The sequence below is a fragment of the Miscanthus floridulus genome, chromosome 19 (assembly GCF_019320115.1).
Source record: "Miscanthus floridulus cultivar M001 chromosome 19, ASM1932011v1, whole genome shotgun sequence".
NCBI classification, from domain to species: domain Eukaryota; kingdom Viridiplantae; phylum Streptophyta; class Magnoliopsida; order Poales; family Poaceae; genus Miscanthus; species Miscanthus floridulus.
The window spans coordinates 89,816,382-89,888,470 of NC_089598.1; the positions used below are offsets into that span (position 1 = coordinate 89,816,382).

The window sequence follows — 72,089 nt, forward strand, 5'->3', positions numbered from 1 at the left end:
CTCTTTTGCTTACTATTACTAATCATTTTGATTGTTTTCTTCAATCATAGAGTTTAGATGCCACACGGCAAAAACGCAAGGATCTGTCTCTTTCTCGCGTCGTTTGTCACAGTGCGCGTACCAGGAAATTGCAGGGTGCATGAGCTTGACAGCGTGACAGTATAGACTGCAATATGCACATCGTTTGTCCCTGAAAATAACAAGGCAACTAACAAACCAACATGTGACACCATGTTCGTCGACATGTCGTACTCCATGCATTAATGACGACCAGCCTCTGTCTGTCTCGATCTGTGCAGGACATCTTCGGCGCCGGCAGCGAGACTTCGGCGACCACGCTGGAGTGGGCCATGGCGGAGCTGATCCGGAACCCCAAGGCGATGCAGCGGGCGACGGCCGAGGTGCGCGAGGCCTTCGGCGCGCGCGGCGCGGTGGCCGAGCACGTGCTGAGCGAGCTCCGGTACCTGCACCTCGTCATCCGGGAGACGTTCCGGCTACACACGCCGCTGCCGCTGCTGCTCCCGCGGCAGTCCCAGGAGCCGTGCCGCGTGCTCGGTTACGACGTGCCCGCGGGCACCACCGTGCTGGTGAACGTCTGGGCGCTGGGCCGCGACGGGAGGTACTGGCCCGGCGACCCCGAGGAGTTCCGGCCCGAGCGGTTCGAGGCCGAGGCCAGCGCGGTGGAGTTCAAGGGCGCCGACTTCGAGCTCCTGCCGTTCGGCGCCGGCCGGAGGATGTGCCCGGGGATGTCGTTCGGGCTCGCCAACGTCGAGCTCGCGCTCGCCAGCCTGCTGTTCCACTTCGACTGGGAGGCCCCCGGCGTGTCCGACCCCGCGGAGTTCGACATGACGGAGGCGTTCGGCATCACCGCCAGACGGAAGGCCAACCTCCTCCTCCGCCCCATCCTTCGCGTGCCCCTTCCCGCCGGTGTCTAATCTCCGCCCTCGCCGCGCCGCTAATGGTTTGCTCGTTACTTGTGTCAGTGTGCATTCACGTGATCGATAAGCTGCTCTGGCCGAGGGTTTGGCCACCGTCGGCGGTGGCCATGGCCTGTCTAGAGGCAAGGAGCTGTTTCTGTTTCCTTGTGTTTTTCCCCTGGGCCCTACTATAACCTATTAGTTCAAGAACGATAGGTCCAAGCCCATCGACGTTATGGGCCTACTTGTTTAATATAGGCTTTCAAAGAAGGGTAAAGTCCTTGTACACACCCTCTAACTCTATGTTCCACTCCCAAAAAAAAAAGCCTCTAACTCTATGTCTCATATATAGGGTCATGGCCTCCGTGGGGATGGCAATCTTACCCGCTGGTGCAGGTACCTATGGGTTTCGTATCTGATAGGTGTGGTTATAGGCATGAAAACACACTCGTGGGTACATAAGGATTGGGTACGCGCAAAGATATAAATAGGTGTGGGTACCTATGGGTTTTGTATAGTCCTACTGAACTCTATGGAAGTGAGATTGATATTTTTATGTGTTGTTTAACTATGAATTTATTATTTCATATCACTGTAATTTTATTATTTGAACTCTCTTGAATATACCCGTCAGGTACCAGGTACTCGTCGGGTACCCACTGTGCGTGGGTAGTACAAAATCTTACTGGTGGGTATGCTCGTGGGCGGGTAAATATTAGGGTCGTGGGTATGCTCGCGGACAGGTAAATACTTTATCTGCATCATACCTGACCCACTGCCATCCCTACTCATATCCAAGTGCATGAAATGCATCATGCCATGCTTCTTTTCAGTGTTTTTTTAATTCCTCTAGAGCATTTTTAAGTTCTCTACAAAGAACTTCTTTTTCCTCCGCAGAAACAATCATAACGAGAATTGTTTCAGGTGGGAAAAAATTCCACCAAAGAGACGTATTTCACATAGAAAAAAATGTTTAGGAAAAAAATGGATATGTGTGCGTGGTGGTGATGGCGGTGTGGACACAATGGGTGGTGTCAGCGGCGGATCCAGGAAATATTTCTGGGGGCTGAACAACACTGCTGCTCGATCTTAAGTCTCAGCCCCCTACACTATAGAACTTTGCCTAAAAATTCATGGGTGCTCCACAGGGGGTTTCACTGCTCCGGTATGGGTAGGGGGGGCTCGAGCCCCCCCCCCCCCCCCCCCCCCCCCCCCCCCCCCGCCCCACTGTTGGATCCGCCGGGGTAGTGCATAATGATTTGGTGATTAAAATGATATAAGTGATCAATAGGACTAACATGTGTAGTAAGTCTTCGGTTGGGTCGAGTTTTCGCAGCTCCACATTCGTACTTGAAAATAGCTTCGGCTCAATGGTTTGGTGGCTAGAGGCGGTTTTCCTTGTGAAAGTGTTTGGTGTGGCTCGGTCCCCTTCGGTGCTAAAGCTGGCCACTTAGTGATAGGAATCTAGGGTAAGTTGAACTCTGAATGCATTGACCAATGATTAACAACAGTAATTTTGTCATGAGAAAAGATAATGAGTTTTATTTTGTCCTATAAAGGGCAAAAAGGCAAAAAGAATTAGAACGCAATAATCTTTGTTGAACACTTCTTTTGAGAATCCCTCCCGTTTTTTGTATTTTCGATGTCCAAATCATACTCCGGCGATGTTCCGTGCTCAAAATTGGACATTTGCCTTTGAAGATATGGAGTCGCTCCAAATGAGACCAGCCAAAATACCAACAAAATCCCCTGGTTCAAAGGCAATGAACTTATTCGAGTATAGAAAATGTCAATATCAGAGAAAGGAAAGATGTACTGTACATCAGACTGAAAATCAGCTTTCATTTGTTACTACCTCACAAAGGTCGAAGGTGGGGCAACGGATTTTGTCTTTAAATAAAATAGTCAAAGCTGCACTTGACTACTTGAGTCTTGAGTGAGGTGCTCCTTCCTTCGAGCCACTGATAATTCGAGCACCAACAGCCTGTTCGGTTGGCTAGTTCATATCGTTGCTAGTTCATGAAGAAGTACTGCTGGTTGGTTTGTGTGAGAAAAAAATACTGTTTCGGTTAAAAATTTACGATCGTTTACGACAAGCCACAGCCAAACGAATAGGCTCAAGACGCCAGACCGAGAAGGCTTGCAAGGTCTCGAAGAAACGGGCGGACCGAACCGATCCGCAATCGGATGGCTGGGATCGTGAGTTCACTTGATCTAATGGCTCGCGAGTTAGCAGATGACGTGGCACTATTGGGTGCTCGCTTTTGGCGCAGAAATCTTATATAGGGATTCCGGCGACCTTGGGCTGCCGCCCTTGCCTAGATTAAGCATAATCTCATACTTAGCCATTAGACTCGCCCGGGTTTATAGAAAGTTGTGGGTCCACTACTGAGTAGGAGGCAGACTGGGCGACTGGCATGCAGCCAAGGCATCGCCGGCCGAATACCACTCATCCTGCACTACCCCTTCATCGACGCGGTCACGCGGAGCAGCCTGTCTGCATGTGCACTCTCCACTTGTCCAGCGATCCAAAACGAGTGTCCAGAGTGTTGCGCAGGTAAAAGGGATTTTTTTTTTTTCGTTCGAGATGGGATCTGAGGTGAATAGAAGAATAGGAATGTATAGGATAGGACCTGAGGGGAGCTCAGGGCATGTTTGGATGCTGTCTCTCAGGCAGCTCAGACGCTAGGCAGCGTCCCTAGACGTTCGATTTCGATCGCCTGGGGCTACGATCGCTTACCTGGCAGGCAAGCCCAGACGAGGGCGGCATCCAAACACGCCTTCAGTGTGTGAGACGGAACTAGAGGTGAAAATTGAAGTTTGGAAATCCTAACGAGTATCCGTGAAAACACATACGGTTATCCATATTTATTTATAAATACAGATATTAAAGGGTTTTTGCAGCTCCATCCGTACTTGAAAATAGCTTCGGCTCCATGCTTTGGTGGCCAGAGGCACTGTTCTTTGTGAGAGTGTTTGGTGTGGCTCCGTCCCCTCTGGTGCTAAAGCTGGTGACTTGGCTGTGTTTGGTTGGTGTCCGTAGCTTGCCACAAGTAGCCACACCCAAGCTGTGGCGTGGTCAGGCTTATGTTTGGTTGCTAACTAAGCTCCGACAAAGTTTGGCTGGATTGGTGTCCCTTTAGTGTTCTTGATGGCCGTAGCTCGGCAAATATTTGGCGCACAATTTAAGCGCCACATTTCGCTACAGCTTAGGCAAGCTGTATTTTAGGTGTGGCTTGTTGTGGACGTCAGCCAAATAGAGCCTAGAGGAAGAAATTTACGGTAAGTTGAACTCTGAATGCATTGACCAATGATAAACAATAGTAATTTTGTCATGAGAAAAGATAATGAGTTCTATTTTGTTCCATAAAGGGACAAAAATGCAAAAAAGAATTAGAATGCAATAATCTTTGTTGAACACTTCTTTTGAGAATCCCTCTCCCATTGCAACTCACAGATATATTTCTAAGTAGAGACATCTTTAAAACTAGCTAGAGGACTAAATTTATTCTACTTCTAAAGTTTAATGGTGAAACATATCTGCTTTTTTTTTAATCTTCGTTGTCCCAATCATACTCCGGTGATGTTCAGTGCTCAAAATTGGACATTTGCCTTGAGTCACTCCAAATGAGACCAGCCAAAATACCAAGAAAATCCCCAGCTTCAAAGGCAATGAACTTATCGCTAGTATATTTGTGTATAGAAGATGCCAATATCACACTACGTAAAAAACGATTTTTAGCAAAGGAATGAATTTTTTGTAGGGGCGGCTGGTGATAGAACCCTACAATGGCGTGCTCGAGAGCCCAGACATCAGCCGTTCCTACAAATAAAATGGTGATACGAGCCACCCCTACAAATAGATCTGATTTGTAGGGGCGGCTCACTCACCAGCCGCCCTCGGCGTTGCTATTTGTAGGGGCGGCTGGTGATTGAGCCGCCCCTACAAATGCCTCCGTATAAATACCTCTGATTTGTAGGGGCGGCTCAATCACCAGCCACCCCTACAAATGACCCACATATAAAACAACTGCAGCATATTCTTTTTCCTCGGATCACCCACTCCAACCCGTGAAAGAAAGGTGAGGAGGCCTTGGGCACTTTCCAAAAATTATTTTACTAAGGGGAAGGTTTTTGTCTCAAATTCTTTGGTGGAGAGGTTATAAAAGGTAAGAAAATATTATTCCACATATTTTTTTTGAAGTTTTAATGGTTGGTTAGTGAGTAATTAAAGTTTTGTTTTTATCTCTCTTCTATGGTGCTTGAGCTACTTATGAAGCAAATTAGACCCAAGTTTTAAATGTACTAGGGTAAATTAGGGAGGGAAACAAGATCATACTCTTATTTGGTCCATGTTTTCTGATTTTAGTGAACAATTAGTTAGTTTTATGCATGTTTCATGTGCATGTAGATCTAGATCTAGGGTTTGGTTTTTTTATTAATTTTGTTTTTGTAAATTTATGTTTGATAAAATTGGACTAGGGTTTGTATGAAAGATATTGGGTAAAGTATAATTGTTGCTAATTGTTGTCTTTGAAATTGTTTATTGTAATCAATAAATATGTATTTTAATTATTTATGGATAAATGGGCCATTAATTAATTTTTTTCTACCATGGTGTGTTTGTATGCTTCATGTAATTATATTAGATTTATATTCATATATGTCTGAAGTATATACAATTATTCTCAAGTAATTATTAATTTAATTCATTTTTATATATTTCTAAATAAGTAGTCATTTAATGTTTGTTTTGTTGTTGTTGTAAAAGATGGAGTACAGGAACTCTTGGATGTATGGTTCGTTAAAGTTCAAGGCAGATTTCCGTGAAGAGGTGGATAAATTTATTGAAGCCGTAAAGAAGCATGCAATGACATTGAAAGAGAATAAGGATATAATTATTTGTCCCTGTAAAGATTGCAAGAACCGTATGACATAGACAGATGTGACTATCATCATATCACATTTGATTATGCGAGGATTTGTTGAGGACTACACAGTGTTGATTCATCATGGTGAAACGGTTATTGTTAACGACGAGGATGAGGAGGAATACGACGACGAAACCATAGAATCCCTGTCCTAATATTCAGCAGAGCTTGATGCACGAATGGATTTCAAGTTTGGCAATGAACAAGGTGGTGATGCTGGTGGTTGGGATGGTAACGATAAAGGTGGTGCCAATAATGATGATGAAGCACGTGTTGGGGATGAAGATGATTTGAAGGACATGATTCGAGCCCTTGGACCAGAGATTTTACTAAATAGCCCGAAAGGTCTAGAAAATTTAGAAAGGGTGACAAAAGCATCAAATGAGACTGTGTATGGTGTTGAAAAGGGTTGTCCAACACATTGGACATTGCTACGTTTTGTACTTGAGCTGCTCATCCTGAAGGCTAAGTACAACTGGTCAGACTGTAGTTTTAATGATCTATTGCATCTCCTGTCATGGGTGCTGCCACAACCAAACTCAGTTCCCACCAACAAATACCAAGCGAAGAAGGTCATAAGTACATTGACAATAGGGGTTGAAAAAAAATCTATGCATGCCCCAACCACTGTATACTTTTTCATGGCGAAACATTCAAGTCACTGGATAAATGTCCCTGGTGTGGGGCTAGCCGGTACAAGAACAATGACCTTTACGGTGGGGACGAAGCCTCCACAGGGAAAAAGAGGAATAAGAAGGGTACAAAAAAGGTGGTACAAGAATCTCAGCCCCCAGAGGACACTCCATTAGGCAACGATGTAAAACAGAGAAGAATTCCTACCTTGGTAATGTGGTACCTGCCAGTGACCGACCGCTTGAGACGTATCTTCCTAAATCCTAAAGAAGCCGCACTCATGGCATGGTAGGATGATGAGCGCAAGGTGGATGATGATAAGATTGCACACCCGGCTGATTGTAGTCAGTGGCAAAGGTTTGATAAGAAGCACAAAGAATTCAGCGATGACCCAAGAAATGTACGGTTTGGCTTGAGCATCGATGGAACGAATCTCTTCAATGAGAGGATGAGCGACCACAGCATATGACCAGTGATCTTGACCATGTACAACATCCTAGCATGGTTATGTCAGAAGAGAAAGTACCTTCTCTTCACTATTCTTATTTCTGCCCCTAAACAACCAGGCATTGATATAGACGTGTTCCTCGAGCCTTTGATGCAAGAAATGGAGAGGCTATGGAGGCATGGGGAGCAGATGTACGATGCGTTCCGAAAGGAGGACTTTATATGTAGAGCAATAATATTTGTTACTACCAATGATTACCCCACGCTATTTGCTTTATCTGGACAGATCAAAGGGAAGACGGGATGCTTAGTTTGCTTAGATGATACTACATGGGTATACCTGGATGTATCCAGAAGATAGTTTACCTAAGGAACCAACGCTTCTTAAAGACAAGTCACAAGTACCGTAGCAAATTGTTTTTTAGATTTTATGGCAACGTCCCGGAGATTAAACCCCCTTCGGAGAGACGTCATAACAGAGAACACGTGTACAGAATGTTGAAAAACATACGCGTCGTCTATGGAAAGAATAATCCGGATGGGACGAACAAAGATAGAAGCACACCTCCTGTCGAAGGCATACCTTTCAAGAAACAATCGATCTTCTTTCAGTATCTGTCTTATTTCATTTAATGTCATAAAATTGTAGTCGAAGTTTTAAAATTCAAATTTTTAATTTTTGTTTTTTTGTTTTCTATATTATTTTAACTACAATTGTTTATATATATATATATATATATATATATATATATATATATATATATACATATACATATAGAATAATACAAAATATTATATTTGTGCATATATACAATTATTTTTATATTACTTTATGTTTTTGTGATATAAAAAATATAGAATTAATAATTTTAAAAAATAGAAAATATTTGTAGGGGCGGTTGGATCAGGATCCGCTCCTACAAATGCATTTTTAGGGGCTGCTGGATCAAGAACCGCCCCTAGAAATCGTCCTCAGTATAAATACGGGCGCACAGGTGAAAACCTATAGAGCGCTCTCTTCTTCCTCCAACGCCGTCAGGCTGCCCACTTTTTCCCCGACGCCCCGCCGACGCCGCCTCCTGGACCTGTCCCGACGCCCGCACCCCTCTCCGCACCCTCGGACCTCTCCCGACGTCGCGGCCTAGATCCCTGACCCCTCCCCTTCTCATCCTCCTCCCCTGCCCGCCTGTCGACCACGGCGGCCGCTCTTGCCGCCGCAACCTGCCCAGCCGCGGTTCTCGGCGCGCGGGCTGGCTACGACGCCCAGCTGCGGGCTCTTCACACTGCATCGGCCTATAGGGAGGTGGAGAAGTCTCGGGCTCTTTGTCGATCCATGCCTACAACTAACCCTAACCGTGAGCCCGGTGAACCCAGATGTGGTCTACTTTGACTTGCACCACCGGCTCTTCGACGTGAACATCCCCGAGCGTAGAGTGGTGGACTACGAGGCCAACTAGCATGAGCTCGTGAACGTGCCTGAGGCGCCGCTACCGCAGACGGGATCCAGCCGCTACCTCCTCACTTGGAACCTGCTACGCCCTAGCCGAGGTAAGAACTACGTTCCAGCAAACTAAATTATACTCTGCTTGTTTGTTTCTTGCAAATGATTCAATATAAACTAGTGATTTTATCATTTTAAGCTTTAGCATACCTTTCCTTGGGCAAATTTGTAATTGCAAAGTGTTGTCCTGAGCTTCATACTTTTCTCTTAAAAATTTACATATAATGTTTGATGGTTCAAGGTCTTTAAAAACTTATATAAATATAACAAAGCAAAAGAAAAAGAAAAATCATATGGATCTGGTTATTTGGATGGGAAAGTTGTAAACTGATTGATAACAATGTCCAAATCCCTGAAGGAATAAATTTAATGATGAGAAAATTGCCTGGTCATCAGACTTATTGTGACCGAGGTGATGTGTAGTTTTGGAATGAATAATTTTTAATGATGAGAAAATTGCCTGGTCATCAGACTTATTGTGACCGAGGTGATGTGTAGTTTTGGAATGAATAATTTGAAAAGAAGCTAATAAAAGTGATTTGCTTAAGTGCCACATAAATCAAAATAAACTAGAAAAAAGAACCACATGAATCACTTACTGACAGAATGAGTCCAAACATCAATCTTCACGTTATTCCAACCAACAAGATGAAGATCTGGATGGTGACCTGGAAAAGGCATATCTGTTTGAACATAATGTCCTCACATTGTTATAAAAGAAATTTTCGCACCAATTTATTAGATTCTATGTTGATAGCAAAACTTACGACCAGTTTTTGGATGGTTTCACACTTTCACCAAATATGAAACTTTCACAGAATGCTATACATAATTGTCACATGTAACTGTGAAACTAGAGTAAACACCCTGCATAGTACATTGATGCAAAGTAACTTCGTTCTGACATCTTGTATTTATAAGGGAATAGTATATCATGAAATGTTTCAGTTTCCTTCATAGGAATTCTAGAATAATTCCCCAAATTTTACTAGAGTAGGGTTCATGGCTCTCCTGTCCATTATGCTGTTCAGATAACAGTCATAGGAGAACAGGTAGTTAGACAACTACATTCTACAGATAAAACAGTTCGAGTTGCAGTTTCTTGGATTGATTCTAATTGTACAATATAAGTGAAAGAGTTGACTATTGGCCAAAGAAATACCTTCTTCCTCAGCGATAGCAGCAACAAGTTGAAAGAACTCAAGTCCCTTAACAAAGTTCTTCACCTTCCATGCTCTATGTAATTTCAGAATACCACCTGATTAGTTCCCAACCATTCACCTGTTTTCAGGTATCAGCCAATGGAGTAGAAATTAGGATGATATTAACCAAATTTTCAAAAAAATACAAGATCAAGACCTGTTCAAGCAACTCATTAGCAGAATCTTCTGACATGGGATGTAAATCCTTAGAGTTGCATGGAACACAGCTTTTCATTGCTAATTCTGAAATAATAAAAATACATAGGATTATTTAAAGAGTGTGAGGCGGAGACATACCATTAAAGAGTTAAAAAATCTGGTCATAGTCAGAAGAATATGATCCTAAGTTTCTAACATATTTTTTTTTTCTTATGAAGAATAAAATAAAATGACTTTGGGAGTATAAAAGCTTTGCACCATATGTAATTAACGCTTCACTATTTGTTCACCATGGCCATAAGAAGGTACCCTAATTATAACTCAGGAAGTACGATCATACATGCATGTTTATGATGTGCTTATCATTGTCTTGGCTCTTTTACATTTCAAAGAATTCATTGAGAAGGATTACTTCAAATCTAAAAACAAAATCACTAAAAGGATAGATAACATGACAAAATATATGACTTTTTCATGTCTTACAATGTCATCAGTGAGTAAGAGGCAAATCTGCGCAAGATGAATTTCAGTTAGTAAGAGGCAACTTTATAGAAACCAATGATATGAAGATGACCTTGACTCTCAGGGGAGCTATGGCACCCTCTTGCAATCAAAATATTATTTTCGTCTTGCCCTGTAGTGTCCATTTGATAGAAAGTGCTGCATAAATAGTGATGTCTGCATTCAGTGAACAAAATATAAAAGCACACATAGGATATGAAATAATACCATTTTCAGGGAGCTTGAACATAAGAGTCATAGGCTTCAAGGTGATTTGGCTACTATTAACTTTTCTCAGAGTACGGGGTTAAAACTATTAACAAGTCTCTAAATAAAAGGGATCATCCAAATTTCAACTGTACCAACATAGTTTTGTGATAATCCAATGATACTTGGAAATGCATCATTATACATGAGGTAGCTGTTGCTTGTTACCTGTTTTCAAAAATTGATGCCATGTGGCATTTAGCCGTTGCCAATTGCCTGTATCTGCAATTCTGCATGCAAGACAGGTAATAAAGACAACATTATTATATACAAAGGACAGTAGAATAGTGCATTACCCTTTCATCTGTATAACATATATACTATTGTGCCAATGCTCCTGGCCATCCTCCTGCTTGGGATGCTGCATGCCAACATTTTTAGTTACCTAAACTGCAACTATCCACTATCTTAAAATGTCTGTTGTTCAATGAAAGTTGAATGTGTCCTTGTAACTATGAGCTAGCTGCTGCTGTTGGCTCATTTCTGCTATTGGCTCATTTTTGCTGGTGATACAAATTTCATAATGTTTTGGTCATCTTTTTAGGTTGCAAGTAGTTTTATTTATTTATTAGTTGATTTCACTTGCCTAAGCTATATTGGTTGTAGCAGTTTACATGCATGTGTGTTGATACTGCTAGCTGCTGGCTACTACTACTACTCTACTGAACTACTGTACTGAACTACTACTACTACTACATCTCATTGTAGCAGTTTGCATGCATGTGTATTCACTTGTCTACTGTACTGAACTACTACTACTACTCTACTGAACTACTACTACTACTACTCTACTCTACTGAACTACTACTACTACTCTACTCTACTGAACTACTACTACTCTACTTGCTACTGCTAGCCTTGTTCCATTTGAAGTTCCTAAGAAAGGTTCCAAAATAAAGAGATGCTAAAAACAAGGATTTAGAGTCTTATTAGTCCATCAATCTACAGAAAGGTAGGGAGGCATACCTGTGTGAAAATGGAGTGTAAAGCATATTCTAGATATTTCACTTCGAATTAGTTTCTCTTAAAAGAGTCAAGTCCCTAGGGTTCCATAAATTCCACTTGAATCAAGTGGGACCGGGAGATCATTGTTCATTCGGTGCTTGTCCTTCCCCTAATAAGTACCTACCAAGAATTTGGACGGTTAGTTCAAGCGGTACCGAATCATAAAGAACAGTTGAGTTTTATAATTCATCTATTATTATAGCTTTTTCATTTCTAGAATAGCGTTGGAGACGGGACACACATTTCTGCCAGAGTTCAAACAACAAACCAAATACGTTATCGTGGAAAACGTGCCAACACAGAAGAGTTTCAGTGCTTTTGATTTGAACATGAGTTTCACATATGTCATGCTTGGTTGGGAGGGCAAATGAATCTATAATCTTTCTGGAGACAATCATTGAACTAGAAAATGGCCACTATCGTCACACAGAAAATACTATCTTGTGGACAAATGCTCTACCTTTATCCTAGGCTTTCTTTCTCCTTACCGTGGGGAGCAGTACCACTTGCGTGATTATAGAGAAGAAGGCGGTGTCCTGACCACAAGAGTGGTTTAATTACTTGCACTCATCATTGAGAAATGTTATCGAGAGATGTTTTGGTGTCCCGTTTTCCTATTGTCAGGGACATGCCCTATTTCTAGTGGAAGCTGAAGTACATTGCACTTGCCTGCTGTGTTATCAAAAACTTTATTAGAGCAGAACAACTAGCTTGTGATAATTTGTTTTTCAAAGATGCGTGCGACCTTATTTTTTATGATTCGAATGGAGTTGAAGGAGCCAGTTACATCAGCAGAGCATGAGGTGGAATGTGTTAGTTCAGCTGATCTCCATCGCAAGAATCGTTTTCGAGATCGATTGGCACAACAGCAAAGAGAACTACAATTCCAACTGGATCCAATGTTCTAGCGCCTCATTCTTGACATCCTTTCATTACTCTTGTCGGTGTTTTGGAACCGGGGGTCCCTCTACCGACGAGTGAATTTGTGCTGCGTGCCCCTAATCCCGGATGGTAATGCAAAGAGACACAAGGTTTATACTGGTTCAGGCAATCGAGGCCCTACGTCCAGTCTGAGAGATCGATCTTATGTTCTTTGCATCGGAGTGCTCGTAGTAGGGGGTTACAGGCTGGGTGAGAGAGGGATCAAGCCCCAGGTCTCGGCGAGGGTGGTGCGGGCTGCTTGAGGCGTGGTTCTCAAGTAGCGTAGAAGTGTGTCGTTCTATCGGTGTGTTCGTCTCTCCTTTTTTTTCCCCCTACGAGGCCCAAGTCCTCTCCTTTTATAGTTGAAGGGAGGACGAAGGTAGTACATGTATCACTATGTGACGTAGTGTCAATAGAAGTGGCACGTCTGAACCCTGTGGCCCGTTCTAGTGGCAACGTGGCCGTAGGAGCGATCCGTCCTTGGAATACTAGAGTGGCGTGGTTGTCCCATCAGGTCCTGTGCGTTGTGGGAGCCCCGGGAATGTCTCGGAGCGGATGTGACGGCGAACGTGCAAGCCCTGGTGGACAGATTGTGCACGAGGCTGAGGCCTGGTTGGTGCCGAGGCTTGTACTGCGGTGGGGGTCTCGGCGGGCACGAACCCCGAGATTGTCGAGGCCCCGGTGTACAGTGCCGAGGCCTTGAGCGGGCAGCGGGTCGCGGGTGCAGCGTTAGGACACAGTGGCTGGTAACCCCCGTCACGCTCTATCCCAGGTGCTGATCGTGGACATAGTGCTGGGACACAGTTGCCGGTAACCCCCACCGTGCCCTGTCCCAGCCGGTACGGCGCTGATGCGACTTTGGGTCGCATCGGCCATTCTGTGACGTTGAGCCGCTGTCCGGCGGAGATTGCGGGAGTGGTTGAAAGTATTAATGAGACATGACGCGCTGTCGGGAGGGTCGACCGAGGCGGGGGGCGACGGACCACGGACAAGCCGGCCCCAAGCGACACAGAGAATGAGGCCTCGCGCGAGACGGAGATCAGGCCCCTGGCCGAGGCCTCGTGCGAGAGGCCTCGCGCGATACGGAGAACGCGCTTCCTGCCGAGGCCTTCCGTGGAGAGCCTCGGGCGGGGCGGAGACGGCGTTCCTTGCCGAGGCCTCCCCTGGGGAGCCTCGCACGAAGCGGAGTTGGCGTCAGGATGCCGAGACCTCCTGCTCTATAAACGGGGGCGGCGTGTCCGAGCCCTGTAGCCGGCCACTGTTGTGGTATGGTTGATGGAGTGGCCCCGTCCTTATCGTGTAGAAGTGACGCGCCGGTCGTACTTGATCTTGTGCGTCGTGGGGCTCCAGTACAGCTTGATGCAGGGCATGGCGGGCGTCGTGCTGGTCATCGTGCGATGACATCGTAGGGAGCTGTGGCTCCGCAGACGGCGAGGCCGAGCCATCGTGGGGGGTTCGGCGGACATGGATCCTCAGGCTGCCGAGCCCCTGAAGCATACCGCCGAGGCCTTGGGGGGAATTATTGATCCTGGGTGCTGATTCCGAGGCCACAGTATCTCCGACGTGGCTCCCCACGCTGCGTTGTTCTCGGAGCAGGAGTTGGTAGCACAGTGAGGCATGGGCGTCAACTATGTGCTTTAGTGGTTAGCACAGTGGCGGGAAACTTCTGCCCAGTCCTGCCTCCTGTCCCGTCGGCCATTCTGCTGTACTGTGCCGAGCATGCGGCCGATGTCAGGGGCAGCAGTTGGCTAAGTTAATGTGACACGACGTTTTGTCAGAGGGGTGGGTGAAGGAAGAGGCAGCGGAGTGCTGCCGAGCCTGCCTCGCGCGAGACGAAGAGTCGGTGGCCCAGCCGAGGCCCTTGGTGGGGGGTCGCTCGAGGCCAGCGGTGAGGGGGCCTCGGGCGAGTCAGAGAATCGGCCGAGGCCAGCGGTGTTTAGCTGGTTTTGACTTTTACGAAGTCTAAGCAGCCGTTTTTTGGTTCTTGCTTAGGGTACCCCTTCTCACTGTATCCGACAACTCTCTTCCATTCCTCCTTGCCCTAACTTGAACGGGCTTAAACAAAAATGGCCGAACTTTCTAATGATGGCACTGGCTCGGCTGGATCGACATGAACTTCTATTAGGACATCAACTGGCTCGTTTGGAGTCCCAAGAAAGTAAACTGGCTAACCCTCTATTGCTTTCAATTAATAAAGAACAAGAGGTGACTTTTTTAGTGCTTCCATTGAGCCAGATACAGATACCGGAAAGGTCAAGATTGAAACTCGCTTTACTGCCTATAATCTCATGAACATTTATACATCCCCGTTAGACCCTGACGATTGCTTGCTAATAGCTGATATAGCTTTTGCCCTATAACCCCTAAAGCCAGCTCTGTCTAAACCTATCATCTGCTAGATTGACCTTGCCAACTAAAAGAGGGATTCCTAGAGCCTTCCACTGAAGAATACTACTACTTTAGACTCTCATCCCAGCCAGAGATAGACTACCTCTCACCCATTCCCACCTTGGAATGTAAAGAAAGAGTCCTGTCTTGGGGAGAATCCTTCCTCATTGCCCTTGGAAATAAAAGAGCTTCAAAACTGGATTGAAAAAGTATCTTTACTAGGAATGGTCTTCCCCTGACTCGTACTATCCACTATAAGGACCATGCCTTTTGGCACTATATCCTTCCTTCAAGACTTTTACTACACTATGAGTATCATCTTTATGCATAGACAGCTACATCCTTGGGCAAAAGGTAGACTCAAAGAGCAGCTCACTAACACAACATTGACGATTCAATAGCCACGGTCGGACATTTACTTTTTACACTCACTTATCTACATATTGGCAAGTAGCAAGTAATATATATGCTATGCTTAGTACTCGAAAACGAGCTTAGCTTCAAAATGGAATAGGTGTAAATGCCGAGGAAAAGATCTCTAGTTAACAAAATCAATCCTAGACCTAGCTGACAAGGCGGGTAAGAAGTATACTACGCACCCTTGATCCTTTCCCCTCGCTCTGAACCTGTGCCTGCCCTTTACCCTGTAGCCTGGAGGGGAACTTAGACTAGCACTTTAGATGGCCGGGCACTCCTTATTTTCACTCCAGAAAGCTAGACAAGTAGTTGATCTCGGATAGCCTAACAAGGTTTTTTGCCCTCGAAAAGGGAGCTACTATCCCTGCTGGATTTCCAGAAAACAGAATGTACCTAGGGAACCCTATTGATCAGATCTGAGACTGAACCTAGTGATCTTTCTCCTGCTGGCAAGCATCGATACCTGTCTTCTAAGGAATTGATCTTATCTTTCATATACCAGGATAATAACCCTGAAGGACTACAATTGGAAGGAATTAGTACTCACCATAAGCAACCGCAGAGAAGGAAAATGACTGGCCTTAGACGGAGGAAAGAAAGAGGTAAATATACTAGCTTTTCAGAATTACTGATTCTGGCTTGCCCAAGAGGTCAGATACTAATAAAGATTATGGATAGCGAATAACTACTTAGGAATAGCCAAATACTCTGGATAGATAGGCAAGAACTATTTCTTATCCATAGTTAAATATAGCTTACGCATAGTTTACTACATCTCCGAAAGAGAACAGAGATAACTACTTAGACTGGCGCTATCATCTACTTGAACTCTATTACAGTAAAAATGGAACAAGCAACTACTTATGATTATGACATACTTCTTTCAGTAGCATCTACTACTTCTGATATTAGACTTTACTTGAGGCGGCAAAAGGGATTTAGGAAACTAAAGGATAGTTATTGACAGTATAATACTTTAGAAACGGAATATGCGCAGAGAAAAGGGTTTTTCTTTCGCGGCGCTTTGTTTTTAACGGGAGGGAGACAGGATTGTGCGAGTGCTGGATGGGGCAGGTGGAGGTGGGCGGAAGTTTCTGGGGAGCGCTGGATGGGACAGCGCAGGGGGGCACGGGAACCCACGTGGCGTACATCCGTTTGAGGCCTGTACAAATCAATGGGGGCAGGAACGACGACTGTAGATAAATAGGGAACTGTGAGGTGGAGGCGGAGGGGTACTGTGTAACTACAGTGGCGTTCACAGAAAACAAAGAGAAAACAAAGAACTATTATTATATATATATATATATATATATATATATATATATATATATATATATATATATCTCTCTCTCTCGATCAAACCAGTGTATCGACATGGACGTGTAGATTTGCTTTGCTCCATCTACAACTTCTGTACATAATGGATCTGTTCGTTTAGTCGTATTTGGTTCTGTTCGCTTGTCTTAAATTTGGCTTGTTTTTTCAGTCGGAACAGTGTTTTTCTCTCACAACAATTCAGTCGGAACAATTTGACTTATAAGCCATGTCCTATCAATCAACGAATAGTATTTTTTTTCTCACACCAAATCAACTAACAGTATATTCAATCATAACTTATAAATCAAATAAACCTAAATGAACGGGGCTAAAACTTTGGACTATGACTTACGCCTTTTTTATATAACTTATTGTACGGTTATCGGACGACTCGCAGCTTGGAGATTTATTTAATAACCGTATAGCGTGTTCTTATTTATCTTGAAATCAAACTTCATAACATATATGGCCGCGCACTACTCAAACTCGGTGTGGCACAGGTTGCTTGGAGACACGTTCTCATTTATCTTGGAATCCAATTCCGTAACATCCCTCGACAGACTCCTCGAACTCGTAATGCATAGGACGTTTGGAAACTTGGCCAATACGTTTCAATTCGTTTTGGGATCGGACTCTCGACCGTGTCTGGACACAGCTGAGCAGAGAGTGGATGATAAAAAAACAAGTGTTACTTTAATGTTACTATGTACTATTATCTTTTTAGAAAAACAAAATATGGTTCGTACTTAAAACGTATGCAGACACTTTCTTTCCGGACTAGAAAGTACAGAACAGATAAATAAAATTTGAACCTTTCACGTGTACGGCTCCGTTCGCGTGGATTGATCCGCTTCTTTTTTTTTTATCTAGAACAGTGTTTTTCTCTTATAAATTCTTTCAGATTTCTTCAAATTTCTCTAAAATTCCTCCAAGCGAACGAAGCTGTGTCTTCCACATTTTTATTTATTTATAACCCCACAAAACCCAATAGCTCCTGCAGGAGAAGCCGTGTCCACGTGCCTAATTTTTTTTCATCCCCAGGGCCCTGCCGCAGGAATCTTCTAGAGCTGGCTTCTGATTCTACCGTGCAGATTCACCTGGCTCCTCCCCGCTTCCTTCTGTCCTGACCGTAAACTGATGGCTTCTGTGCAGTAGTAATGGTCTGGCATATATATACCTGGCCCTCCAGCTTCTACCGTCTCTTCTCCGCTTTCATCCGATTCCCCAGAGCCGCTGCTTGCCCTGTTCTAAAAAAACAAAAAACGCCTCCTGCCTCTGCTCGCCTCGCTCTCCCTCTCGCCCTCGCTCTCTGACGCGGGCATGCGCGACGGCGGCTGCTGCGAGCGATCCGTGGCGGCGGCGCCCACCCTCCTCCTCCTCCCTCTCTCCCCTTCCTCTCCCTTTCTTCCCTTACCTCCTGAGGCGGCAGCGGGCGCGAGGTGGCGGCGTCCCCCGTGGGCGGCGCGCCGGGGCGGGTGGAGCCTGACCCCCCCCCCCCCCCATCGTCCGCGTGGTCTGCTCAATGTCTCCTCGCGGGCGGTTGCTATTTTTGGTGCCTTTGTCGTAACAATATTGCTATATTAGTTGCACATTTCTATCCATTTGTTAGTCACCATACATCTATTGTCAATGATGTCTTTGCTTCATACAATTTATCGGTTGGTCTATTACTAAGCACACCCCATTGCCAAATGATGTATTTGAAGTTGGGCTTGCTAGCAAGGTAATTTATTACTTGGTGAACTGCAATATCAGGGTCAGTTTTTGCCTTAAATTTCTAGGCTATACCTATGCATTGGCTTCCTTCTTTGATTCCTATCCTATGGTTCTTACAATGAATATGACTTTTCTATCTGAAATATGATTTTGCTCTTACCTAATGTCAACTCTGTGATGATTGCTTATTATTTTTGGTGTATCCTTTGCTTTTGCATTTATTTTGCAGTGAATGAGCTGCTGCTGTCATGGTTGCATCATAAACCATGTTTTATGTTTGATTTGCAGTGATCGTGGGCTACCGTTACACAGTCTACATCTCTTTCTTTTTTTCTGGTAACTCAGGCAATGCTCAGGGGCTATGACGATTCTTCCTTTACATCTACCTATTATATTCATGGCTGAGGCAATGGTCATGAGTAGTGTTAGTTCTACTTTTTTCCATCTCTTTTCAGCTTGTTAAGTGATAACTGAGGTGGATGGAATGGTACACGTTTCTCTACCTGACGTGGATGCCATCTCCTTGACGGAACCCCTGCGGAAATGTACAGCTTGTCATTTCATTGCCTCTGATGCTTTCTCCTTTTTTCTAACCTAATCATTGCCTTTATTGGTTTTGCTGTCATGCTTGCTTATGATCATTGCCTGTGAGGTCAAAACATATATAGTTGTCCAATCTGAGCCCCTGTTTGTATGCCTCTGATCATTGTCGGTGATCACTTTTTGGGTTCTCCCGTTTCTTCTTGTTCCAAGTACACTTTGCTTTCTGCTTACACATAAATTTCTCACACATGTCCATACAGGATTGTGTTCGTTCTGACGAAAAAAATACGAGGTACCTATTCTAGCAGAATTTTTTTAGCTGTGCTTGTTGCGGATATGCATACCAGAAATTTGATTAGTATCCTAACAATTTGGTGACTATATTCAGTTTCTGGGGTCTACTGCTTATTTCCTTCTTTCATTTATTTATTTTCTAACTGTTGTTCTTCTGTACCTAATGGTTGGCCTTCAGCTATTTCTATTTCCTTTGTTGTTCCTCTGCATTTGTTGCCGAAAAAAATATACAGAACCATCCTTTCCATCGTTGTTGTTTTTTTTTTGCCTTGCATTTTTCCAGCTGGTTGTCATGTACACAAGCATCAACCTTCACTAATAGCGCCGGTGATTCTTGTGTTCGAAGTTGACCCAACACATATTGCTTTTAGGTATGTGCTCCTTTACATTATGGCGCCCCCTGATTTTTGTTCCCATGCTTAAATCAATATGTGGTACTTTTAGGCGCCGCTGTGCATTGTGCACTCTTTGGAGCAATAGGTGTTCATAGCCCGCAGTTTATTTAGATGTGTCTAGATTATTAGGCTCGTTAAACTGTTCAAGCTTATTGAGCAATTTGAGGAAATATGAACTATGTGCAATATGCAGCTGATTTTGTTTCAGAATGTGTCGTCACCATATGTAGGATATCCATGTATCTGGTAGCTTTGGGGGTTATTGGGTGTGTGGTTTCATACTTTCATGTCTCATTTACCTGCTCCATTAATAGTAGTTCGTCATCATGCTTTGTAGCTGTTGGACTCTGCTTTATTTGATTTTGGGTTGCAGTATTCTTTTTGGTTAGCTCAGGGACTACTATTCTCTGCATTCAATCTAGGCTTTGAGGATGCTAACATTCCTTTGGTCCTTTGGAAGGTACTGAGCTCATACATGTGTAACAATCACGACCTGTTTCTTAATTTAACTCATATAGCGACTATGCAAATTTGTTGTTGACTATACCCTTTCCATGTTTTCTAGCAAACTGTAGGCCAATACTGAGTATCGATGATCGTTTGGAGGATGACAGGCATCCACTTCCCTTGATGGCTGCTAATGCAGTTGCAACCAATGGTGTTAACCCGTGTGAATTGGAGAGACACTTTTACTAATGGTACTAATCTGCACATGCCACAAGTTAAATCAATAGCTCTGAATGAGTGGCCTCGAGCTTCCCGCTTCTCATAAATTAGTATAATTTGAATCGTTGCTATCTCACTGTGTGGTGTATGAACTAAATTCAGTTTAGCTCCCCGTACTGTTAAACGGCATGGAGACGAAAGGTTTTCAACCTCTTCCACTTTGACCAAACCTTAGTTCAGATCTTACTACCTTAGTTTTACCTATGATCTTCATTGGTATAGTTCTTGGCAGGTGGTAGAGACCTGTAACATTTTGTGTACTAACTACTTGCATTCAAACTTTTACATCTGAGGTGATAAATGAACTACCTAGAGAGATAAACACCTAATTTGTATTTTAATAAACTGTAACCTTCAGGACGCTTAACATTGGATAGCTCTTACTTAAATAATATTAAACTGAACTCCAGTACCTATTTGCCAAACTGGTTAGTTTACTACATGTATTATTTGATTTAATTTGTTGTTTCTATTAGAATTCTGCATAAATACATGCAGGTGGAGATAACCATGGCAATATTGGTGGGGGAGTCATTTTAGTAAAGTGGGGTGATTACACTAAAAGGATTGGAATTGACGGTACTCCTGAAGCAATTAAGGAAGTCATGGCATATCTATGTCATGTGCATTTCGGTTAAAACTACAGTAGTGAAATTGGAGCACACCCACAGCACACACATGTTTGGAGTTGCAGTGCTGAATCTAACATTTTCATGCTCTATGTAATGTGGTTCTGGTGGCCATCAGATCTATTAGTCCTTCAGAGTTTCAGGGCATGTGATGGTTTCAGGCCATGTCATGGACTGAATACCATTTATATTCTGGTTTTCTTTAATTTATGCTTTGCCACATAAATTTGATACCTCTGCAGTTTCGCATATTTATAGATGGATGGAGGCATGGCACGAGAGAAGGTAGCCTTGAAGCACAGTAAGAGCATCCGTCCATCTAGCAAAAATAGAAGCAGCAAGACTCAAGTGGAACAGGAGGGATGATAATTCAGAATTCTTAGCCTGACGAAATAAATTCATGGCTTGTCTTGGGGACCTTCGATGAGTGCATCGCCGCTGCCTGAGGACATAAGAGGTCAGCTCATGGAACCACCATAGGAAAAATTTCATATTCTAATTTCCATGTTTGATTTTGTGAGTCATTAATCCTTCGCACTACAAATTTACATGTGTGTGCAGATGGGAGACCCTTTCTATCGTACGATTTTCAGCCAACAACACTGTTAGATTACTTGACCTTGCTTGCATACTCTTCCTGTTGAAGGGCTCCTATGGTATTTGACTGGTCTAACTTGCTGAATTTTGTGCCAAGATATTTCATACATTCTACTGCTATTTCATATGTTTGCCTCTCAGTTTCACATAAACTGGATTAAAGCTATATAAAACCTCAACAACTAAAGAATAAATTAGACTTTTAAATTTATAGGTTTTACATACCAAAATTTCAAAGTTTTCCTTTCCAAGCTATGTGAGCTGCTACCTTCCCACCTCGACATGTATAATATCTGTATAATTATGGTTGAACCCGCTACTATATTAGTCCATATTATGCATGCCATGCAATGTCGTGTGTACATTCCTGTGTCTTCGAATTTGTGCCCGTATTTGCACGCGATGGCACTAGTATCTTCTATGAGGCAACTAATTCTCACTATTCTCCAAGACACAATCCTCGGACGAAGATAGCATGACACATATACTCCCTCCCACAAAACAATACAACTATAAAAATTATGCCAATCAAACTGGTTTAAGTTTTACCAAATTTCTAATGAATAGTATTAATATTTATGTCTCCAATTAAATTTATTACAAAAATATATTCCATAATTACTCTAATTGTACTTATTTCATACCATGAATGTTAATATTTTTTTATATAACTTAGTCAAAGTTCCAACGGTTTGACTTCTCGTAAAAACGAGTATAACATTAACTTAGATTCCACAATCTATCTATCCAAAGCGACGCCGAAGTGCAGGCGCAGAGCAGATATCCTTGATCCCCATGCATTTCACCAAAAAGTCATAGAGTTTACTCTTATTGCCATTTGCCATTGAAAATAACAATAATAATAGTGTAATCAAATACATATGTAAGTTACAGCGTGCCAGGCTACCAGCAATGCACGTAACTTCATCAACTCATGGATTAATTTTATTAGACATAGAAGATTTAATTATAACTCATGCCAGTAGCATTAAACACCATTTTAACTATAGCTCCGTTACAGACACTGAGCCGAAATCAACTACACTTTCTCATATAAAACCCACCCATGGCTCAAGCTCCAACACCATTTTACGCCAAGCAACTCAAAACACCCTCACTGTTTTGGAGAAATAATAATGGCCAAGCTCGCCACCTTCATTGTTGTCCTCCTGATCGCCGTGGCCGTGGCGTCCATCCTGCCCGCGCACGGCGCTCGCACCGTGGAGCACGTGAACCTACCGGCGGCCGTCGCCTCTTCGCCCACGACGGAGATCACCTTCGAAGTCCCGGAAGAAGAGGTGGAGGCGGAGGGTCCTACCGCGCCAGGGCCTGATACGGTGGGCTACTATGATCATAAAACACCCATAACAGGACCGTTCAAGATCGCTTCTGTCATGTAGTTTTGACAACGACCATGCATACGGGTGTCCAGCATATATGAATTGGTGCAGTATTTGTCAAGGTGCGTCAACCATGTATATGGCGTTCAAATAATGTCGAGAACGTGATCATTCAACAGCAACAAAATGGGACTCGATACAAGAAAGATGAGCCAAAACATTGTCCAAAATAACTGAGGCTCTGTTTGGATCACATGGTAAAACTTTAGCCCTGCACTTTTAACTCTTTTTTTTTTGTCATGGGGATCCAGGTTAAAAGTGAGCAAATGGTTAAAAACTGGGCTAAAATCTTTTGCTCCCAAAGAAACCCTAAACTGGGCTAAACTCCTTTGGGTCGGGCGCTGGACGCTCCATACCCCTTGCCGCTCGCATGCATGGTTGTGCATGGATAACTAAATGAGAGCAAATCAGTTATTATAGATTAGAGGACTAAAGTTTAGCCCATGGATCCAAACAGCCTAACACGACTAAAGTTTAGCCTCTAAACTCGGACTAGTAATCCAAACACCACCTGAAATTGTTCAGCAATTCTTGCAAGGACTTCACTTATGCCCAGAAAAAATTACCTTGTTATTATATTGGTAAAGTTTAGGTCTTCATGCACATAGTAATACATAGGAGTACAAAAGTTTCCAGATTCTGAATTCGCAAAAAAAAAAAAAAAAAAAAAAAAAACAGATTCTGGTGCTGGTGCTGGACCTGGACCTAGCTAGGTCATGGTCATGGGCACGGGTACTCGGACGAAGGGAACAAGCAAGAGGTCGTGGAGCCGTCGAGCCGTGACCCCCATTTCCTCCGTCATGTCTATATCCGTGGCCGTCATCCCAGGCGGCAACTCCCAGTCAAAATGGTAAAGCAGGCTAGCGAGTGCAAGCTCCATGGTCACAAGCCCAAACGCCATGCCCGGGCACATCCTTCGTCCAGCCCCAAACGGTATGTACTCGAAGTCCGTCCCCTTGAAGTCGACGCTGCTGCCTTCAAATCTTTCAGGCACAAACTCCTCAGGCTTGTCCCAGTAGTTGGGGTCCCTCGCGACCGCCCAGGCGTTCACGAACACGATCGTGCCCGCCGGCACGTCGAATCCTAGGACCTGGCATGACCTCCGGCACTCTCGTGGAAGCAGAAGTGGCAAGGGTGGATGCAGCCGGAGGGCCTCCTTGATGACCAGGTGCATGTAGTGCAGATTGCTCAGGTCGTCCTCTGTTACTCTCTGCCGGCCGGCGACGGCGAGCGCTTGTCGGACCTCGTCTTGCGCCTTCTTCATCACTCTTGGGTTCCTCATGAGCTCCGCCATGATCCACTGCAGTGTCGTCGCACCCGTCTCGCTGCCTCCGGCGAACATGTCCTGCACGGCACATATATCATAGATAGCCAATTTCGTTAATAGATCGAAACACCATGGCAATGGCATTTAATTTGAATCTTTTGTGGATCTGGAAACTGCAGTGCTTACTCCGACCACGGACTTGATGTTGTCGGTGGTTAGCGGAAAGTGCAGGTCACCTTCCCTCTGAATCCTCAGTAGCACGTCGAGCAGGTCCTCCTTGTCGTCGTCAGCTGCTCTGCTCTCCCCGTGCTCCCGGACTATGGCGTCCAAGAACGCGACCACTTCCTCCCGGTGCTGCTTCATCCGGCCGGGCATCCGGCTGACGAGCATGGCGAGGCGTGACGACGGGTACAGGTCCGGCAAGCTCAGGTTAGCGAACAGCTTGAGCCCGCGCTCCAGCATGGCCAGGAACGTGTCCCGGTCCTTGAACCTGCTCCCGATTATGGCGCGTACCGAGGAGTCGGCGGCGTACACGGCCAGCAGCTCGCTCAGGTTCACCACCTTAGCCGCCGACGCCACGGCGCGGAGGAGCCGCCCGGCCTCGTCCTCGCGGACGGGCCGGAAGGACTGGACGCGCCTGGCGCTGAGCAGCTCGACGGTGCAGATCTTGCGGGTCTGCCTCCACCCGTCGCCGTAGGGCGCGAAGATGATCCCCTCGGCGCCCTCGGGGATGACCAGCCGGACCATCCGCGTCACGGGGCGCGTCGCGAATTCGATGTCCCTCGCCTTCATCACCTCGCGCGCCGCGTCCGCGGAGGAGGCCACCACGACGGGGAGCCCGCCGAGGCGGAGAAGCAAGACCGGCCCGTGGCGCGCCGCCAGGTCACGCATGGCGTGGTGCGGGAGCGCGCCCGCGAGGTGGTGCAGGTGGCCGATCACCGGGAGCGCCCACGGCGACGGGGGCAGCCGCGGGCCACCGCCTCGACGGTACAAAGCTCCACGACTGAGCCACAGGAAGGAGACGACGGCCAGGAGGGGGAGGAGGAGGAGTGGAAGCGCCGCCATTTCCATGGCGGCTTGGTGCTCCAACTATGAGTGGCTGGAAGGAAGGAGCACCTAACTCAAGACTCAAGTAGTCAAATTCAGCTTTGACTATTTTATCCCAAGAGACAAAAAGTGTTGCCCCACCTTCACCTTTGTAAGCTAGCAAATGAAAGCTGATTTCTCACTAGGACAGTTCTCTGATATTGTCATTTTCTTCATTGCCTTTGAAAAAAAAATAAGCATGGGATTTCCTTTGTATTTTGGCTGGTCCCATTTGGACTGACTCCATATCTCTTCAAAGCGAGAAGTCCGGGCCTGTTTGGAACGGAGGATTTGAAAAAGAAAAGCAAATAAATGAATTTCATAGGAAAGTTTTCTTGTTTTGAACAAAGGAAAACTGCATTTCTTTCCAAGGGAAGGCTAACCTAGCCTCACAAAACATAGGAAAAAACGAATTCAAGGAAACCTAATGCAAAAATTCCTACAATGTTTTCTTAAGTTCTGAAGCATGGAACCTTGCTTCTTGGGCACATCGCACATGTGATATTTTTGTTTTCCTGCAATTGAAACATTGCAAAGTTTTTATTCCTGTATTTTTAAATCCTATAGTTTTCTATTTTTCACTCTACTCTATTTTTCCAAGAACTTTCCGCAGCCTGCCTGCCAGTGCCAGCTGCAGGCCGGCTTTGCCCGGGCGGTGATGACGTGGCGCCTCGCCATTGGTGCGTGTGGCGTCACGGGCACCAACTTTCGCTCGGGAGACGTGGAGGAAACCGGTTGGCTCGGCTAACGTCGCACTTTTTTTTTTTGCAAAAAAGATTCCTCGCGGCCCGATCCGAGCAAAGCGGCGCGCAATAGAGGCCCCACGTTTCAGTCTCGAGAGCAAGGAGCGGCAGACCCTTTTCCCGTGCTCGCGCAGGCCCAAACGCCAACGGGCCTCGAAGCCCAGATCCCCGGGCGCACACGTGGCGTCACCAGGCTTCTCCTGCTGACGTCGCCGAACTCCTCCCGGCTCAAGCAAGGCATCTATCGCAAACACGAAGCTCCGCTGCCTCTACCCGGTTAATTAACCCGCACACCTCATCATCACAAGTTCACAACGAACTGACCCTATCCGCCACGTTAACGAACCCTCTTGTCACTGACAGACTGTCCCCACGTGGGCGCCCCTTCTTTGCCCCACCTGCAGAGCCACAAGAGTCCAAGGAAGCAAAGGGATAAACCGGCGAGCGCATATATGAATTGGTGCTGTATTTGTTAAGTTGCGTCAACCATATATATGGCGTTCAAATAATGTCGAGCACGTGATCATTCAACAGCAACAAATTAAAATGGGTCTCAAACTCTCAATACTATCTGAAAGTCAGACTACTCTGTAGGGTTAAATTTAATTTACAGATATAAATCATGAGATAAGATTAGTGCCAGACACTGCCCGGCTCAAGTTAATGTTATGTTTGTGAGTTTTTGTGCTACGGGCGTTTGTTATAGGGGCCTCCTATTTCAAAAATTTCAAACCCTAGAAATAAATATGAAATCTCAGAAATCTAGAAAAAAATTATTCAATTTTCCATATAGAGGGTTCACTATACTAGTAAACAAATTTTATGTGACCCAGCGGTAACGGCATGGCTAGCGTCTTTGCTGCAGTGCTGCGCGCCTACCCGCCTGTTGTGCTTGCCCGCGCCTATTGCGCTTGCCAGCCCGCCCGCACCGCTCCATTCCCGTACGCATGCACGCGGGGACAGCTCGTGCCCGCTTCACTTCCCGTGCGCACGTGGGGACCACCTACGCCTGTAGGGACTGCCTCAACCTGTGCCCGCTTCTCGCGTCTGTCCATGAAACACTTGCAACATGAAGCACTTGCCGCAACATACGTCTGAAACAGATGAATCATTTAAAACATACGCTTGCAACATATATGTATAGCATTGCAACATATGCAACATCCAAATAATAAATACTTGCAACATGTCTGAAACAAATGAAACATTTGAAACATACATATGCAACATACATGTATAGCCATTGCAACATATGCAACACTAGATCTACTTTTGCAACATCCAGATGAAACACAACAACATCTAGATGAAACATATGCAACATACATCTAAAACACATGAAACATACGGTTCCAATATATGCCCATCTACTTGCTGCTCGGGCAAATGGAGGCTAGTTGACGGGGAGCTCGATGTCAGCGCAAAGCTCGATCCCATGGAGTAGCACGGAAGTCACCCACGTGCAGCTCATCGGCAGCAAGAACCTCGACAGTGGCCGTGACAGGTGGATGGAGTGCAGCCGCGGTGGGAGCACGAGTTCAAGCGGGAGACACGGTGGAGGCGGCGAATCCACGTGGGCTTCCAAAATATACCTCTTTTTCGAGAAGTTTTATATATACTCCATCCGTTCTAAATTATAAGTTGTTTTGACTTCTTTGTTTCATCCATTTTGCTGTATATCTAGACATATTATTATATTTAGATGCATAGTAAAATGGATGTACTAAGAAAGGTAAAGTGACTTATAATTTGAAACGGAGGAAGTACATTTTATCTTCACGTAAGTTCATGTATAAAAGTTATGATATTTTTAAAGATGAGCTAATAATAGAAAAAAAGAAAATTTCGCCAATTGAACCAGCGGTAATTACTTCCCACAGGTTCAATCTGCGGCACTAGTGCAGTTTTACAATTGTTTTGATACTAGTGGAAGGGGCGCGCCCTCGCGCGCCACATCAATCAGTTAATGATCTGAGAAAAAGTCGCATGGATAGAAGAAGGGATGGACACCACACTGAGTAATAAAATAGGTATGCATAATTTACATACATAGATATTACACATAGGATGGCACATCTAGGTTCTTCATAGTACTACATGATTCCACTTGTAGCTAAGGAACGATAGTTTAAGGTAGCATAGGCTGGCTAATTTACAGATAACAGGCCTAGGTACAGGTTTGTTTCTTGTTTGTACAAGAAGATTTTTTATTAAGTCCATCTGACATCTTTCATAATCTAACAGACTTGACATGTGCAGGAATCATTGTCCATGCTAAGTTTGTGAAGCATAGTCATGCACATGTCACAAAATGGTGTGCACACACTTTGTTGAGCGACAGCACCTGGTTGCACAAAGAATTTGCTGGATCAATAGATGATAGGTATACAATATGATTTGTATAGCGTAAGGAAAAAGCTATTTGAATTTGTCAATTGCATGGGCGTGGCACATACCGGATATTTTGCATCTTGAATATATTTTAGTGTGACAAATTGGACCAATAAAGTGAACAGAATATGGTTGTGACAAAGTAAATTCTGAACTAACAAAACATTGTTTGTGGATAGACTTCGACACGGGGTGTGCGGATCACTAATTACAATATTTGTGCAAAAGAAGTAGGTTACTGATTGGTAATTATATTATGTTGAAAGCTGAGCAGTCATGAAATATTTACCTATTCTGGAGTCTCAGTTAAAGAGGCCCTGTGAATATTATCCTTTGGTTTATTCTTTGAAGCAGTGGATCTAGACCTGTAATTTGCATGTAAATACTGATGAAAAGATGTGTATGCTTGATGAATAATAAGACATGGCTAGATCTGTGATTTTACCTTTTGGCTTTGCGTTGTAGCGACGATGCAGATGGATTCTCTTCGTCATCCTGTATGGCTGTGGTAGTCTCCAAGATCTGATGCTCAACCGTTTCGTGGTAAATGGAGGCAAAGTTATTTAGAAGATTTGAAGATGCAAATAATTTGACGGATTCAGGTTTAGGATTCATGAGTGCGAAGATCCGTATGGAGCCACTTTGTTAGCGTCAGTATTGTCACCGAACAGCTGCCTGCGAGCGTGCGTTGTTGCTGTTGATGATCTGGGACAGTTTGGACGAATATGATATCTCCAAATAAATAATTTGTAAGGAATAAGTTTGGTACACTTGATTGACTAATTATGTTATGTTAGTGTGACTTGCCCTGTGGTAAGATCCTTTATGGGTGTTTTATCAGGATCAACTGATGGTGCAGGTGTCTGCACATTGAATGTAAAAATGAGCCTATGTATGTACGGAATAATATAAGGAAACATGTGAAGACTATTAAGGCTAATTTAGAGTACTAAAGAAATTGCAGAGTTTACCGATAGAGCTTGTGGGTCTTGTACGGTATCGAGAAACGTTCTTGCTATTGTCATACCAGTTATGGAGCTTGGATCATCCTGTGTGGCCGTTTCTGAAACACCGATGTTTAAAGGAGAGGTGCGCCTAACTGATCTGTCTAAAATGGAGTTAATCAGATACTGCCTCCTTGCTCTAGAAGTGAATGAGTCCTCGGTGAGCCCAACGGAGAATGCAAATTTCTTTGAGATTACTGCCTGGAGAGGCTGAGGTAAACCAGTTGTCAATTTCAGTGGATTTAAAATTGCTTTGCATTATTTCTGAATGATCTGCCTCGCTATATCATCATATGCAAAGAAGCTGGCCTCAGTTGTGTTGTCCTTGGCAGTAAGGAATAACAGGCATATGTGTATCATGGAATAAAAAGCGTTAAGATCATGATATGGGATGTTATATTGTTCACAGAGCTAGCAGCTTTAGTGTTCCTAGGAACAATGATTACCTAGGTAGTGTGGCTGTGCCATGGCATTTGGGACATTTATATCCACCACCAGGTTGCGGGTTTGATGTTTTCTTGCATCCTTTACAGGACATATACAACCAGGTGTTGTTGGCCGCTATGTGTGTAACAGTAACTGTGCATTTGTAGCCTTCATCCTATTATAAGGCACATGAAACTGAAATTTAAAAGGAGGCATAGGGCACTTGCAGAAGTGACTGTTTTCTGACGTTTGCTGCATGTCTGCAGTTATAGAAAGGGAAAAAACATGAAAAAAAGGATGAGGGGGAGGGAGGGGAGTACCGCAAAATTAATTGGGTCTATGTTATTTAGCTCTGCAACATGTTTGTGTTGTAGTGGAGTAACTTGTATCTGCTTAGGTGGCTGTTCCTCAGATGGTGGAGGTCGTTCTATGTAAACGGGCTGATGTTTGAACCTGTTTCATGAGCTCATCAAAATTCCATGAGCATGGATCATATAGTCCAAAGCTAGTGTTTTTAGAATGAGGTAACAGAGATATAATAATTTGCAAATTAATTTTATGAGTTCTTGGCGTAGTGCTGCATAGGTCTTACCTGGAGTAAAATGGTTGAGCCTCTTCGATATTGGGATTCAAATAGTGAGAAAAGGCGGTGCCATCACTGACATAGGGTGTATCTGTAATTTACCGGGAATGACATTGGTCCATGTACAAGTACATTTTTTTTTGTATCTATAACTAAGGAAAATCTAATGTAAATTATTCTCAAGAAATAAGATCTTCCTGAATATTTTTCTGAGCATGCAACCAACAAATATCTTGACATTGTAGTGCCTCTTCGAGGCATAGAATCGCATTTGTAGTACATATCGTGGACGAGGCAGCAGTGATAAACCTGGCAAGAACAACAAAGTAGGTCTATGAATCCAGCGGAAGAAACAGCAACTGGCAGCCTTCGATGGTAATGCCCAAAGCACAGAATCATCCATCTTAAACTACACAAAGCATCTGAGGCATCATACAACAATAAACTAAAAAATAGTCCTTTCATTGTTTTGAAAAGGCAGAATTATTCCCTATAGTACAAGAATTATTATATGGTTCGGACTTATTATACACAATTTTAGCAGTTGGTGAGGCCACTGTCTTAGTTAAACAGACTAAATGCAGGGAAAAACTATAGTACAAGATAAGGAGTATATATATATATACACGCAGCTGAATCCATCAAGCATGATCACTATACGAGGCATCAGAAAAAACAATAGGTTTGGCATGCATATAGTACTCAACACGAATTTGAAAGCTTGAAAAATAATGTGATGTTCATGTAGCCAGTCCCTGTTTTTTTGTTCAGCATATTAAAAAATCAGACTCATAGGTCATAAACAATGCATCCAGTGCAGTATCATAGACAAAACTAGGAAAAATGCAAGCGAATTGCACAGGGCCTACGAACCGTGAACTCGTCGGAATAGGTGAATTCAGTCCTGTAACGTCCAGGAACAGGCAAGTAAGAGGATTTAACACTTTTAACTTTGAACCTAGTGGTAGTATATACTTTCTCATCGCTTAAGAGTGGGCTCTGTCATGTACCTCTGTTTTAGGAATTTCAGCATACATAACATTTCCCTGTTGCAATTTGGAAATAATAGATTTAAATAGAACATAAGGTTTCTTTATACTAAAAAAATGAACCACGTTTCGAACAAACAGGTTAATATAATCTGTATAGAATAGAAGCACAGATAGGTTTCTTTATACTATAAAATCAACAGTGAGCCAAGAAAGGTGGAATCACAAAATCTCTTAAAGGACTGGCAGAGCAAGGGGATAACAGGAAGGAAGAGACAGTGAAAAATATAAAAATGAACCTGAGATAAAATGAACAACAGAGCTACGTAGTTGAAATTACAGCTTAGCATATATGAGATTCAGAGGCCTAATAAGAGGATTGGATCGCATCTTAATAAATGTAAAGCAACGGAGAAAAATAAATAAATCTAAGCATGAAAGGCAATTGTAGCTTGACATCAAAAGTAAAATTGGGAGACCTAAATGGCGATGGAACCTGGTGCTGTGCATGAAGAGGCTGTTTTTTTCGTTACACATATCTAGAATAAGTTAGCAAATCACATTTATTCATAGCAGCAAAACGCTGAGGACAGGAAAGCAGTGGAATAAATCTTCATTAGCTGACATTCAGGTAACACGAAAAAGCACTTTCATCTAGCAATTTGTAAATCTGTGTTTGCCACTGATTCATGGTGTGTAACCAGGAATGGCACAAGACACTATCATTTCACTGTTGAGCACAACTTGCATAGGGAAACATAAAAGGCAACAAGGTATGAGGCTAACCTCGTTAGCAAGAATAAAGCAAATGGCGAAGAAGCATGTGAAAAAAGCTTACACAATAGCAGATAATGAGAGGACTGGCTGAAAATGAACCCAAAATTTACCATAAATCCAAAACTATACCAAATTAGTATCTCACTGACCTTTATCCAGCAAACAAATTCCAATTGCACAGAGCTGCACAAATGAATAAGATCAGTATACGCAAATTAGGATAAACCTCCAACATAGGGAAATTTAATTTATAAGAAGCATAAGAAAGTACAACAGAAAAAAATGGATAACTCAAGGAAAGAACACTGAGCGTCACATTGGGATGCAACATACATCAGGTAGGCAACAGCAATCCTCCAATTGGCCAAAACTAAATGGAATAAGGGGCCAAAGAAAGAAGGACAATTTAAATACTTTGGTATAGGTAGACACCGACAATTGTATACCCAATCCATATGCAAGAGATTTATTCAGGTTGACATGCATGAAGAACAACTAATACGGTGAAAACTACAAGTCAGTCCGTGGCAACCTAGCCAGAGCAGGTGCACTGCAAGAGCAGGTGCACTGCAAGTTGTCTTCTTTTGAAACTTGAAAGCGAGTGAGCGAGCAGCCATTGCAAGTTTACTACTGGACTACTACTACTGACCATGCTGGAAGCTAGAAAGCAATGGTTCACCTGCTACTGAAAGAGCATGTCTTTCTTTTTCTGATGCCTGTGCAAATGTATGTAGCAAAGACCAATGGCCTCAGACCTTTGCAGAGAATCCCACACTGTATGTTCAGCATAAGGACATTACAACCAGAATAATAATATGATTATGAGAATAGCCCCAAAAGGAACAGGCATGTATTACACAAGGAGCAATTTTAGTGTCTCCCTCAACAAACACGTAATCAAAGGAATTCGACAATAAGGAGTGCAATCTAAATTGGAATTTTAAAAGAACCAAGATCAATGATTTTCAGATGTCTCATAGGTGATAATGTTGTAAGTGTCCCAACCTTCTCATGTATGGTACCGGCGTGAGTTGGTAATCTACTCGGGCCTTTATTTCCACTCTATAATACAACGATACGCAACTCTCATGCGTATTCGAGAGAAAAAAAAAGATCAATGATTTAGTTATTTATTTAACTAAGATATTCAGTAGGGCAAGCCACAAGCATGCGTAGCATGTTTACAGTATGAGAACTTCAAGCCGATAGATGGGAAATCAAGGCTGTAAAAAGCAACTCAGTAAGTCAAAACTGTAGATACTTTGAGATGTGATACAAAAATAAATTTAGTTATCGAATTCACTTACTGCAAATATATGAGAATGAGAATCTTACTAACCCCACAACCTTTAATGTGTCATTCGTGGAAAGAGGAGGTTCAGTGCTGTGCTCAAATGTTCATCTCCAGTTCCTGCAGGCACGTTGGATAGATCAACTCAGAAAAAGAGAGGCATGTCATAAATTTTGACAGCACTGAATAATTTCTAACACGGTTTGGAAGGCATAGAGTGATCTAAAATATAGATTCACATGAGTAAAGCAATGCAGTTTCCCTGGGGCAGTGTACCTATATACAAGCATGAAAACATACAAATATTCGTTAGTGAGTCGCACCTTTGGAGCAAGTCAGGTGACTGGAAGCTTTATAGCCTACAATGAACCAAATATTTTAGATTAGGTAACGTATGCAAGGAAAATTATATCAAAGAAGAAAATCGGATGCATCACCAAGTACTACCCGAAGAGCAATGATTTTAGAAAAGCTTGGCCTTTAGGCAGTGAGTTGCTTGCAATGACTTTTTTAGTTAAATATCTTGCTTAAAACTGAAAGAACCCTCAGACCACAGGGAAATAGGTACCTGCAGGTCACCATAAGAATAACCTCACTGCAAAAATAATGCCGGTTGCACGCGATTATGCGAACAACACCACAGGGGGAACAGGGACTCGCCTGCATAAATGTTATGGCAAAGAAGCAAAGCACGGGGAGAGGCTTTCCAAGAAGCGTCTCTGTGCGAACACAAATAGTAAGATCTGTGGTCCAACATTGTAAGACATGAAAGCTTATTTAGGATGAGGCAACAAATGAACCTCATAATGGCTTTCGCATGGTGAAAACAAATTCTTGCAATAGAAAGACGGTGGAACTAGAACTAAGATACGGAGGACCATATAGCATATGGTTTCCATGAGTCTAAAAAATAATAAGTAAACCCAATTAACATCGGGGATGATTGACCTAAAGCTCCAAGGCTGTACGCAGCAATATTAACGTGGAGCAGCACAAAGGAAACATGAATTGTACCGGCATACCTCCATCAGCCGCACCCCCACCTTGGGGGGGGGGGGGGGGGCACCGACCTACCTAGGGTTTCATGCAGCACAGGAGAGACGATGTCGCATCGCTGCACCGGCGCAGCACCCGGCGGGGGCCGCCGTCGCCCCACACTTGCGGCGCGAGGAGGGAGGGGCGTGGAGGAGGAGGAGGCTTGCCACCGCCGCACCGAGGGCCAGGCACCGCCGCTCGGTCGCGTCGGGAGGGGAGGGAGCGAGCGAGCGAAGAGGAGAGAGAGACGAGGGGGAGAGAAGTTTGCTGAAGGAGAAGCAGAAGCCGGAGTATATATTTGCTCTATCGGATTCAGACGAGAAGCAGCAGAAGCCAGTAGAATCCACTGAGAGCGATAAGGAGCTGGAAGAAGCAGATTCTAAACGAAGCGGCTACAAGTAATCCGGACCACACAATGGAAGATCGGACGGTCAAGGCTATTTCGGTCGACGTGGACAGGGCTGCCGGCCGAGGAGCAGGGCGGGCTTGTTTAGGTAAATATCAACAAATACTTTTTGCAAAAGAAAATAAAAAAAAACTCAGTCGCCATCGCGGTGCGATCCAGTAGACCGAGAGTGGTTCACCGAAGAGCAGCTGCCGGGGCAGTGTCAGCAGCCTTGCGTGGTCCAGACTGGGCCACGAGACACTACCGGTACAAACTATACTCGCCAATGCATATGTGGTTACAGGATTCATGGAAAAAAAATCAAACCAATCATCTTTCCCCAATTCTTCAGATCCTGTGCGGGCAAGTAAGCCTGTGGCCGAGTGCCCGAGTGGCTGAAGCCTTCTTTAAATCTTTATCTGCTTGCTGCTCGACGACGTGAACTCCTCGACGAGGCGTGGCCGCGCAAGCGCCGCGGGGCGCACGTAGATGGCCGAGGCGGTGCTGGTACGGGGACTTGGGCAGTGCGCTGATGTCTATTTCGGCAAGCCCGCACACTCCGCTGGCTCTGCCTGCTGGCGCGGCGGTGGGAAACGCCGTGCCGCCGGCAGCACGAACCGCGGCCGCGACGCTCAGGCACCAGGTGACGCCGGCGACGACCACCGCGGCCAAGGCAGCGAAGGCGCACGCTTCCCAGATGATGACGTCGATGGCCGCCGCGCCACCGAGCGGGCACGACGATGTCCGCGCGAGACTGCATGGCAGCGGCGCGCGAGATCTCGTCGGTGGCAGCGCGAGCGAGCTGGCTCCGCGGTGGCCGCGCGCGAGCTCCCGTCGGCGGCCGCGTGTGCGAGGCAGCCGCGCGAGGGTCCGCGACAGCGGGGCGCCAGATCCTGCCGGTGGCCGCGCGAGGTCCGTGACTGCGGCAGCCGCAGGAGCGGTGCTTCACCGGCGGCGCGCACAGGATCCACGATCGCAGTTGGAAACCGAGCGCTCCTCCTACGCTGTATTGGATGGTTTCGACGGCCTCGTTGCGCGTGAAGAGGTCGAGCCTCGGTTTCCTGTGTTTTCCTTCTCTTTCTTTCTTAGATAAATATAGTGTCCTATCATCAAAAATCAATAAACAGATAGGTAATAAGTAGCTATAGAAATGATGATAGAGTCTATATTGTGAGTGTCATTACACCGTGTACCGACATATATTTTTGATATGAATGAGGTAGAGGACCTGCTGATTATATTAAAAAGAAGAAGCCCGGACCGGTGATTCAACAAAGCAACAACGTAACAACAACAATCCTAAGACAACAAGTCAACGATGACGAAACCAACGACAAAGGAAGCAACTAACAAGGTAAACAATAAGGCAACAACAACTAAATTGACAACACAACAACAAAGCCTAGCGAAGAGGCAAAGAGATCCCCGCGACAAGATCCCGAAAAGCACGACCTTTTGTACGCATGAGTGACTCAAGGAGATCTGGTGGTAATAGTTCTTTCACGCACTCTGCATATTCTTGAATTGCATCTTCATTGAGTTTCCCGTCATTCCTAACAATCCCCAAGTCTTTTAGAACTTTATGCTTGGCAAGACGGGTGCTTCGGCGAACCATTGATTTGTCATAAGACTTGTGCCGGCGTCTCGTTGGTGGTGTCACCAGTGGTGGGTGATGTATCGGGGGACCAGCACAATCCTCAATCTTCATGTAGACGTCCAGTTGGGTGGCTCCTCCAACAAAGGATTATTTGGCAGGTTGGGCTCTTCTGCCTTGGTCTCATCAATAGACTGAGAGGATCCATTCAAAGGGATGATGATATCAATAGGGTCCTCAAATGTCACACCCATACCAATCTCAGCTTCTTCCTCATCGGATGCATCTTGGACCAAAACAATATATTCAAAAGATGTGTCACGCTCCATGGGCAAGTCCAATGGAACCACTATGTGCAACCAATTAGGGCATGTTGGAGGCCCTGATTCTTCCTCAACGAGGGCGGGAAGGTCACAGCTCTCACTGGTTAATTGCCCAACAACACTTGTACCAACATATGTAACTTCATCATCAACTCATGGATTAATTTATAAGACATAGAAGATTGAACTATAACTCATGCAACTAGTAGAGTTAAACACCATTAACTACAGTTCCATTACAGTTACTGAACTGAAATCAACTACACTTTCTCATATAAAACTCACCTACCCATGACTCAAGCTCCAACACAATTCTACGCCAAGAACTCTTAGAACACCCTCACTGTTTCTGCAGAAACAACAACAATGGCCAAGCTCACCACCTTCATGGTTGTTGCCCTCCTGATCGCTGTGGCTGCCGTGGCGTCCATCCCGTTCACGCATGGCACTCGCGCCTTGAAGACCAAAGAGGACGTGGACCCGCCGGTGGTCGTCACCTTCGACGTCCCGTCAGGAGAGGCGGTGGCAGACGGCCCTACCGCGCCAACAGGGCCTGTGGACTATGATGATAAAACACCCTTGCTAGGACTAGTGTTGATACATACATAGGGTCCCGTCATAGTTGATGATTACCATATACGCTGTGTCTAGCAGACATAAATCGTTGAGGAGGTCTGCAGTGTTGAGCCCGTGACAGTGCCATCATTGGGCCGAAAAACTAGTTGTTGATCGACTGGAAGGAGACGAGAGGGCGCCTTGAAGCAGAAATAGGCGCGCTCACTCCGGTGATCCTCGGCGGCGACTCCGTGGCTAATCTCCGACGAAAAGGAGGAGATCCGACACGGGGCTCGATGCTGCATCGATTCACCGTGGTAATTCCCTGTTTCCCCATCTCCCACGTCTGGGGTCGAGGTTTTCGTGGTTGAGGTCGGCTGCGTTTTTGGGAGTTCGGTCGTGCTGGAAACCATGGGGAATCGACGTCTGTAACACCCCTGGTGTTACGGTCGTGTTTAGTACCGTGATTTAGGCCTAAGAAAAATTACCGAAACAATTTTCTCGGATTTTAAAATTTAAAAACTAGCTTTTCGCGTCAACGGTAAAAATCGAAAATTATATTTTAAAGCGTTGTTTGTGGTGATTTGTTTTGCGTAAAATAATTACTTAACGCTTTAATATTTTGTTCCATGGCTTGATACGAGTATGAGTTACCGCGTGCGATGTTTATTGGAGGAAGTCAATAGAATTTAGCTCTTTTAGAGTTGTCAGCAACGTATCGCTATCACCTCCGCATCGCGTCGTCTCGCGTACAGGCCACGTGCAGGGGCGTCATTGCCATGCCGTAGCACGTGGAACATGTGTTGTCCTTGCTGCTGCCATGTTGCTCCTACATTAATGAAAGTTGGCCAGGCTACTGCTACCGTGTACTGCTTTGCTTGTTTTCCCTCCCTGACTGCCAGTTCCGTCGCTTCAACCTGCAGCAGCCTCTGCTCGTCTTTGCCTGCCTTAGTTGTCTGCCGTGGTTGGCGAGCAAAGCTCCAATTCACCAAGTTCCCACACCTCTACCTCGGCCTGCCTTGCTTGTCTCTAATCTTGCTGGTCTTGTCTGTCTCTGCTTGCCTTTGCTTCACTGTTCTCTCTACCAGACAAGCAGGCCGGTCACCTCCAAACTGCTGCTACCTCCTACCTTGCTTCTTGAGGACGACAAGTTGCTACTCTCGCTCTGCTTTTTCTTTGCCTCTGGCCGCTCCTCTTTCTCTGCTTGCTTCCACCTCTGGAGACCGCAGTCACCGCGTTCGCGTCCCTCAGCCACCGTGCGCGAGCGCGCGAAGCCCCACGGCCGCTGCCTCTCAGCGCGCACCATGCCGCTACCCTGTAGCTCCGCCTTGCCCCGCGCTTTCCTCCTCGTGTGCGCACGCCACCACTACATGGACCCACGCCGCTCCACCTCGCAGCCGCCGTGCATTGCGCCACTCCACCTCACAGTCATAGTGCCTCCATCGTCGGCCTTGCCCCGGCCCTCACGTACGCGCACTCTACGCACCGGCGCAACCACGTTCCCGCTCCCTTTGCTGGCCATGCCGCCGCGCCGCGCCTCACTCCCGCCGGTGCTAGCTCTTCCCAGCGCAAGCTCACGCGAGCACCATGGCTCGCTCTGAACAGCTACCGCTTTCGAGCGCCCGAGCCCCGCTGCACCATCATTCTGAGCGTTTTCCCCACAGCCGCAGTCGAGTAGCGCCATAGCCGCCCTCGTGCTCTCCCTTTCTTCTCCAATTTGGCCACGCTCAACTCATCTCCCTCCAATTGCTCGCATCCACGACTGCGCTAGGCCCTTAGCTAGCCTTCAGATGAAGCCTCGTCGGTATATGTCCATGGGTGCTGCCGTGTGTGGCCTCACCGTTGTCGCGGTTGCCATCGGCGCTGAAGCTCGGCTCCACCGTGGGCATGCTCGCCTCATCCATCTCCTCCTTGTTTTTACCTCGTCTCGGAACTACCTTGTTACCTTGCCACTTCTACTGCAACAGGCCCTCCGGCGGAGCTTCGTACCGCCAGGAACAATGGCACTGCTCCGGTTCACCGCCACCACCTCTCCAGCGCACGCGGGCATGGTCTCCCCACAACGTATCCGACTGAACCAACGCCGCTGGCAGGACCTAGGTGAGACCCTGTTGCTTCCCCACCCCTCGGATTAATCCTTACCGTGCTTGTCGCGTTGGAGCGCGTGCGCCGCCGTCGGTGAATTGTGCCACCACGGGCAGTCGTGCCCTGCCACCGTCGGGTGCCCTGGCCCTCCCCGGTCGCTCTTCACAGCCACGGTGTCTCCACACGAGGGGCCCGCGTGCCTCGTCGCCCGTCCCGCTCTGCCGGCGAGCCCTCCCGGCCGGATCCAGTGTCGGTCGGCCAAGGCCTGATGTGCTGCTCTGCTCTGGATTCCTAGGAAGTTGTGAAAAACATAAATTTGACTTGTTTAGGGAGTAATATGCGAATAGTATGACTTAAGGGAATAGTGGCCTCGATGGTTTTGCAATTATAGTATAAAACGAGGACTCTTTAGAAAATTTGTCGTGGCCACGCCTGGGCCGGCTTGTGGGCTGCCCGCGCCGCACGCTGGGCCAGCCTGCTCGGCGTCCTGCCTGGGCCGCGCGCCCCGCCCGCGCCTGGGTCGTTCGCAGCGCCACCTGGGCCGCCGCGCGTCTGCTGGGCCGCGTGCACCGCGTGTCTGCTGGGCCGAATAGGTCGCGCTAGCCCACTTAGTTTTATAAGGCTATCTCCAACACCACCACCTAAAATACAAGACTCATTCGTACTTTGGGTAGCGCTATAGGCAAAAGGTTCAATACCTACTTGACATCTTCTCCAACAACAAGACCCAAAAGAGAATCCTTTTTGTAAATGGGTTTCTAGGAGAGAGGATACCCATATTTAGGTTGTGTCTCTTAGGCAACCCAAAATAGGTCTTCCGTATAGGTACTCCGTTGAAGGCTGATTTTGGATCTCTCACTACCCATTTTGGGTTTGGATCTCCTTATTGGAGACAGTATAAAGCAAGTGTTAATTAGTTTCGGAAATAAACTTGCACAATCAATATAAAAGTTTGTAGGTGTCCAAAAATTGTTAAACCAGTTTTGTTAGTCTCCTAAAATCATGATCTACCTGTTAGTATATTTTGTTCACATATTTTGACAATATTCTTGAAGCTATATAATTAATTTATGGTACTTAATATTATAAAATATAAACTTATAGGAATTTCCCTGATAAATTGGTAATATTGTTGAATCTAAAATTTATACAGTAGGCTCCTAGCAATATTAGTTACTCACTGTAATTTTTGTAGCTCCAGAGTAATTAGTTTGCTAAGATAGATAATGATGCCCTATTTCAAATAATGATTAAATCGATAGAATGAAATAAAGAAACGCCTTGGGTTTTGTATAACTAAAACAGTTGTTGGGAAATAACGCCTTATTCGACAACATGGATATGTAGCCTAAGTACGATCGTTGTTAGAACTAACTCGTTAACTTGAGAGGCGTAAATCGTATTGTACGAATCATGGTCATATATCTTACCCAGGCAAGCCCCGGTGCATAACCCCTGCTTTCTGCAGTTTAAATTATAGTTGTGCATTAAGTTTAAGGAGTTGAATGAAACCCACTTGCATATATATATATATATCTTTATCCTATGAGTCTTACTAGTATGATAGGATCGTGTAGAATGTTATGCTACAAAGACTCCGGTAGAAGTCGAGTGATGGCTGTCACTCGCGAGAGATAGGAAATATATTATTGGATTATTATCACTTTGAATATATAAATGGTGGAAAAGAAAATAATGACCGAGGAGGGATATGGTTTGGGTATTGGTGGGTGTAAGAGGTTGTGTCGCCATGGACGCGGGGCATAGCTTGGTTACACTGCTTTCTCTGTCTATGTCGGTTAAGGACCGATCGTTGCATAAGCTATCGAGGCAAGTCATAGATTTATTATCCCGAGCACATACTTGTGTATGGGCGCTTAGAAGGATGTTGCTCTCTTGTCGTGGGTTTCGGCTCTTTCCGGACCAACTGTCAGGGTTTTGTTTTTGGTGGAGGAGGTCCTTGCACCGCACTGAGTCTGGGACTCAGGGGCGGGGGCTTGGAGTACCAGTTTGGAAGGGGACCTAGGACCCCAGGATAGAAGAGTGATGGGTTGGTCCTGCTTGTGCCTTGGTACAAGCAGGGCGTGTGTTTTCGGGGTACCCAGCTAGGGACATTGGTTTGTGAATCATTGCCGAGTCGGTATGGCGTTTGTTTTATGCCTAGCACCGTAGTGAGAACTAAAAGATGAAAGATGGAAAGAGGAAATCTAATTGCTTACCACCTGCTTGAAAGTAGTACATATGCTTACATAGAATGGTTAGTAATGAACCAATGCGGCTATTAATAAAAATCGAATATAAGGATGTACGCTTAGTAATGCTTCCTGTAAATGCAATAAACCCACTAGCTAGATAGCCTTGCATATCCTTGGAGTCTTTTCTTTCCTCCTATCGGGTAAGTCTTGCTGAGTACAATTGAGTACTCAGGGTTTTATTCCCTCTGTTGCAGGTGACAGGTGGATGCTAGAGCTGACTCTTATGTGTGGATCCCTCCTGGTGGGCTCAGAGAGGATTTCCTTTACGCTACGATCGTAGTTTTTATTTATAACTCTCACCAACTATTTTTATAAATGAAAGCTTTATAATTTGTTGTCATAGCTTACATACTAATGCTTTATCATGCCATGAATATCTATTTATTTCTGTTGTACTTTTGATCACATGTTTATATTCCGCTGTTAAATCAAATTGCTCATAACTCTAATAATATGATTATATTCTGCTGTTATAATAATAAATATTATACTCTAATGTTGTATTAAAAGTGATGTAAGAAATGGTTAAGAGTGATGTAAGCTTTATTCTCTCATTTGTGATCCTGATGTAAAAATGTGAATTTTTGGGTTCTCCCCTGGGGTGTGTCCAATGGAACCAAGTAATTTTGTGTTCTCCCTTGGGTGCTCAGTGTCTAATAGAAGACGAGCACTCCTAGGAGGCATTAGATTAGGCGATTCTGCCACAGATGGTATTAGAGCGCAAATGAGGAAATAAGGCTTCAAAAACTTTTTCTAAACTAAAATTTGGCAACAAATTCTTTTAAAAAATTAGGATGTCTTTATGCGAAGTTATATAAGTAGCCCTATTACTATGGTTATGTATTCAGGCTAGATGACACTCTACTGACTTAGATAGGATTAATTAAGTTTCTGCAGGTACACTGACTTGAGCATAGTTCGATAGTATCGACTAGTTACAGGGAGAGAACATTGTGCCAAAAATCTGAGAACGGTTGCCCTATATGTTGGCAATGGTGAAAGGACGTATAGGATGTGCATTCATGCATATCCTGTTTGTGCATTGTAGTGTTCATATTATTTGTAAATACGCCATCCATAGGTGTCACGTGTGTCATATTGTGCATGACTGGCTCATTCCTATTCTAGCGTTAGGTCTGCACTGTGGCTTCATGCTCCACGTTCGCCCATGGTTTACGCCTATCGTGACCCACGTTCTTCCCGTACCCTTTTTCTGTGCTCTTGTCGGACCCTTGCCCTGCAGTCATACTAGTCAATAATGGCCTCGCACGTCACTCGCCTCGAACATGCAGAATTGGTCGATTTGTCATAGTGATCCCGCGCAGGAACCCTGGTGGACCACGCCAGGACCACTGAACACTTCACCTTTATAAGGAGAGCCTGACTTGGCCATTGGTATCACCACTTGGTGCACTTTAGCTCGCTTAGCTTTTTCTTTGAGCTAGCTTTTCGCTCAGCCTTCCTCACCACCATCACCTGGTATGGCAGGAGCCTAGGTTATTAGTTACTGTCTGAATGTTGAGGGTTTTCCTAGAATCCTGCATGCCACCCTGCAAAAGCTTGGAGTCAGAGATCGTCTCGAGTATGAGGGCCGAGATTATGAGGAACATGGCACCGAGCGGTGTGAGGTTACCGTCTACATCAGGAAGAGTGAGGAGTTCCCTGACCTCACTAAAGCCTAGAGTGTGACCACAACTAGGTTTTGCTTCGTCGACACCTACTAGGTTGTGGCCTACAAAGCCTTGCGGTACATTTGCTAGATATATGAAGAGCCCATTGCTCGTACCCCCATGCGGTTCTTTCCACCTTTGGACAAGAATCAACGGGCATGGAGGGCTCGCATGGAGGCCTTGCAAGGGCGAGATGCACAAGAAGATAGTCCAACCGTGGTTCACTTAACCACGTACCTGCTTGCTCTAGATGAACAGTATGACCAACAAGCCTTGGAACTGAGGATCTACCTCCAGCAAGCCGAGGAAGTCGAGATCTTCACCTAGATGCTCCAGGTGTAGCTCACCGAAGCGCATGCCAGTGAGGCAGCTGTTGAGAGCTAGGAGACTGCCATGTCGGAAGCCCTGAAGGAGGCTAAAGATCGGCACATCCATTAGCTGCGTGAGGCCTATCTTGTCACTAGAACCAAGCGGAGGACATTGGCTACTGAAAGGCAGGATGCCCCGATCTTGGAAGGGATCCCTATCCACCCGTCAGAAAGAAGGAGAACCGGTGTTGCAGTGCCGCTTGCACCTCCACCATTGGAAGTGTTAGAAGAAGAGCCCTTGATTCCTCTCACTCAGCCATTGCCACGAGAAGATGTAGATTAGTTGCCTTGGGATGCTATACCCATAGTAGTAGTGCTTTTCATTGCTATCCTCTGATATTGTACTCTTGCCGTTGATTTCATCCGTAGTTGTTGAGATTGTCCGACTGTAGGTGAATGCTGTGTCATGAATGGGAGCCTGAATGCCTGTATGTTGTACCTATATAAGACCATTGGGAATGTGCATCTTGTTATTTCACTATGTTTATTGCGTTCATCTATCGTAAGTTTCGCTAGACGTGCTTAAAGTTTTCAAGGGCGATGTTAAGTAGGTTACAAGAGAAGTTGCCATTCAGATATCAGTAAACCAGTCGTGGTTGGATGACATTGGACACTGTATCGGCTAATTGTGGATGTCCCAGCAGAACACTTGAATCTCTGTAAAACAAATCCGCCATTGGATTTGAATTCCTTGTTCCTTGTTGTGAAGGGAAACCTTGTTGTTTGAATCTTTCCTTGCAATACTCCCCTTATTCTATGGTCTATGACCCCACTGCCTTCATGGCATGTAAGTTGGTAGTAGTTGCCTGGTTAATAGCTTATGGTGCCGCGACAACACCGAGGGCTCCTTGTGGAATAGCTACCACATGGTGACGTTGCTTGGCATGTGCTGGCATCGAGGTTGTTGACCAAGTACATGTACCAAGTTACACCGTCGCACCGTTTTGTTTTAAAATTTTCTCCTAGGAAATGTTCAGGTGTTCAAACGGGAAATCCACAACAGGCTGATGCAAAAGGGTTCTCTCAAGGTAAACAAGAGAAGGTGGTCTTGGAGGAAGAAAGTAAGACATGGTCTTAGTCTACATGAAAGACATATGTGGACAAGGAAGGAAAAGGAAAAGAAGAGTAGTAGGAAAAAGGTTAGTCATGGATAGCCAGGAGTAATTATAAAAGTCTGAGTGGATGTAATGTCCTAAGCTCTATGTTCAGTTGACCGCGCTACGCATGCTGGGTCGTTTTGCTGTGTGCCTTGCGAACGCTGTCTATATCAGGTCCTGAGCTCCCCGTTCTCGCGTGGCCGCGGCATCATTGCGCACTCATTGACTTTGTGCACTATGTGTTTCTCCTTTTCTCAGCATCCGGTCGGCTCTCGAATCTCATGACTCATCCCTCGTACTAGACCCCCCTTTCCCTCTCCTTTATTTCTTCTTTTGGTGACACGACTGCCCGCACGCCTCCCTCGTTGAGCAGACCTCCCCCTCTCCTCTCCTTTATTTCCCATCCGCTCACTTGTGCAGGGAGCGCACCAAGGCTGTATTTACCCCCACCGCATGAACCATCTATGTATCCCATCCCCACTGCATCCACTTCTAGTGTGTTGCACCCCACCTCCGTTCGCCCCTATAAATACCCTTGGTCCTTGCTCTTCTTCTTCTTCATCCCTGTTTACACCAGAATTTGGAAGAGGGATTTCAGAGGCTCGAAAGCTCCCAAAACCATGTCAGCAAGGAATCAATTGCGTGTAGATCGAAAATAGCTGATTCTGATATAGCACTAGAATTGGTTTTCTTCAGATAGCGCCAGCGGATAACGACAGAAGCTATGATCGGCGCTGGGATGAGGCATGCTGGACTCTACAAAAAGGGAAAGATTAGAGTCCAAGTTATCTTAAATTAGGAATGTTTTCATGCCAAAGATTGTAACAAATCATGTTCGAGTAGGATTCATATCTAGACTCCAGGTATAAATATCAAACCCCGGCTATTATAAAAACAATCAATCAATCAAATACAAGTCAATTTACTTTTTTTTGGCTCCAGCCACCCCTTAGGAGTAGGAGTAGAGTAGATCTCGGCGAGTTCTTCAGTGAGTACGGCTGCATCGATCTGATCGACCTCTACTGCTTGTCTGTAAGTATCGTCATGGTTTATACCTCTGTTTGTATGGCTGCATCGATCCGGTTGACCCCCACCGCGACTCTGGTATAGGCTAGTTATCGACTCTTGCCTAATTCAAGTATGGCCTATGTGATTCTGTCTCACACCCCACTGCTTGAATTAGATCAAGGTCAAGTTATCGGCTCTACCTTTGAATGGCAGTCTTTGGTAGATTCATTAAGTTACTGATATTGCTTATTGCTTTCATTGTTTATCTAATTACAACAATATCACTCTGCCTGATTGAGATTGATTTGGATTGGCCTTATATCTTATTTAACCCATCGTTTGCTAATCTTAAACTGATCTAATCTACATCTTAAATGATGAGTTATGTTTTTATTAGCTATTTTATATCAATCTTAATCATGCATAGTGTGCGGTTAAGGTATGTTCGATCTTGAGTGAATCTATTGGTTAGCGAGAACCGTTCCATGGCCCGTTATCATGGCCTATGGGATTCTGCCTCTCACCCCACTGTTAGCACCATGGAGTGAGGATCGTTAGTTGATAGATCCGTTCATGAGAAGGCATGACCTTAACTGTGCGCTATGCCTGAATGCTGTTTAGCCGATATCGAGCGCTCTCATGAACAGATCACATTATGAGACCATTGAAGTAGAGATAAGTTAAAAGATATGTTAGCCCCATGATCTTGTTATTATATTATGGCCAACATGATTCTGCCTCACGCCCCACTGATATTAGTAATGAGTTAGGGTCATCGAGTCTATTGTTGTTTCTATGGCCTGCAAGATTCTGCCTCATGCCCCACTGGTCATAGCGATAGATGAGATCTAACATGTTCATTAGATTTATCTTTATTAGATGGTTGAGTGGTGTTGAATTATTTCTTTATATAAATAGGAGTTCGGTTACTTGTAATCATTGGCTCAATATAAACCGACCATCATCGACATCTTATTGCCATTGATTAACGTTTGCTTAAACGATATTTATTCTGAATGATAACCGATTCTTCTTCACATGGCCCCATAAGCTCTAACTGACTTATTCTCATGAATATACTAGGATCGGCTATTTAGCTGATTTCCTTCTATATCGGCTCTCACAGCCGTACTTTCGGAACTGTCTAGCAACACCGGCAAGTTCCACCCTTAATTACTGATGAACTTTCTCTCCTTGTCAATTACAGGGTCAAATTAACTGGCATGCCTCGGGAGGATTGCGCAGGATCGACTACCCCTACGCTGAAGCTAGGTGGATCTGCTCCATTGAGCGGACCCTTCTGGCTTGCTGCGTGTGTTCTCAGCACGGGACGAAATTCTGTGTCGACACACGTTTCTGGCACGCCTAGTGGGACACCACAATCGTCATGGCGGTTCACAACAACAATGACATCCTTATGGTACATTATGAAGACCTACCTGATGAACATAGGGATACCATCAACAAAGCTATAGAAGAATTTCAGAAGAAGTGTTTGTTGTCCTACACCAAAACACGTGACAGCACAATTATTTAGAAATTTCCACTACCAAGAGTTCTACTACACGGATAGACAGATACAGTCGAAGCTGAAGACAGGCGTTTCTTTGTGGAAGCCATAGACAAATTTGTTCGTGATGTCCTATCAAGCCACAATGAAGCTTTCGTTGATGCATTTCACAACGCCATGAAAGAGGCGATTTATGGAATTCCAGTTAGTCAGGTTGGATCAACTTGTTACAATATTCTAGATCCATTGACCCAATGGACTAATCAAGTCGGCACCAGACATCAAGAAAGTAGCACCAGCTAGTAATGGTGAAGTCCAGGCACTTCAAGGTTCATCCGAACAAACTCCAGGTACTACTATGAATCAGATATAATACAATCCTGGACTGTCAATACAGCATGTGCAATAGCCAGTGGGGAAAAGTTAGAACCGATGATCAATTTTGGCACATCAGGCTACATACCGTCGTCAGCTAAAAAAATAGCACCATCGATTCAAAGGATCCGTAGAGATATAGATCCTTATGTCTATAATCAGAGACTTCAAGTAGCAAGCCAACAGAAGACCCAGTAGATTGAGATTCCACAAGGATATCACTATGGCACAGATTATAACACTCTCCACATGATGTCAAATCTAGGATATTAGGGCATGAGGGATTTCAATCCACAGATGGGTCAGCAAGTACCGAGAAATCCAAATCCGCAAGCTGATGAGTTGCTGCTGAAGGTGACTGAGATGAAGAAGAATCAGTTCGGCCTGAAGCCAAAAGGGCTAACCTTTTCGTACAAACATCCATATCCAGAGTGGTATGAGTTGGTCACTCTTCCTATAAATTATAGGCTCTCGAAATTTGCCAAGTTCACTAGTCAAGACGGTACAAGCACAATAGAGCATGTCAGTCGATATCTTACACAATTAGGCGAAGCATCAGTTGAGGATGCCCATCGAGTTTGTTTCTTCTCCTTGTCCCTATCAGAGCCGGCCTTCACTTGGTTCTCGTCGCTTTCAGTCAACTCCATTACCAATTGGGCTGACCTGGAGAAGAAATTTTATACATATTTTTACACTAGGACTAGAGATAAGAAAATAACCGACTTGACAACCATCAGACAGAGGACTAATGAATTGGGCAATGAGTTTCTTCAGAGATTCTGAGAGACTAAGAATCTATGTTTCTCATTGAGCTTGGCTGATGATCAGTTAGTTGCTTTAGCCATCCAAGGAATGCTGCCGATGTGGAAAGAGAAATTGCTGGGACAGGAATTTGACAACTTGGGTCCATTGGCTCAATAAGTGGCAGCACTTAATAGCCAATTCTAGAGTATACACAGAGATACCCAATTCCAGAAGAGTACCTCAGTGGCTCAAGCTTATGATCCATATTCAGTCGATGATGGCTATGAAGATGAAGAAGAAGAGGTTGCTGCAGCTGAATGGAATTGGGGTAAGAAGACAGTGATGGTGCCAAATTCTTGGGGAAGAGGAGTTGAGGAGAGTTATGACTTTGATGTTACCAAATCAGACAAGCTCTTCGATTTCTTGTTTGAGAAAGGGCAGATCAAGTTGCTCGATGGTCATGTCATGTTGACCCCTGATCAGTTGAAGAACAAGAAGTTCTACAAATTCCATAACGCTACTTCTCATTCCACTAATGAATGCAGAATCTTTAGGCAGCATATATAGAGAGCTATTCAGCAAGGGAGGCTCAAGTTTGATACGCCTCGGAAGATAAAAGTTGATGATAATCCTTTCCTAGGGGATCAAAATATGGTTGATGTCGGGCTATTCAGAGGAAAAACTAAGGTTCTAACATCGGCTAAATCAAGAAAAGCTGGAACAATTGATCCCAAGATGCAAATATCGGCCGATAAATACAGAGAGATTAGAAAACGTCATGCCGAACAAAAGAGTCGATACGAGCAGGGAAAGACGTCGAAAGCAGAGACATCAAAGCCACGGGTCATATCTCGAATCTTGTTGAATAAGTGGCAGCAGCAGAAAGAAAAGGATTATCAGTGATGGTTAGAGGATCGAAAATACCAGCGTCAACTGAAAGAAGAAAGGTATGAAAGGAAATAAGCCGAATCACACTAGAATTGTCCTTTCTTCAGATACTACTGGAATGAAGGTTTGAAGTTGCCTACTAGACATGACTGTCCAGAATGCAGCAATCAATATTGGGAGTTTAGGCAATCTTAGATCAACCGCCGGTCTATCCATGCCCAGGATGCATATCATCATAATAACATGGATCGGTGCTTAAAAAATAAAAATATTCATGATCGGCTAGGAAAAAGAATTGTTGACCAAGACTGGGCTGATTATGAAGAAGGAAGCAACCAAAGGAAGCATGTCTGGCAGGAGGGCCAATGGTGCCCCGGAGGATTGACAAGAAGGCAGAAGAGGAGGGTGCAGCGCCTAAGGAATAAAGAGTTGGAACAGGCTCAAGTATCCGGTAAACCTCAAGTATGGCGTGCCAAGCAAATAGCCGATAGAAAGCAACCATCGGCTAATATCCAAATGGCTTTTCTATTGCCATCAGAGTTTAGAGCTCCGGTAAATCAAGAAGTTTATTTGGATTTCGATGAATCAGAGTATGAAGAGATGGTTGCCAAGTTGATAGTCGTGCAGCAAGCGATATTTGACAGACCAGTCAAACATCGGCACTTGAAGGCATTGTATATGAAAGGTCTTGTTGATGGAAAGCCGATGAGCAAGATGTTGGTGGATGGAGGTGCATCTATCAATCTTATGCCTTATACTACTTTTCATAAGCTTGGCAAAGGACCAAAAGATCTGTTGGAAACCGACATGATGCTCAGAGACTTCAGAGGTAACACGTCTAAGACCCGAGAGACAATAAACGTCAAACTAACAATTGGAAGCAAGACTCTGCCCACCACGTTCTTTGTCATTGATGGGAAAGGATCATACAGTTTACTCCTCGGTCATGATTGGATTCATGCGAATTGCTGCATACCGTCGACCATGCATTAGTGTTTGATTCAATGGCATGGAGATGATATCGAACTGGTTTGTGTTGCTGAGTCCATAAGCATCGCCACAACCGATCCAGTCTTTTGGGAACTGGGAGATTTTGAATGTTTCTCTGGCAAGACATGGGAAGGAGGCTTCATTAAAATCAACAATGAAAGCCAACAGCCGATGCAAGCGATTAGCTCTGAGAGTTTGTTTTAGTAGAAAAGTCACAGCTTCACGTCGGCCGTTGGATCAAAGAAAAATGAGTATTAAGTCTTCAAGATGGGTTTAGGCCGACGTATGTGAAGGCTGAGTTAAAGTGTAAGTGTGATTCAGAGTTAATGTATTTCTTAAGAGAAGTTCTGTTTTGCTCAATAGGACACTTGACCTGGGTTGATTACTCATCTGACCTTTTATATTGAAAGTTCTGCGGGACGTCTGATCAACACTTGGTAGCCGATTCATTCTTGGCTCTAATAGCCGGTACCAGGAGGGTATCGCCTCTAGTTCAAAAAGTAAACATCTTCAAAGATGGTAATAGCCGATACGGTATGTATCGCCTACAGAGCGAAAGACAAAAGAACAAGAAACATTCACAGTCATACACAAGAGCATTGCACTAATGCATATTCATGAAAGAATAGGAGTCTTTGTTTATCAGATTGCCCTAAGTACAGACTAATCAAAGATCTTGTTCACCACATCCTGAGTGGATGTGATGTCCACTACGGTCTCTACTGCAATGGTGAATTCTTCAAGTAGGTCCTCGTGCTCCTCAGGGCCGTCACCCATTGGGAAACCTATTTCCATGGCATGAAGCTCGTACCCCGTTTGGACTTGCGTCGCGGTTAGCGGCACCGCCGCACCATGGCAAACGCCATGAAGGGCAATCTCCTGGACACGGGCCGGGATATCTTGGAGACAAATGTCGGTGGAGGAACCCCGGACATTGACGGCATCCATGGCTGCATTCGCCGCCAGTTGGAGAGATTCCAACTGTGCTGTCAGGGCTGACAATCATGAAACAAGGAAAATATCAAAATAAGAGTAATAAAAATCAGAGTAAGAGGCCTTTATGGAATTCATCTTACCCGCCACCATGGCGTCTGATTTGGCTAGTCATGCTCGTACGGCGCTGGCCTCCTCCTCGGCCACATGAAGGGCGGCCTAAGAAACCCCGAGGTGAATCTCCAATTGGCCGTTCTCCCAAGTCGCCTCAGAATAATGATTTTGGGCCATCCTCCACTCATGAAGGTAGCGTCGGGCGTCGTCTCCATTATAAGAGTCAGAGGACTCCGACAACGAAGCCAGGATGGAAGATACGGCATCAGAAGGCCCGCCGGCCCTTGAGAGAGGACGAAGGCTGTCATTCACAACAAACCTGCAGGCGAGTTAGAACTATTCATAATCATGAATAATAAATGTTGATCTCACCTCATGCGTCGGAGACGCTGGTTTATTGGCATACTCTCCTCTAGAATTTCCTCTGCCACGTACTTGCCTCAGTTATCTTTGCCGACCATGAAGAATGATTGGATCTACAAAAGCGCTACAGGGTTTCGGCAGGAGGAGAGTAGCAAAGGAACAGTTGCATATGGAGATGTGTTCGAGGTGAAAGACATTGGCTGGTATTTGAAGACATGAAGCGAAGGGACGGACGCCTCGGGACATGTAAAAGGCAATAGCAATTAATAGAAGGCGAAGCACCACTTCACTAATGCCGATGGAAATATAGCACTAAGCAACTGAAAGGTAGGAAATCGAGGGGTTCTCTTAATAAAAGCCATGTTTTTAGACTTGGTTAAACCAAGGGCCTGGATCAACTATATCAAATCAGCTCTTTAGCCAAAAAAGCAAGCATAAACAAAAGTAATGCATATAGTGCCAAGATAGGAAAATTATCTGCTAAATATCGCCTATTACAAACTATGGGCCGAGGAAAACCTTGCCTACTATGTCATCGGCCAAGGTATTAAAAGCTACAGAATTGACAGCACTCATGAAATCCTCGACCAAGCACTCCTGCTCCCTAGGGTATGCTGCATTTGGAAAACCATGGGGAAGAAGCTGAAGATTTTGGCCTGAATGGGCTTGGGCGGTAGCCAACGCCGTGGCAGCGCCATGACGAACGCCATGGAGAGCAACCTCCCTGACACGATTTGGGATGTCATGCAAACGAACCACCGGAACGGCACCCCTGGCATTGACAAATCCTACCGCATGATCCGCAGTTGATCGAAGACTCTCCAGTTGAGCAGATAGATTTAAAAGATTCAAAGGGGAGGTGATCAGAGTCTCAGAGACAAAATTGAAAAGAAGCAAAGGTTATGATAGGTATCTCACCCACAATTCTGGCCTCAGCCTTGGCCAACCTATCCTCCACTAAATTGATCGTAGGAGGTGATCGGCATCGAACCATGGCCAGGTCCTATTCTGTAAGGGATAGACACTCAGTGAGACTCTGGCCATGTCGATCAATGGAGACGAGCAGATCGTCATTATCAATCTGCCTCATCTGATGGCAAGGGGTCTGGCGGCAAATCATCGACAAGGAAGGCCTTCAAGGCCAAACGGAGTCGGCTCTATTCCCCGAGGCAGTGGAGGCATCATGGGATACACCTTCCTGACGACAAAGGCACTGACGCGATGATGCAGATCTGATGAAGACCTTCTTAGGAGACCTCTTGCTATTCTCCATGATCTTTGACCTACGGAAAAGCAAGAACTATGCTAAGGGTGCAGAGGGTTTGAGGCAAAGTGAGTTATACTTGGATCCACTGCCAAGGCCCGTTTATATAGCCCAAGAAGGTGAAAAGATAGATTTCGCTTGGAGATATGAAATTGAAATTAGAAACAGAAGTGGATCGGCACTCCAGGAATTCAGGGGACAGATAATGGAAGGATAACAAATTTGAGCTTATCGTTTCCCAAAATTACAAAGCATCATGAGATGGATGCAAAGAATCTACATTGACTAGAGATCTACCCACCAAGGCTTCTTTGGATTGAAGGGAGTCCGGAGCCCCATAAGGCCGAGGGTCACCATAAACCAAGTCACATCGTCCCATTGATAAGATTGTGCAAGAGTAAGGGAAGAGCCACCTACCTAACAGGTACCTAGCTAATTCCTCGATAACTAGGAGACCGCTAGAAAGAAGCTTATGGCTTTCCCGATAGGCATTTGATGGAACGAACAAGGGAAAGGTGTCCACATATTCTAGCCTTCGCAGAACACTAAAACAGCTTTGTAAGCATGGAGAGAAGACTCAAGTAATATCACAAGAATTCTTCTAACCGTGATGGCTGGTCTTCTTGCTCAACAAAGCGCTAGAATAAGTGACACAATCACCCTATACACAAGAATTCTTCTAACCGCTCGAGATCATCATAACAAAAGGATAGACCATGGAGGGTCCAGCGGAGTTGGGAGCACTCGAAAAGATGGATGGAAGAGAAACATGGCTGAAGTAGTGAGTTGCTCTTGCCAGGGTCGGATAAGCATTTTATAGCCAGCCCGAGAAGATGAATCCAAATGCCCGTGAAACAGTGGTGCTATTGCAAAAGTTTTGGGGTATAGGTTCATGAATGAACGCAAGCGGTGACGAACGATGGACCCCAGATCAAGGTTCTCTACCCGTAACTATGGACCAATCAGGGATGCAGACAAGATAATTTTGGAATAAAATTACTTTTATCCCAAAATTGGGGGCATGTGTTTACACCGGAATTTGGAAGAGGGATTTCAGAGGCTCGAAAGCTCCCAAAACCATGTTAGCAAGGAATTAATTCCGTGTAGATCGAAAATAGCTGATTCTAATACAGCACTAGAATCGGTTTTCTTCAAATAGCGCCAGCGGATAACGACAGAAGCTATGATCGGCGCTGGGACGAGGCATGATGGACTCTACAAAAAGGGAAAGATTAGAGTCCAAGTTATCATAAATTGGGAATGTTTTCATGCCAAAGATTGTAACAAATCATGTTCGAGTAGGATTCATGTCTAGACTCCAGGTATAAATATCAAACTCCGGCTATTGTAAAAACAATCAATCAATAAAATACAAGTCAATTTACTTTTTTCGGCTCCGGCCACCCCTTAGGAGTAGGAGTAGAGTAGATCTTGGTGAGTTCTTCAGTGAGTATGGCTGCATCGATCCGGTCGACCTCCACTGCTTGTCTGTAAGTACCGTCATGGTTTATACCTCTATTCGTATGGCTGCATCGATCCGGTCGACCCCCACTGTGACTCTGGTATAGGCTAGTTATCGACTCTTGCCTAATTCAAGTATGGCCTGTGTGATTCTGCCTCACACCCCACTGCTTGAATTAGATCGAGGTCAAGTTATCGGCTCTACCTTTGAATGGCAGTCTTTGGTAGATTCATTAAGTTACCGATATTGCTTATTGCTTTCATTGTTTATCTAATTATAGCAATATCACTCTGCCCAATTGAGATTGATCTGGATCGGCCTTATATCTTAATTAACCCATCGTTTGCTAATCTTAAACTGATCTAATCTATATCTTAAACGATGAGTTATGTTTTTATTGGCTGTTTTATATCAATCTTAATCGTGTATAGTGTGCGGTTAAGGCATGTTCTATCTTGAGTAAATCTATTGGTTAGCAAGAACCGTTCCATGGCCCATTATCATGGCCTGTGGGATTCTGCCTCTCACCCCACTGTTAGCACCATGGAGTGGGGATCGTTAGTTGATAGATCTGTTCATGAGAAGGCATGACCTTAACTGTGCGTTATGCCTGAATCAGCTGTTTAGCCGATATCAAGCGCTCTCACGAACAGATCACATTACGAGACCATTGAAGTAGAGATAAGTTGAAAGATATGTTAGCCACATGATCTTGTTATTATATTATGGCCTGTATAATTCTGCCTCATGCCCCACTGATATTAGAAATGAGTTAGGGTCATCGAGTCTATTGTTGTTTCTATGGCCTGCATGATTCTGCCTCATGCCCCACTGGTCATAGCGATAGATGAGATCTAACATGTTCATTAGATTTATCTTTATTAGATGGTTGAGTGGTGTTAAATTGTTTCTTTATATAAATAGGAGTTCGGTTACTTGTAATCATTGGCTCAATATAAACCGACCATCATCGACATCTTATTGCCATTGAGTAACATTTGCTTAAATGATATTTATTCTGAATGATAACCGATTCTTCTTCACATGACCCCATAAGCTCTAACTGACTTATTCTCATGAATATACTGGGATCAGCTATTTAGCCGATTTCCTTCTATATCGGCTCTCACAGTCGTACTTTCGGAACTATCTGGCAACACCGGTAAGTTCTGCCCTTAATTACTGATGAACTTTCTCTCCTTATCAATTGTAGGGTCAAATTGACTGACACGCCTCGGGAGGATTGCATAGGATCGACTACCCCTGCGCTGAAGCTAGGCAGATCTGCTCCATCAAGCGGACCCTTCTGGCTTGCTGCGTGTGTCCTCAGCACGGGACGAAATTCTGTATCGACAATCCCATTCCCTCGCATTCAGAGCAGAGCTACAAAATCTAGTCGATAGTGTGAAGCTAGGTTCGTCAGTCCGAGGTGATGGTGTAATCTGAGAAGAAGAAAGGATCTGGTTTTCAGAGAAGTTCAAGTCTACCTTTGGATAGTCGATCCTAGGATTCACGATGTTTTACTTCTCAGTCGACTGTTTCTAGATCTGTTGGACCTACGCCATGTTTTAGATCATCATTATCTTGTTATTTCTCCATTACCCTCGTCTATCTTGACTTTTGGATTAAGTCTTGGTTGTATTAGTTTGTTCAAAACCATGTAACTCTAAATCCCCAAGTGGTTTAGTAATTGAAGTCGTGTAATCTTTCGTATAATCCCTGATCTATGAATTTTAATCACGTTTCTCCACTTCTGGTTCTTGCTTCGAATCTCGAGGTGAGATTCTTTTTAAGGGGGGTTGGTTGTAACACCCCTGGTGTTACGGTCCTGTTTAGCACCGTGATTTAGGCCTAAGAAAAATTACTGAAACAATTTTCTTGGATTTTAAATTTTAAAAACCAGCTTTTCGCATCAACGATAAAAATCAGAAATTATATTTTAAAGAGTTGTTTGTGGCGATTTGTTTTGCGTAAAATAATTACTTAACGCTTTAATATTTTGTTCCATGGCTTGGTATGAGTATGAGCTACCGCATGCGATGTTTATTGGAGGAAGTCAATAGGATTTAGCTCTTTTAGAGTTGTCAGCAACGTATCGCTATCACCTCCACGTCACGTTGTCTTGCGCATAGGCCGCGCATAGGGGCGTCATGGCCATGCCGTAGCACGTGGAACATGTGCCGTCCTTGCTGCTGCCATGTTGCTCCTACATTAATGAAAGTTGATCGGGCTACTGTTGTCGTGTACTGTTTTGCTTGTTTCCCTCCCTGACTGCCAGTTCCGTTGCTTCGACCTACAGCAGCCTCTGCTCGTCTTTGCCTACCTCAGTTGTCTGCCATGGTTGGTGAGCAAAGCTCCAATTCATGGAGTTCCCACGCCTCTATCTCGGCCGACCTTGCTTGTCTCTGATCTTGCTGGTCTTGTCTATCTCCGCTTGCCTTTGCTCCACTATTCTCTCTACCAGACAAGCAGGCCGGTCACCTCCGAGCTGCTGCTACCTCCTACCTTGCTTCTTGAGGATGGCGAGTTGCTGCTCTTGCTCTGCTTTTTCTTTGCCTCCGGCCGCTCCTCTTTCTCTGCTTGCTTCCACCTTTGGAGACTGCAGTCACCGCATTCACGTCCCTCGGCCACCGTGCGTGAGCGCGCGAAGCCCCACGGCCACTGCCTCTCGGCGCGTGCCATGCCACTGCCCTACAGCTCCACCTCGGCCTGCGCTTTCCTCCTCGTGCGTGCGCGCCACCACTGTGTGGACCCACGCTGCTCCACCTCATAGCCACCGTGCCTTGTGCCGCTCCACCACGCAGTCGTAGTGCCTCCGTCATCGGCCTTGCCCCGGCCCTCACGTATGCGTGCTCTACGCACCAGCGTAGCCACGTTCCCGCTCCCTCTTCTGGCCATGCCGCCGCGCCGTGCCTCACTCCCACCGGTGCCGTCTCTTCCTAGCGCAAGCTCATGTGAGCACCACGGCTCGCTCTGAACAGCTACCGCCTCCGAGCGCTCGAGGCCCACTACACCGTCATTCCGAGCGTTTTCCCCACAGCCATAGTCGAGCAGAGCACCGTCGCCATAGTCGCCCTCCTGCTCTCCCTTTCTTCTCTAATTTGGCCATGCTCAACTCATCTCCCTCCAATTGCTTGCACCCACGAGTGCACTAGGCCCTTAGCTAGCCTTCGGACGAAGCCTCGTCGGTATATGTCCATGGGTGCTGCCGTGTGTGGCCTCGCCGTCGTTGTGGTTGCGATCGGCGCCGAAGCTTGGCTCCACCGTGGGCATGCTCTCCTCGTCCATCTCCTTGTTAACTTGCCACTTCTGCTGCAACAGGCCCTCGAGCGGAGCTTCGTACCACCGGGAACAATGGCGCTGCTCCGGTTCGCCGCCACCACCTCGCCAGCGCATGCGGGCATGGTCTCCCCGCAAAACATATCCGACTGAACCAATGCCGCTGGTAGGACCTAGGTGAGACCCTGTTGCTTCCCCACTCCTCAGATTAATCTGTACCGTGCTCGTCGCGTTGGAGCGTGTGCGCCACCGCCGGTGAACTGCACCGATGCGGGCAGTCATGCCCTGCCACCGTCGGGTGCCCTGGCCCTCCCCGATTGCTCTCCACGACCACGGTGTCTCCACGCGAGGGGCCTGCGTGCCTCGTCGCCCATCCCGCTCTGCCGACGAGCCCTCCCGACCGGATCTAGTGCCGGTCAGCCAAGGCCTGATGCGCTGCTCTGCTCTGGATTCCCAGGAAATTGCGAAAAACATAAATTTGACTTGTTTAGGGAGTAATATGCGAATAGTATGACTCGTGGGAATAGTGGTCTCGATGGTTTTGCAATTATAGTATAAAACGAGGACTCCTTAGAAAATTTGCCGCGGCCGCTGCGGATCCGGTTGGGCAGGTCGCGCGTGGGCCGACTTGTGGGCCACCCGCGCCGTGCGCTGGGCTGGCTTGCTCGGCGTCCCACCTGGGCCATGCGCCCCACCCACGCCTGGTCCGTTTGCAGCGCCGCCTGGGCCGCCGCGTGTCTGCTGGGCCACGTGTGCCGCGTGTCTACTGGGCCGAATAGGTCGCGCTGGCCCATTTAGTTTTATAAAGCAAGTGTTAATTAGTTTCGGAAATAAACTTGCACAATCAATATAAAAGTTTGTAGGTGTCCAAAAATTATGAAACCAATTTTGTTAGTCTCCTAAAATTATGATCTACCTGTTAGTATATTTTGTTCACATAGTTTGACAATATTCTTGAAGCTATATAATTAATTTAAGGTACTTAATATTGTAAAATATAAACTTGTAGAAATTTCCATGATAAATTGGTAATATTGTTGAATCTGAAATTTGTACAGTAGGCTCCTAGCAATATTAGGTACTCACTGTAATTTTTGTAGCTCTAGAATAATTAGTTTGCTAAGAAAGATAATGATGCCCTATTTCGAATAATGATTAAATCGATAGAATGAAAAAAAGAAACGCCTTGGGTTTTGTATAACTAAAACTGTTGTTGAGAAATAACGCCTTATTCGACAACATGGATATGTAGCCTAAGTACGATCATTGTTAGAACTAGCTCGTTAACTTGAGAGACGTAAGTCATATTGTACGAATCACGGTTGCAGTTGATTAATTACTTCTTGTATTGCATCGCATTGCATATCATATAGGTATGATGATGGATCAACGGATCAATTGAAGGATGATTGGGATTCCAAAGATGGTGTAATGGTATTCTCTCCAGGAGATGATGCAATGGGTTTTCTATCCATTGATGGTGGATGAGATGAAGATGCAAATACTAACTTTTGGTTATATATCTTACCCAGGCAAGCCCCGGTGCATAACCCCTACTTTCTGCAGTTTAAATTATAGTTGTGCATTAAGTTTAAGGAGTTGAATGAAACCCACTTGCATATATATATATATATCCTATGAGTCTTACTAGTATGATAGGATCATGTAGAATGCTATGCTATAGGACTCCGGTAGAAGTCGAGTGATGGCTGTCACTCGCGAGAGATATGAAATATATTATTGGATTATTATCACTTAGAATATATAAATGGTGGAAAGGAAAAGGGGAAATTGGCTGGCGGACACCCACAGTGGTGGTCGTTTGCTGGCGGACACCCAAAGTGGAGTTGTATGCTAGAAGACACTCTGGTTTGTTGTAATTATGCCAGAGGACACCGCGGGCCGGTTTCCACCGGTTGAGGAGAGAGAAAAATTCAGTTTGGACATCCGGTGCCCCTGAGACACGTTTGGGTCTGGTTGGACCAGCTAATAACCAACTCGAGCCTGGTCTAGTTAACCGACCCCACCCTCTGCCGGCTCATCTAGGAGTGGTGCGTGGCGCACCGGTCCATGGGTGTGGAGCGCATCCTGACGCCGAAGCAGCCCGTGGACCCAGACATGGCGCACACCAGCTTTAGCAGGTGCTGCGCCTTGCGCTTGGTGTGCTCTGAGCACCCACCCTACACCAACATCAGCAGCTAGCTCATGGTGCACGCCCGGACCGCCTCCACCTGCAGCGCCTCGCACCCACCCACCACGGCCACCAGTGCGCCCGCCGCATGCTCCGCGCGCGCGCCCGGACATGGCGCGCACCAGCGCCACCACGGCCGTGGCCCCACCCCCGGCCCCTGCGACCACGGCGTCGCGCCCATCCTCGGTGCGGCACAGGCGCTCCACGGTCGCCAGCGCGCGCTCGGGCTCCCCGGGGCCGCCCTCCGCCACGCGCCGCGCCAGCGCTGACGCGACGCCCGCCGCCACGGCGTGTGGGCGGTTCTCCTTGGCCAGGCACAATGCGAACAGGGCTTGGATCCCGACACGCACGGCATGAGCATTGGCCTTCTCCTCCACCAGCACCACCAGGCCGTCCATGACGCCATCGGCGGCGCCCAGCACGGCGCGGGCCTCCGTGCTCGATGCCGACGCCATGGCCTCCGCCATGGCGCCTGCGTTCACCCTTGCCTCCAACGAGATGTCGGCGCCGCCGCCGAGGACCTTGCCGAGCCTAGCCACCCTCTCCTCCCTCCCGACCACCTCCGCGGCCTCCACTCTCTCCCTCTAAGAGTGGGCCCCACTCGTTATCTTCTTCCTTCTTCCTCCTAGTGCAGCCGAGCCAGGGCAGGGGCTAGACAAGGCCGGCGAGCAGCTGCGCCATGGCAGGGGTAGAGGTGGCGGCGGAGCTCTCGCGCTCGCACGTCTGTCCTGAGCAGAGGCCCGCGAGTTGGGAGCAGGGAGGGAGGAAGGCCCCGCTAGATCTAGCTATGGAGGAGCTCGTCGTGGGTCCGCGTGACTAAGGAGCCCAACGGTCTGGTGCTGCTCGCCATCGTCGTAGGAGCTCGTTGAGGTCATGTCCGCGTGACCCTACGACTGGAGGTAGAGGTCCGAGCATGGGGAAGTGCGGCGGCCGACCTGCTCGGCTTGCCATGGTGGCGGTGGAGGGGGATCCTGCTCGGCGGTGGACGACCTAGGCGGGTCAGCGAGCAGCCGCGCGTGTGGAAATGGCAGAAGCTTCTCTCCGGGCAGAGCTCACGCACGATGGTGTTGGGCAAAAGCTAGGGAGGAGATGGTGGTGGAGAAGGTGAGGCTCGGAGTGATGTGTGAGTGTCGGTACATGAGCGTCGACGAGGGGCTGTGCGGGGGCTCGGGTCGGTTATTAGCTTGTCTAACCAGACCTAAACGTGGCTTAGAGGCACCGGATATCCAAGCTGAATTTTTCTCTCTCTCCTCAACCGGTGGAAACCGGCCCGCGGTGTCCTCTGGCATAATTACAACAAACCAGAGTGTCTTCTAGCATACAGCTCCACTTTGGGTGTCCGTCAGCAAACGACCACCACTGTGGGTGTCCGCCAGTTAATTTCCCTAAAGGAAAATGGTGATCGGGGAGGGATATGGTTTGGGTAATTGTGGGTGTAAGAGGTTGTGCCGCCGTGGACGCGGGGCATAGCTTGGTTACACTGTTTTCTCTGTCTGTGTCGGTTAAGGACCGATCGTTGCATAAGCCATTGAGGCAAGCCACAGATTTATTATCCCGAGCACATACTTGTGTATGGGCGCTTGGAAGGCTTGTTGCTCTCTTGTCATGGGTTCCAGCTCTTTCCAGACCGATTGTCAGGGTTTTGTTTTTGGTAGAGGAGGTCCTTGCACCGCACTGAGTCTGGAACTCAGGGGCGGAGGCTTGGAGTCCCAGTTTGGACGAAGACCTGGGACCCCAGGATAGGAGAGTGATGGGTTGGTCCTGCTTGTGCCTTGGTAGAAGCGGGGCGTGTGTTTTCGGGGTACCCAGCTGGGGACATTGGTTCGCGAATCACCGCCGAGTCGGTACGGCTTGTCTTATGCCTAGCACCGTAGTAAGAACTAAAAGATGAAAGATGAAAAGAGAAAATCTGATTGCTTACCACCTGCTTAAAAGTAGTACAGATGCTTATATAGAATGGTTAGTAATGAACCAATGCGGCTATTAATAAAAATTGAATATAAGGACGCATGCTTAATAATGCTTCCTGCAAATGCAATAAACCCACCAGCCAGATAGCCTTGCATATCCTTGGAGTCTTTTCTTTCCTCCTGTCGGGTAAGTCTTGCTGAGTACAATTGAGTACTCAGGGTTTTATTCTCCCTGTTGCAGGTGACAGGTGGATGTTAGAGCTGACTCTTGTGTGTGGATCTCTCCTGGTGGGCTCAGAGAGGATTTCCTTTACGCTGCGATCGTAGTTTTTATTTATAACTCTCATCAACTTTTTTTATAAATGAAAGCTTTATAATCTGTTGTCATAGCTTACATACTAATGCTTCATCATGCCATGAATATCTATTTATTTCCATTGTACTTCCGATCACATGTTTATATTCCACTGTTAAATCAAATTGCTCATAACTCTGATAATATGATTATATTCCGCTGTTATAATAATAAATATTATACTCTAATATTGTATTAAAAGTGATGTAAGAAATGGTTAAGAATGATGTAAGCTTTATTCTCTCATTTGTGATCCTGATGTAAAAATGTGGATTTTCGGGTTCTCCCCTGGAGTGTGCCCAATGGAACCGAGTAATTTAGTGTTCTCCCTTGGGTGCTTAGTGTCTAATGTAAGACGAGCACTCCTAGGAGGCATTAGATTAGGCGGTTCTGCCACAACGTCTTACACTTGTGTTTCCTCTGTTTGCGTTATCCGCCCGGAAATCTAAGAGCTCGCATCATAACCAATGGGGGTGAATTCAGGATGAGATTTGGTCGAGATTTCACAGAAATGTTGACATTCGGTTTTAGGGCCCTGCTTCAGAATCGTCCAAGTCTGAATTAGAAATGCTAGACATGAATTTAGAGGATTGGATGAACGCGAATCATTTCCCACCATTGAGTTCGGCTCAAAAGAATCCTACTGTCGCAATTGGGCTTCCCAAACATTCGCAACCTGACAATCTAGCTAGATTTGATAGAATAAAACATCACAAGGTCCCGCCGATTGCTGTAGTTGATTCTCATTCCATTGCAGTGGCAATCTACCAATTCAGTTTTCTTGGATCAGTAAGGACCAGCTGAATAAGGCAGACAATGGTTGTGCCAGGTCAATTGAGCAAATTATGCAAGAATTGCAGCCGCCATGGATGGCAGAGCTTCAGGATGCAGAGGTAGAACCGGCTCGGCGGGAAGATGCGAGCGCGAAACAGACAAAAAGTAAACTCATGGTGGAGGAGAAAAGGAAAGTTGGGCTGGCCCAGTCTGGCCCGTCCATAGAAGACCTTTTTTTCTCACTCCTATTCCCCACCTATGAAACCCCCAAAACCCCATCACTGCTCTCACCAATGGTTCTGGGTCGCCGCCGCTAGAGTTTGGGACCCGGGGCAGAGCGATTCCTGGTGAGCGCCAGTGATATTAGACAGTTCGGTGCCCGAGCCAAGCATCTCCGCCGTGTCCACCCTTCAACCACTGACGGGAGATCTTTTGTTGAGGTAGCAAAGTCAGCCATGGAGCGTAAGCCTTTTCAGAGAGAAGGGGAGCGCTTCCGAGATGGCCATGAAGGTGACCGCTACCGGGATAGGCGTGATGAGTTTCAAGGCCGTGACGGGCGGGATCAATGTGAGTTTCATGAGTTCAATGATAGAGATCTGTGTCAAAATCACCAAGTGATTAGAGATCAGAATCAGAGGGATTTCTAGGGTCGCAAGCATGTTGGCGAGGCACAAGAGGTACGAGATGTGAGGCAGATGATGGAGGAAGACCTTCGCCACAAGATAGAAGATCATAGAAGAGGGTACATTCAACATCAGAATTGGGGCACAGATACAGGTCAGTCCTCTGGTCATCCCATGAGGTGCTTCAACTGTAATGACTATGGCCATCATTAATCGACTTGCAAGAAGCCTCCATTCTGTTACAGTTGTAGAGATACGGGTCACAAATCTGCTCAGTGCCCTATGATGCCTTCCAACAAAGGGTTACGTTTATGTGGGTATGGGATACCCGGCCAAATTTTTTATGCTCTGGATGTGCCTGAACCCAAATCTAAAAATGAAGTGGTAACTGATTCTTCTATTAGAGCTCTGGTTTCTATGTTAGAGGGTAGAGGAACTAAGCTTCGTATTTCAGCAGAACTACGTTATCTGGTGGATTCAGAATGGGATTGGGATGTGAAACGCATATCTGGTAGTGAATTTATTGTCAACATTCCCTCCAAGGCAGTTATGACCTTACTCAGCAAGATGGGCAAGATCAAGTTCATTACTGCAGACATTCTTGCTATGGTTGAGGAGACAACGCTAGACCCAGATGTATTTCAGATGCTTGAGTCAGTATGGGTTAGAGCAGTGGGTATCCCAGATAATGCAAGATCAGAATTTGCTATCATGGAAATGGCTAGATTGGTTGGGGATCCTGAAGAGGTTCATCTACCTTCATTACAATGGAGATCTGTGTGGATTAGAGTTTCATGTAAGAATCCAAATAAAATTGGGGGGGCCTCTCAAGTTTTCATTAACAAAAAAGGGAGGAAGATTTCCTAGTACTACTCTGATAAGCTGAGCAAATTCCCACCTTCCAAGCCTGATGATGATTTAGATGATAATGATGATGAGATTACAGATGAAGAGGACCCTGAATCTCAAGAGAGCCATGGTTGGCTTGAGTCTGGCAAGCCACCTCTAAAAAGCCCAACTAACAATACTAGAGCAGGGACTTCAGATTACAAAGGAAAGAAATGTGGTTTGTTGGTTTTATCTGAAGCAGATGGATCAGGTGCTAGTACTGATGTTCTAAAAGAAATACAGAACCTGGCTTCTATGCTAAATCCTCATAATATGGCGCAACAACAGGTTAAGAGGCTCTCTGAGGTGTTCCCTGATTCCCAGATAATCATAGTTCAAGATGAGTCTGTTGTTAAGATGCCTGAATCAGTGCTGCCTCCGAAATCAAATCAGACAATTTTTAGCACTAAGGACAGTGAACCTGTGATGACAATACATCCACCAGCTAGTCAAGAAGCCAATACCATAACTGAAGAAGATAGGACAACACACTATGATCATCTTGAGCTAGGTATGGGTGAGCTAGAACAGTCACAAGAAGCTAGTCACAACTCAGAGAAGAAGATTGAGGACAGCTTCGCGAATCCTGGAGTTCGGGCTTTAGAAATAATGCAGAACAGCTCAACGTCACTAGAGATCACTCAACCTGAGATAGACGCTGATATTTCGATCCCTAACAAGAGGCTTCTTCGCGCCACCAGGCAAAACTCAAGGGCCCAAGACAAAGAAGTGCCGGTTCTGGAGAAGGCCATTGCCAGAAAAGCTGGTACTAAAGGTACTACCTCATGTTCCTCTAAACCTTCTGTTAACTCCTCTAGTTCTTTAGATACCATTGCTAGAGTTTGTGGCTTCTCCTTCGGTAAAGAGGAGGCAACTAGATTGGCAAACATTTCTTTGATCCAGGCTAAAGAAGAGGCTTTGATTGTTTTGGCTAATGCTAAGCAGAAAATTGTGTTGAGTTCTTCTGATATTAGAGGTGGGTCCTGTGATGAGAGTTCTAGTGAACAACAAGCCCCTATGTTAGAGTTGGAAGGGGTCAGAGCCAATATTGATGATAATTTATCACAGTTAGATAAAGGATGAAGATTCTTTCTGGAATGTTAGAGGTTTAGGGAGTGCAGGTAGGAGAAAGCTTCTTATAGAGTTGGTTAATAAACACAGCTTTGATTGCATTTGCCTACAAGAAACTATTAAAACTACTTTCAAACAGAGAGAGTTGGATAGATTTGCAGGACAGAAGGATATGTTTTGGTCTTGGCTTCCTTGTACAGGGCATTCTGGGGGTCTCTTGATGGGAATAGACAAGGAGCTGGCTTCAGTAACAGATGAAGACAGAGGAGAGTTTTTCCAAAGCTGCACATTGACAATGAAGGATAATGGTTTTCAGTGGATGCTTGTTAACATTTATGGACCTGCTCATGATGACAGAAAGTTAAAGTTCTTGGAGGAAATTCAAAACAAGGTGTTGAGTTCAGAGTTTCCAATTTTAATAGGTGGTGACTTCAATTTGGTAAGAAAGGTGGAGGAGAAGTCATCTGGTAATGTTGATGTCCACTTAATGGAGACATTCATGACATGATCAATACTACATCCCTAAGAGAGTTGCATAGGACAGGTAGTAGATACGCATGGACCAACAAGCAAAATCCACCGATCATGTGTGTGTTGGATAGAGTTCTCGTTTCAAATGCTTGGGAAGACAAGTTTGACCTCACTACTGTGGTAACAACTCCGAGGTCAGGATCAGACCACAACCCAATTTTGCTTGACACGGGCGATGGCTTGGTTCTGAAGCAATACTACTTTAGATTCAGTGCTCATTGGTGGAATCAACTAGGTTTTCGAGATTGGGTTCAAAGCAAGTGGCCAACTAGATATAAGTTTGATTCGCTAGACCATTGGCATGTCACTTCGAGCAAACTTAGAAGAGCTATTAAAGGTTGGGGTCAGAATAAGGACAGTCAACAGAGAAAAGCTAAGCATCAGATCATGAGGAGAATATCAACTTTAGATGAGTGGAGTAATTCTAGACGTTTGGCTCAGATAGAATGGGCGGAGAGATATGAACTAGAGAAAGGCCTTCAGCAGATATTAACAGATGAGGAAATACAATGGCAAAGAAGAGGTGGGGAAAAATGGATGCTAACTGGTGACTCAAACACAAGTTATTTTCATAAGTGCGCCAATGGTAGAAGAAGGAAAATGCAAATCTCTATGTTAGAGGTGGATAACCAAGAGGTAATAGATCCGCAACACTTAAGAGATCATGTAACAGAATATTACAAACAATTATTTGGAAGTGCGGAAGTAGCAGATATGCACCTAGATTTGGAGTTATGGTCTGATGAACAACAAATCCAACAAGCTGACAATGAACTTCTTACCAGACCTTTTACTTTAGAGGAGATTGATATCACAATTAAAGAGATGAAGAACAATACTGCTCCTGGGCCTGATGGGTTTTTGGTAGAATTCTTTAAATCCTTTTGGCCCCTAATTAGAGATGACATTAAGGAGATGCTAGATAATTTGCATGCTGGGACTCTAGAGTTATGGAGATTGGACTATGGGGTAATAATCTTACTGCCTAAGGTTAAACCAGCTACTAACATCAGGCAATTCAGACCAATTTGCCTGTTAAATGTCATTTACAAGATCATCACAAAGACCTTGACTCTGAGACTCACAGCTGTAATTAATAAGGTGATCAGCCCCTTTCAAACAGCCTTCATCCCCGGTAGAAATATTTTAGAGGGAGTAGTAATCCTCCAGGAGGTTCTGCATGAGCTGAGAGTCACTAAAACTTCTAGAGTTATTATCAAATTAGATTTTGAAAAGGCCTATGATAAGGTCAATTGGAATTTTCTGGAAGAAGTGTTAAATAGGAAGGGTTTCTCAGATACTTGGATACAGTGGATTAACAAAGCTGTCAGAGGGGGAAGAGTATGTATAGACTTAAATGGAGAAAGGGGGAATATTTTAGAAGCTACAAAGGGTTAAGACAGGGGGACCCCTTATCTCCTTTATTATTCAATTTGGTAGCTGATGCTATGTCAGCCATGCTTACAAGAGCTTGTGATGCTGGTATTATCCAGGCCTGGTGCCCCACTTAGTAAATAGAGGTCTTTCACATTTACAGTATGTAGACGATACAATCATCCTTCTCCAGTATTCTCCAGAGATCCTTTCAAATGTCAGGTTGATTCTATCTTGTTATGAAGCCTTGTCTGGGATGAAGATCAATTTTGAGAAGAGCGAGATCTTTACAATTGGTCTTTCAGAAGAAAAGCAGTGTGTGGCAGCTAATGCTTTGGGCTGCAAAATTGGATCCTTTCCTTTGAAGTACCTGGGTATGCCTGTAAATGGTTCTAAAATCTCCAAGGCTCAATTGAGTTATGTCAGTGACAAGACTGAAAAAAGGCTAGGAACTTGGCAGTGTGAGTACCTGTCCTCTAGAGGCAAATCTACGCTGATTGACTCTTGCTTGTCCAGCATTCCTATGTACACCATGGGGGTGTATCAACCATATGAGGGGAACTTTCAGAAACTTGATTCAATCAGATCTAGATTTTACTGGCAGGGGACTTCCAAGAAAAGGAAATATCACATGATTAAGTGGGAAGCTCTGAACAGGCCCAAAGAGTTTGGTGGGTTAGGTTTCCTAAATGCTAGAGTTATGAATGTATGCCTGCTAGCTAAATGGATAGACAAATTGGAAAGAGGGGACAGTAGTCTGTGCTGCTCATTGTTACGTAATAAATATTTGGGTGACAGAAGTATTTTTCAGATTAGGAACAGGAAAGGCTCGCAATTTTGGAGGTCGCTGTTAGATGTAAGAGAGTGGTACCAAAGAGGTCGTTGTATTAATATTAGAGTTGGGTTCCAAACTAGACTCTGGCATGATTGTTGGTTAGGTAGCTGTCCACTGAAAATTAGCTTCCCCAAGCTGTTCAACATTACTTCAAATCTAGATATAGAGGTGGCTAATGCTTTTGTAAATGGACAATGGCACATAGGATTTAGATGACAATTGGTGGGTGATCTGTTAGAGGAATGGGAGCACCTGCAAAACCTTCTAAGTGAAGTTGAGTTATCAGAGGGCCGTTATGAGGTTTTCTAGGCATTAGAGAGAACCAAAAAGTATTCGATGAGATCTTTGTATAGATGGATGACTTCTGGAGGCATGATTGATAGGCATATGTTGCTGATCTAGAAAAGCAATATCCCACTCAAGGTTAAGATTTTTATGTGGATGGCGTCTCATGATAGAATCCAGTGTGCAGTTCAGTTAAAGAAGAAGTGGTCAGGGGCCGAGGAATGTTTCACCTGCGGAAAACTTGAATCCTCAGATCATATTCTATTCCAATGCCTGCTAGCTGTGTTCCTTTGGTCTTTTATGAGAGATTGCTTGGGCTGGGAGACTTCTCCAGTCAATTGCGATTCCTTTTTTCGAGAGATCGTGGACAGATGTAGAGGTGTAAAGCAGGGGGTGACTTTGTTCTTATGTGCAGGTGCGCTGTGGATAATTTGGAAAGCTCGTAACGACATGGTGTTCAACAAGAAGCTGATATCCTCCCCGATGGTGCTCATATACAAAACAATCACGCTGGTGAAGACTTGGAACCCTCTCCTGAAGCCAAAGTAGAAGCCCCTGGCTAATGAAATGATTCTAATGGTTTCAGCAAGCGCTGCTTCTATGTAACTGATCTTCGCGCGTTACGCTCTTAGTTTCTAGTGTTAGCACGACTTTTGTGATTTGTCTAAACTTCTGTTACAGGTCTTTGTCGAGTTGGTTCTAGTTAAGTCACTCTTTGAAATGTTTGAACTCTTTTGTAAGCTGGTGTTCCCAGCATCGGATCGTTGGCTTGATAAGTTTTCAATAAAGCCGGCCAATGCCTCTGATTTAAAAATAAATCGTTGCTATATTTACTAAGTTGTGTCAACCATGTAAATGATGTTGAAATAATGTCGAGCACGTGATTGTTCAACACGAATAAAGTGAGACTCAATACTACCAAACAATCAGACAGCTGTGTAAGATTAAATTTATACAAATATAAATAATGATAACAATACGGACTAGCATGCAACTCTTATCTTGTAATCTCAATAACAACCTGGTTTACATGTGTGAGGCTTGAGATTTTAAAATTGGCGCAAACCTGCCAGGTGTCGGTTCTCGCTCACCCACCCTTGCTGTATCGGCCTCCCACTCGGTATAGCACCCCATGTGCGACATGTTTCGCGCTTGCTCGACGCGTGTCATCTCCAGGCCCCATCAGGCAAGGCGACCAACACCACTTTTAAGGGTCCGTTTAGTTTCCAAAATTTTTTACGCAGTACCTATCACATCGAATCTTACGGCACATGCATGGAGTACTAAATGTATACGAAAAAAAAACTAATTGCACAGTTGAATGAGAAATCGCGAGACGAAACTTTCAAACCTAATTAGTCCATAATTAGACACTAATTACCGAATACAAACGAAACTGCTACAGTAGCCAAAATCCAAAAAAATTTGCATCTAAACACGCCCTAATTTATGCTATGGAATAGTACCTAATCTCGCAGGTGTGATTCGCCTAGCTTTAAATGCAAGTCTAGATACACTCAAATTATACAATTAAGATTATAGTAAATGACCAAGTATACCACTACACAAAGGAAGTAGTAATACTAAGCAAAAAAAAAAAAACATAGACATAAAGTAGAGAGAAGATTATTATATTAAAGAACAAAGTCTTACAACAAAGTAAAGATACAAGAGCTTCACCTTGAAGACTGAAGGCTTGCTCACACTCACTCCCAAACTAACTAAACTACTACTACTAAAGAGTGGAATGGAGAGCTTCTTGCTCATGTTGTATGTTTTACAAGTTAGGTGGTACCCCTATTTATAGTCATGAGAGAGTGATGAGGTGGGCCCTTCAATCCATGGGAGAGCTCTTGAGGACCCTCGGATCAGAACCGACATCAAGGCAATGGACCAAGATGATCTTCAATGTGCTTTCCTGCATGTCACCCAAGATGAGGTGGTTTGGAGCCAGAGGAGAGTCGTCTGACCTAGGAGGGGGTCGGCTGACCCATCCCCTCGCCCATTGAGGCATGGGACCTCCATCTTTTGCAGGTAGCTCGGTCCACTTCCCAGGGACTTGGTTGTGGCCTGAATGTATACATTTGGTCTTTGCTAAGTGGGCCATTTGATCCATGTGACACAATCTATGAACCTATTGATCAAAACCGACATAGAGGGAATGATCAAGATTGTTTGGGAGTGTGTTATCTCGTTCGGGCCGAAAAATGGGGAGGATTGGTTACATCGCATGGTCGGGCGACCCCCTCCCATGGCCAATTTGGCCCATCATCTTTGACATGTGGATCATTGCTTGTTATTTCTCTCCAAAACATATGTTCCTACTTTATTTAAAGCAATTTATGTATGAGAAATGCTATAATTCTTTTTTATTACTGAGTTTTTTGATGGTTGGATTGATCGTGTAATGACCGTCATCTAACTTCCCAAAGTTTACACATTTGCCTGTCCTGAGCAAAAACTAAAATTAGGCTCGCTCGACTAGGAGTTCCTACAATGTTTCACTTCGTATACCTAGGAGTGGCCGACCTGATCTACATGTTTGATATTAACAAGTTTCTAATTTAAAGTTGTCTAGAGTCTCAAATGTGTATTTGAAATTCACATGTTTTGAGACTCAATTTTTTGAATTTTTTAAACTATCTCTGATGGAGATACATCATATACCAAAGTTGTAGTACTTGACAAGATTTAAAACTTTCTAGTTGAGACTTTTTTTATCTGAGTTCATTTAGTAGCCAACATATTATATATAGATATGAATGAGTGTGCGTTGTAGTGGTAGAGACGCGGTAGTGTTGAGCGCTAGGTCGTGAGTTTGACTCTCCAAAGTCGCAAGTTTTTTGGTTTTTATGCGGGCATGTTAAGACGTTCGCCTCCGTTAATAGATTAATCGAGGCAAGTAAAGCAACCACCTCTATTAATCCGTATTAACGGAGACCTTTGGACGGAGGCGGTTGCAATGTCCGCCTCCGTTAACCGATTCTGCCCGTCTCCAGTAAGTTTTCTGTAGCAGTGAATACAACTCGGATTCTTATAGATGTTCTTGCCTAAAGGATCAAAATGTCACAACATAATAGGAATATGCTTGGATCTAGCAGAAGGGTAGATTATGCATTTAGGTCTGAACACTATAAATAGCATCTTTCATGAATAAAGCGGATACAATATTCCTTATTGCAAACAACAACATTATACTTTCCTCATCGCATTCCTCATCTCACCTAATCGTCGAGAATAACACGGTTAAAGTACAATTGGATTTTGGTGGGGAATTGTCAAGAATTACTTGTCTACTTGTACTACAGGTCGGGAACTAATAAATAAAACACGCTCTCCACCGAACTAATAAATAAAACACGCTCTCCACCGCTCCTCATTCAATAATCTTGAAACAATAGAAAGCTTATCTGTACTGGGAAATAACTACATCCAGAAACGTAACAATAAAAGAATTTCTTTTCCTCTGATGGGAAAGATCGAACTTTCTTG

The 72,089-nt window shown here is 45.1% G+C and overlaps 2 protein-coding genes, 2 long non-coding RNA genes and 3 pseudogenes across 5 annotated transcripts in view; 2 read left to right on the forward strand and 5 right to left on the reverse strand.

Moving 5' to 3' along the window:
- LOC136528574 (dolabradiene monooxygenase-like) overlaps positions 1-1,220 on the forward strand; it is a 2,314-nt gene extending 1,094 nt beyond the window's left edge. Inside the window, exon 2 of the mRNA XM_066521543.1 lies at positions 300-1,220. Coding sequence (XP_066377640.1) covers positions 300-935 — 636 coding nt within the window. The 3' untranslated portion in view covers positions 936-1,220. The remainder of the gene's footprint in view (positions 1-299) is intronic.
- Positions 1,221-8,978: 7,758 nt separating this feature from the next.
- Positions 8,979-10,445, reverse strand: LOC136525276 (pterin-4-alpha-carbinolamine dehydratase 2, mitochondrial-like; annotated as a pseudogene).
- A 13,016-nt stretch (positions 10,446-23,461) lies between these two features.
- On the reverse strand, positions 23,462-25,443 carry LOC136527436 (desmethyl-deoxy-podophyllotoxin synthase-like). Its single transcript, XM_066520169.1, has 2 exons — positions 24,360-25,443; positions 23,462-24,251 (listed from the first exon to the last, which is right to left on the reverse strand). Exons 1-2 carry the CDS (start codon positions 25,242-25,244, stop codon positions 23,616-23,618), a joined length of 1,521 nt encoding a protein of 506 aa, XP_066376266.1. The 5' UTR covers positions 25,245-25,443; the 3' UTR covers positions 23,462-23,615.
- A 2,733-nt stretch (positions 25,444-28,176) lies between these two features.
- LOC136529922 (uncharacterized) lies at positions 28,177-30,301 on the reverse strand. 2 transcript variants are annotated; one of them, XR_010777477.1, is made up of 6 exons: positions 30,144-30,301; positions 29,365-29,998; positions 29,201-29,256; positions 28,839-29,098; positions 28,683-28,758; positions 28,177-28,346 (listed from the first exon to the last, which is right to left on the reverse strand). It is a non-coding gene; the product is annotated as an uncharacterized lncRNA (long non-coding RNA). The 2 variants fall into 2 exon arrangements; XR_010777476.1 differs by having other exon boundaries at positions 28,839-29,256.
- A 1,820-nt stretch (positions 30,302-32,121) lies between these two features.
- On the reverse strand, positions 32,122-34,022 carry LOC136529461 (uncharacterized). Its single transcript, XR_010777328.1, has 4 exons — positions 33,911-34,022; positions 33,787-33,822; positions 33,512-33,583; positions 32,122-32,355 (listed from the first exon to the last, which is right to left on the reverse strand). It is a non-coding gene; the product is annotated as an uncharacterized lncRNA (long non-coding RNA).
- Positions 34,023-59,802: 25,780 nt separating this feature from the next.
- On the reverse strand, positions 59,803-60,632 carry LOC136526340 (U-box domain-containing protein 26-like; annotated as a pseudogene).
- A 2,616-nt stretch (positions 60,633-63,248) lies between these two features.
- Positions 63,249-69,415, forward strand: LOC136526341 (uncharacterized; annotated as a pseudogene).
- Positions 69,416-72,089: the final 2,674 nt, after the last annotated feature.

Excerpts from the sequence above, each read along its gene's own strand:
- LOC136527436 (XM_066520169.1), bottom strand. The coding sequence starts at position 25,244 with ATGGAAATGGCGGCGCTTCCACTCCTCCTCCTCCCCCTCCTGGCCGTC. Across the intron at positions 24,252-24,359 it reads ACATCAAGTCCGTGGTCGGA|GACATGTTCGCCGGAGGCAG; the intron begins GTAAGCACTGCA and ends TGTGCCGTGCAG.